The sequence below is a fragment of the Notothenia rossii genome (genome assembly GCF_949606895.1).
Source record: "Notothenia rossii genome assembly, chromosome: 9".
NCBI lineage: Eukaryota > Metazoa > Chordata > Actinopteri > Perciformes > Nototheniidae > Notothenia > Notothenia rossii.
In genome coordinates, this window is record NC_136907.1 from 26,029,988 (window position 1) to 26,090,935 (window position 60,948).

Here is a 60,948-nt window from a genome sequence, read left to right on the forward strand (position 1 = left end):
TGCAAATAATAAAAATACCCTACAGTAAAGACATTTTACAGCTAATACAACAGCAGTTTGTTCAGAATATCAGTATGAGAAGAAAACGACACCCTCTGTCCTTAGACCCTCACATCGTACAAGGAAAAACTTCCAGAGAAAACCCACGACCACGACCCGAAGTCCACGATTTAATCCAGAACTCAGGATAGAGGATCCAGGATGCGGGACCACAGCAAGAGGATCAGCCTCGACTCAAGATCCCGGCGTCGATATAGACACAAAAGAAGAAAAATTTGGCTGGGTTAATCGGAACATGAGAATACACAGATACAGACCGACAGAAGGAAAAACAAGCACTCCCTTTGCAGTGATTTTTTTTAAATATTGAAGTTAAATGCATCAATCTGTTGCACTTAGAGAGCAAAATGAAGAGATATATGGATACCTCTCAACATCCATATGAAACAACTGTAAACAGATTTACTTTGTCTTTATGGATTCGATTGTGGACTCGATTGTGATTGCTGCACATTATCCCTTACTTAATAAATACTTTTTTGATAATCTATTATATAGAAAAGTATATCATATTGATATATAATATATAATTTCTTGATAATATATAATATATTCAAATATAACAATCAAAACTAAATAAGTAGTATTAAGTATTAGGGCTAAGAAAATATTGTACATGTGAAATAGTTGTATGTATTGATTTAAATTGACATGCATCCGCTAAGAAAAATCAGTGATGCAAACACAGGTATGGTGAAAAAAGAGAGAACTATTCGAAGCAGAAAAAAACAGTGTAATATACCGTCTGACAAAGGCCTGTGCTATAATGCTTCAATTAACTGGCTATTCTTTATAATATACTCAGATCAGTAGGAGACAGAGATGTTAAGTTATAAATCAAGGGTTTTTATTATTATTTACAGCAGGGATGGGGAACCTTTTTCCTTTCAATTTTTACAACATCCTCCGAGGGCCGTACAAATTGAACATATTACATATTATCTACCATATTACGTTATACTTCTTACCTTCGATTTCTCTTGTTCTTCTCCTCATTCGTCTTTGTTTTTCTTCAAGTTTGTATTGTATTTCTTCAACTTTTTATCTTGTTGGTCGAATGCACTTATTGTAAGTCGCTTTTGATAAAAGCGTCAGCTAAATGCAATGTAATGTAATGATAAAAAAAAAACCTCTTTACTCTAGACAGCGTGAGTATATTACCGTAAAGCCAATCACAATGCGTGACGTCAATGACGTCATTACGTCGTAAATCGTGACGTCACTGGTAAGAGACGGACCCCGAACACATATGGTATGCAGCGCCAAATGGTATAGTACCCCGAACACATCTGGTACCGACACCGGGACACACCCCTACTATAAAGCTGAACCCATTTAAAAACCGCCCACAAAATCGCTCAGAAATCTGATTGGTTCTCTACGGACTAGAACGTTCTAGAAGTAGGTGAAATAGATAAGAACTGTTTAATGTAGCACTGTGAATATTTTTGGGCCAGTAAGCTACACGCCATACATATAATCATAACATGTGTTGCCATGATGGCATTATTACAATTATTTAAATGTTATACATATCACAAAAAAACATGCAGATAATAAAAACTAAAACAGATAATTAATTGTCAGAGGTGGAAGACGTAATCAGATATTGTACTAAAAGTAGAAATACCAGAGTGTAGGAATACTCTGGTACAAGTAAAAGTACTGCAATCAAAATGTGAGTCAAGTAAAAGTAAAAAAGTATTAGCATCAAAATATACTAGAAGTACCAAAAGTAAAAGTACTCATTCTGCAGATTGGTCAATTTCAGAATAATATATGATAGGCTATGATTTATAATTATTGATCATTTAAGTGTTATCAAAGCTGGTAAAGGTGCAGCGTTTTAGTGACTTTGTATACTGCAGGGTAGCTTGTGAATTTACTCCAGTTGTAACTAAAGTCTGATTTAAGACTTGATTATATTTCAAATTGGCAAAGTAACTAAAGGTACAAAATAAATGCAGCGAAGTAGAAGTACACAATTTACATCTGAATTGTAGTGGGGTAGAAGTGCAAAGTAGCACAAAATGGAAATACTCAAGTAAAGTATACGTATCTCAAGATTGTACTTAAGTACAGTACTTGAGTAAATGTACTTAGTTACTTCCTACCTCTGATAATTGTAAACAATCATCTTTAAAACTGAGAATTTTGAGGACATCAACTATGCTATCACCAACTGGATACATGTTATTAAAGTGATCTTAGGAAATCTTAGGAGTGTAGCCTACTACTGTTAGTAACACTTTTCTTCAGTGAAATCAAACAGATTAAACAATAGCCTTGTTTTGTCATGAACTACAATTATAAATTCATCTTCATTTTATTGTGTTCAAATAATTGTATTAAGAGCAATGTTAAATGTATTTTAGGATATTTCGCTTGTCAAATATTTGAATAATCTATAAGGAACAATATATTTAAAAATAAAAGTCAGATGGTGAAGGTTACTTTTTATTACCTCATCATATAACATACATTATATTGTATATACAGTAAGTGTACTACAATTTGCTGAAGCCATTTTAAGTCTAAACGTCTTCTATGATATGGTGCATGAATTGTTTTCTACCCAGTCTATTTCTATAGCGGAAGTAGCTGTCAGAGGTCAACGTCCAGGAGTAACCCGTCTGCGCATCATCACATCACCCCACTCTCTGCTGTTAAAGCGTCTGTTAGTTACCTCACCATGATGTGATTTTGTTGAACCATCACTAGAGACAGAGATGTCTGGCAGACACTAATTTATTGATCTGTTGAACTCAACTTTTCCAGGATTACGTTTCGGTGCATCTCCACCGGTGAGTTGCCAGACGATATGTTTATCTAAGAGTATTGATATATTTCGTTTAACGCTGCGTTTTGAAGCTTTCGGCCACACTGCAGTACTGTACACCAGCAGACTGTCAGCAATACTGTAGTGCCAGTATAATTGTATTAGCAAACGTTACTGCCGGCCGGTAAGCTAGCTTACAGTACAACTACGTTATTAGCATCTGCGCGTGAGTTTATCTGCGGCTGCTGCTGAGTAGGAAGCTAGCTTTGACAGGTATCAGTCGGTAAACGCTAACATTGGCTTGCTAGAATTCAGTTAGCCAGCCAGCCATGCTAATAAACAATATGGTTTTAGTATGGAGTTTCGGTACTTTTTAAATGCAGTTCTTGGTATCCTTTGTCATGTTCCCCCCGCTCATAGTTGCTGTGTGTGTGGCTGCAGTGCTCGGCTTGTTTTTCTGGTCCTGCGAGCACATTTCGATAGGTAAGGTGTGCCTCACCTGAGAGCGTGCGCTTCAGTTGTACCAAGGTAAAGGCAGGTTGAACAGAAACTGTTTATTGACATGCAAACGTTTCATAAGAGATTGGTAACATTAACATCAGTTGTGTAAAGTAACTAAGTAGCAAGTACTCCGATATTGTACTTAAGTAAAAGTAGTATTACCAGAGTGTAGGAATACTCTATTACAAGTAAAAGTCCTGCATTTGATATGTTACTCAAGTAAAATAAAAAAAGTATTAGCATCCAAATATACTTAAAGGCAAAAGTATTCATTATGCAGATTGGCCCATTACAGAATAATATATATTATATGTTTTAGATTTAAATTATTGATGCATTAAAGTGTTATCAAATATGGTAAAGGTGCAACTAGTTTTACTTTTGTTGTATACGGCAGGGTAGCTTGTGCATTTACTCCAGGTGTAACTAAAGTCTGATTTAAGAGTTGATTATATTTCACGTCACTTTGCAAATTAACTACATGTTTTATATTATTGTAGTGGACTAAAAGTACACTATCTCCACTGAAGTTAGTTAATTAGCTATTGAACAAGAAAGCGAAGGAGAAGTTTATGAAACATAAAGTTTTAGTTATACTATTTTTCGACAATTACAAAGGCTAAACATGTTTACTTTTTAATGTGCATTCACTTGTTTGCATACAGGATTCATACATTTTATTTGATAATTATTTCAATTATTTAGGGCTGAAACAATGCTGAATGTTCTGGTTCTATCCCATCTAAACAATTTGAATTTGTCTTGCATTCTGTTTACGCACTTTTTTTCTGCACGCATTTTACTCCCATTTTAAGTTCAAGTGTTGCAATCATAGTTGCAAGATACTTAACTTTGTATAACCCGCTTTTGCAATAATGACAAACAGCATTCCCATGCCAGCCAAAGGCAATCTTGTGTAACACCATACCCTGATATTTGGACTCTGTATCTCCTTTATAACTGTTGCTGCCACTGTGGTGTTTCCTGCCAGTATTCGCAGCCTGTCAGTGGGGCCCAGCCATGGCACAGCAGGACGGTGCTGCCAAGAAGAACCCTGCTGTTGCAGCGCTGCACTCTCACTTCATCGTGGGGTCAGTGTCGGAGGAGAACTCGGAGGATGAAGTCCTAGGGAGGCCGGACTTGCAGCTGGAGGAAAAGGAGACTCGCTCCTTGTCGCCGTCCTCTGATAGCTCGAGCAGCACCTTCGAAATGGGATTCGACCACATTGAAGGCCCCAATCAAAATCTCAGGTTAAAACACTATCACCTCCAGACTCTCAGCGTCAATTTACAATGTTTCTGCTTTTTAAATGTGCAGATTTTTCTCGGATATTGTGTGTATAACTGTATCTTTAGGTTTTAAGATAAGCAGTCTGTTGGCATTTTCTTTTTAGGATTATTTTCTAAAATCTATGAGACACTACTGTCTATCAAAGTGTAATGATTGTATGTATAGCTTCTTGCATTTTACTTAACAGACTGTACATGGTTTGTCCTTGTTTGTCATGCTTTGCTTTCTGTTATTTTGTTCATGTATTTCCAGCTATAAAAAAAACAACAACTGCAATTCAAAAGCTGCCTATGAGACGAGTCCTATCGCAGCAGGCCTTAAGTTCAAAACGAACACTCTGTTCAGACTATCTGGGTAAACATTCTTACAGCATATGTGAAAAATGTGGTTTCTCCAGGTTTTCTGCTGAAGGGGTTTCTTTGTGAACAGAGTCTGTGTGGAATAGGCTTCATAATGTTGGTTTGGGAAAGTTGGGACAATGTTCACACTCAGAAAGTCCCAATGCGACGGTCAAAAGGGGCTTTTCAGTACTGACTGTGTATAAAGCTTTAGTATCTCTGCCAGCCCCGGGTCTTTAACTGCCTAAACCTCACAAATGGAGGCTTGTAAATTGAATTTTCCCTAAAGCCTCACAGAATTGAGATTCACATTAGATACACGTGCAAATATGGTTTCTCAATGTTGTTATCATATGCTGCCAGCAACGGGAATAGTGTTGTCATTTGTGCCTGGTTTCTAACTTACAAGGGCAGAAGCTCTAACAGCTGCATGGAAGTCAGGGCCTCTGTCAGTAGGGAATCATTTTCCTCTTGTGAGCAACCCCGATAGCCATGCAACAAAAAAAAAATCAGGCCACAGAAAGCAGCCATCCAAGTAACACCCAGTCACTGCCACACCTCCCAGCTGATTATCATATCCCTCCCCTGGCCTTCCCACTCCACCATATGGATCCCCTTTTGGGCGGAGCTTGATTCAGAGAAATCTGAGCACAAGGCAATATGACTGTAAAGTGTCTGGTCCTGCTCTGTCAGTGGCTATACTGGATAAGCGGATTGTTTTATTCTTAAGATAAAGTCACCCTTTTATTTCTCTGGCACAAATACACTTAACAAACACAAAAGTTGGATGACATTACTTTATACCAAAACACACACACAGATTAACAAAAAAACAGATAAACAAAACTTAAATTAATTTGACATAAAGAAAACATTTATTTTAACAATTTACACAACTTAATAGATCGGACCGCTCTAGTAAAATAACCCTACTATTGGCAATTTATTCCCATTTCATGCTGGGTTCTTTGTGTATTTTGAAATGGTTTGTAGATTTTAAAATAAATATATTTAGTTATTAAGGGTACATTAATTCAGATTACTACTTGACTATGCTTTATATATTAATATGTTACCAAACAGAATAATTGTATTTGTAATCTGTGAACACTTTAATCCATAACCGCCAACATCATTTTAAAATGTGGCATTATTAAAATGTGAATATTGGTCCACAAACTTGTTACATATATATATATATAAAAAAAAGGAAGAACGCACATCATTACACCCTATCATTATGTACTTGTGCATTTGAGAATATCTTAATTTGAAAGATTGTGGGCTAGGAATCGAGCATTGTTTTGTAAAAGTTTCTGAGAAATAGTTTTCAAGGTTTCACATTATTACATGTATCTTCACAGAAGGAACTGTATGAGGGGAAAGATTGTAAGGCCTTTCTAACACTTTCCCATATCACTTCTACTGATTATCTGTATCTCACCCTGGGCTATAAAGTTAAACACAAGAAACAGTAGTCACATCCTCGGCTCCTTCCTTCACCCAGTCTGTCTCTTATCAACACGACGTGATATCAGTGTCTCTTTATCTCCTGGGCTATAAACGGGAACCGTTAGCTACCGGCAGTTTCATTCCTAAACATGTGTTTTCCGCTCTTGAAATGAGAGCTTACAACGTATCTGTTTGTTATTAACAAAATTAGAGAAAGATAATGTTTGTTTTTTGCAAAATATATTAAATTAACATCTTTATTAATAAAAAGAAAACAGTGAAGAAAACCGAACAAATTGTCTGTTCATGCCATTTTGCTGCATTGGTACACTGCTAAAATGACAACATCAAATCAAACACAACATCATTTACTTGTTGTACATTTTGTATCAACACAAGAAGTCCCCAATTCATTTGATAAATTAATTAAATTAGAATGATTTCAAATAACAAATTCTACAAATGTACTTTTTCTACTAACTCGAATCAAAATCATCTGGTTTATTGCCAAGTAAGCTTACCCATAAAATATATTTTCCGGTTGTATATGGTCCATACATAAACACAAAAGAGTCTACAAAAAAAGAAACGAGTATATACAAATGTAAAAGCAACTTTAATACAAACATTATATTTCATAGTGAAAATTGCTGTCTGTCGTGGTGTTTTCAAGTATAATGTGCATGTATGTGCATGCATGAAAGGCTGTTTGTTTCTTTTGCCGATCGTCAGAGAGTATTGTCTACCCTGCAATTGTGAAAATGAGAGCTTTCGAGTTATCTGCTTGTTATCAGCACAGCTACCTAATGCCTTGCTCCTTCCTTCATGCATTCTTTGTGTTTCTTAAAACAGGCCAAGCATGTCAGGGCTGCACCTGGTGAAGCAGGGCAGAGACCGCCGGCGCATTGATCTCCAGAGAGACTTCACCGTGGCTTCTCCTGCTGAATTTGTCACCCGCTTTGGTGGCAACAAGGTTATCGAGAAGGTAATGATTTCCTTCCTTTTTTCTTTTGTTTAGCCCACTATGTTCAAATCCTTTGATGGTGAATAGAAACCAGTGAAGAAAACAGATTGTGTGTTTTGTGGTTTAATGAGTGAATATATAAAGGCAGTTTGACAAGGCAAAATAGATAGATAGCAACTATTAATGAAGTCTTTTAAATGCACAGCATAAGCATCTCTTTTGCTCCTTCAGGTGCTTATCGCCAACAATGGCATTGCAGCGGTGAAATGCATGCGCTCCATCCGCCGCTGGTCCTATGAGATGTTTCGCAATGAAAGGGCGATCCGCTTTGTTGTTATGGTGACCCCCGAGGACCTGAAGGCCAACGCAGGTGAGATTTAGTTTTCTAAAACATCTGAGGAAGTGCACCAGCGGTCACAGCCAGTGACATGGCAAGATGCCATATGTGGAACTACTCGACAGTTTTTGCCTTTCAGCTCTTGGCTATGGCAGTGCATCCAAACAGGAGAATTACAAGACAGTGAAGAGTAGGGGTGTGGGGGGATGGTGAATGTATTCAAAACTACTTCATAATATTTATAAAATATATTTTTTGAAACTAGATATTTCTAATAAAAACCAGCCTCTGCATGTTCATTTGTGTAAGATTTGTTCTGGAAAATCAGTAAGTTTCTGAGAAATAAGGTTTTATACCTTTTATTCTTTATCACTGACAATTACGAAATACTAAAAACATTTTAGTAAATGTTTTTTAGCATAAATAAGTGATACCTTTTGTCTTATTTTTGCCTGTGTGTTGATTACATTATTGCAATCAACTTTTCTAATATATAAGCATGCTGGTGGAGCTCCTTACATTCCAATGTATTCTGAATCAAAGTAGACTTATTATACTTTTTGGGGTTTTGGAAAGATTCATACCCCTCAGTAAATGTGACGGCTCATTTCATTTCATTTCAAACCTTTATTTATCCAGGTGTATTCCATTGAGATCATTGATCTCTTTTTCAAGGGAGACCTGCTCAAGTAGGTTCCACATGAAACATAAAAACATAAACAGAACAACAAAAGGACATCATACAGCATCATTACAGGGATTACAATTTACATAACTATCCACATGTGCAGGTACCAACAGCTTCTGATTGAGTAGCATCCAACCGAGCTTTAAAAACATTTAGTAGCACTAGATTTTGTATTATTATAATTAAATATAATATAATATTATTTATAATTATTGCTCAGTTTCCATTTCAATTGCAGACTATTCCAAGACAGTGGAGCTGCGCATCTAAATGCTATCTTCCCTAAGACAGTCCTAGCAGTTGGCACATTTAATAAAACTACATCATGCGATCTCAGGCAGTAGCCACTTACAATTCGTCGTGAGATCAGGGAGCAGATGTAGGATGGAAGTTTCCCTAACACAGCTTTGTATATAAAAATGTACCAGTGACTGAGCCTCCGTACAGTTAGTGAAAGCAAACCAGCCCTTGTATACAGGGTACAGCGATGGGTTAATGCTTTACAGTTTGTCACAAATCTTAGTGCACTGTGATACGCAGCTTCTAACTTGACCAGGCAATAGGCAGGTGCATTCATATAAATCAAATCACCATAGTCCAGCACAGGTAAAAAGGTCACAGTGACTAGCCTTTTCCTGGCCTCAAGCGAGAAACAGGACTTGTTCCTGTAGAAGAAACCTAGCCTAACCCCTAGATTCCACCGGGTCCGTCTGCGGCGCGTTACGGGCGTGTTACGGCTGCGCCGCGGTGCTAACGGCGATCGCGGCCACTCTACTCAATGGGTGCTATTCCACCACACGCGGCGCGTTACGGCTCAGAAGCGTCCCAGAAGCGGCTATTTTTGTCATGAGCACCACGGCGCAGACGGACCCGGTGGAATCTAGGGGTAACCCTCCGTTTTTTAAGCAGGTTACTGACATGACGTTTAAAAGTGAGACAATCATCAAGCCAGATACCAAGGTATTTGTAACAGGCAACCACTTCAAGTTTTATTCCTTGCGTAGTTACAATATCTAAAACAGGCTCTGGTGTCTTTTTAGCTTTTGAAAAGAAAAAAAAAAACTTCTGCAAGATGATGACGAGAAAAACAAGGCTTTCTGTCACTCTGTCTTTCACAGAGTACATCAAGATGGCCGATCATTACGTGCCTGTGCCAGGAGGGACAAATAACAACAACTATGCCAATGTGGAGCTCATCCTGGACATAGCTAAACGCATACCTGTTCAGGTACCACCACACAATCAATATATCTGTAGTTTTCCAACAGTAATTACAATTTGTATCCTTGATTAATATACATGTTTGAATTGGTCCCTACAGGCAGTGTGGGCTGGATGGGGTCATGCCTCGGAGAACCCCAAACTGCCAGAGCTGCTTCATAAGAATGGCATTGCTTTCATGGGTAAGGGAAGCTGTTGCTTTTACTTTTTCAAATGACGCTTACAATATGAGTTCACACAATGAAAATGCCTCTTTTTATCGCTTACACCTTCCTCAGGTCCTCCCAGTCAGGCTATGTGGGCTCTAGGAGACAAGATCGCCTCGTCCATCGTGGCTCAAACTGCTGGCATTCCCACCTTGCCCTGGAGTGGCGAAGGTAGCTCACAGTTAGAATCTAAAACAAGTCATTTATAAAGGCCTCTTATGACCAGTTTTGAGAAATGTATCAAAAACAATCAATGATTCTTCAACTGCCATAGATTTGAACTGAATTTAAAAGGCGTTTGTTTGAATGATGCTGAATAATCTGTTTGTCTTCCTCAGGTCTGACGGTAGAGTGGACGGAGAGCGATCAAAAGAAGAAAGTTATCAATGTTCCTACTGACGTGTACGAGCTCGGCTGCATCCTGGATGTGGAGGATGGCCTGAAGGTAAGCGTGTTATTTACCTGACGGTAGCCATATCGCATACAGTATACGAACAATATTACTGTGTACTCTCTTCCACAATGCTGCTTTTCTTTTTATATACTCCTCAAATACAAAAAAAAGCATTTGACATCAAGACAATATAGTGTCATTCATAGTGCCAAATAAATGTTGCATGGGCTTGAGTATACAATGAAAAGATGTATGTTTCTGTTGCCAGGCCTCAGAGAAGGTTGGCTACCCCGTGATGGTGAAAGCCTCAGAGGGAGGCGGGGGGAAAGGCATCCGTAAAGTCAACTGTGCTGATGATTTCCCTAACCTCTTCAGACAGGTACGTAGATAATGAGATTAAAAGCATTTAGTTAGAAACATCATGCAGTATGTAATGCATTATCAATAGAGTTTGAATGTCTGAAAATCAGGGGACAAAAGAGATGCAGAATGAGGATTTTGTCTTCTGTTTTCCAGGTCCAGGCAGAAGTTCCAGGATCGCCTATTTTTGTCATGCAGCTAGCCAAGCACGCCCGCCACCTCGAGGTCCAGATCTTGGCGGATCAATACGGCAATGCCATTTCCCTGTTCGGTAGGGACTGTTCTGTGCAGCGACGGCACCAGAAAATTATAGAGGAGGCTCCAGCTACCATCGCCCCTTCAGATGTGTTTGAGGATATGGAAAGGGTAACTAGCATCTTTTTTTACTTTAACTTCTTATGTTTATATCATATTTTAGTTCTATTTTATTTGATCTCTGATTGGGCTTATTTAACTTATTATGTTCAAAGAAATATCTATTTAATTTAATATTTGTATAGGACTTACTATAATTTCCAAGGTCTATTTATTTAATCTTTTACTGCATTCTTTTACTTCTTGTGTTTTTATATAATATTTGTATTCTATTTGATTTATTTTATCTTTTATTTAATTTCAATCTAAGATGGATCATTTGAACCTTCGATTGAGTGGTTTTCTCTCCTCAGTGTGCGGTGAAGCTGGCTAAGATGGTGGGCTACGTCAGTGCAGGTACAGTGGAGTACCTCTACAGCCAGGATGGAAGCTTCTACTTCCTGGAGCTCAACCCTCGTCTGCAGGTGGAGCATCCCTGTACTGAGATGGTGGCTGACGTCAACCTGCTAGCTGCCCAACTGCAGGTCAGTGCCACCCAGAGTCACAGTGCAAAAAAAAGGAAAATCAAGAAAAGAAAACCTTGTTTCTGGGAAATAAGTCATATTTCTGGTCTAATAGACAAGCAATCCTGTAACAAGCTAAAACGTTTTGCATTAATACCTAACAGTGTACATTTCTTGGCAGATTATTTTGCTTGCTTGAAAATCTGACTCCATTAAAGAATATTTGGCTTCTATCTAGTATGGCTGATTTTGCAGTGTAAACACTTTACATTGCATACAGTCAGTCCTGGAGCAGACAAAGTTAGCACGCTTCACCACTTTGCACTACAAGGCCCCCCCCCTATCTCTATGGCAACAGAACGCAAAGGAAGAAGGTTATACACAAAAGCGGCGTGGTAGACCCAGTGGTTGTAGAGGCACTCGGTCACGTGGTCTGTTCTGCAGTGTTCAGGATTGTGTGTAAATAGGTCAGTGGCAGTCAGGCTGAAGGGCAGTGTTGATGAGAAATCTGATTGGATGTTGCTGTGGGAGTGACCCACTCTCTGGCACAAAGGATGAGGGTATTTTTATCAAGGCAATTACAGGACTCACTATCTTTCAGGAAGACGGTATCTTTGATAGTCTAGAAAAACTGTCAGTGTTTTTTGTTGTTGAAGAAATTCAATCATAATTGTGCTTTAATGCATTGTGTACCTGTTTGTTAGTGCCTTAGAGCCTTCTCCTTCATATTTCGTAGTTACACTTACACAGTGGGTTACATCAACAACCTTTTCAGATGGAAAAGCTGACTAAAATAAGTTTATAGATTTTTTTTCAAACGATCAAAAGCCGATTAATTGATAGTGGGGAGATTGTTCCACATTTTTTGGCAGCCAAAGAGCAGTCCCCTCGGGTAGCCAACAGATTTTGGTTTGATGACGCAAGTGCACAATCAGTGTTGTAAAGATTTAGTAGCTCGCACAAAGGATGATGGTCTTTTTGTCTAGACAACAATCCATAAGGAAAATGGTATGTTATGGATGTTGTTGACAAATGTTTTAATAAGTGATTAAAAACACAATCTTAAAAATCTATCCTGACCTTAACTGATTGCCAATAATATTAAACAATCTACATTTGTTATAGCTGATAAGTGGGCGAATACAATTGCGATTTTTAGTAATTGTAATAAAGTTGGATTTAAGTCCGTTTCAGTGCATATTCTTGTGTTGTACTAATATACCACTATTTCCTGTCAGATTGCTATGGGTATTCCTCTGCAAAGGATCAAAGACATCAGGATGCTTTATGGGGTGCAGCCCTGGGGGGATTCTCCCATTGACTTTGAGGGTCTTTCCACTGCCCCCTCCCCACGGGGCCATGTCATTGCAGCAAGAATCACCAGTGAAAACCCCGATGAGGTAAGCCTCTCTTTTCTATGAGCAGACAGAATAATTGCAACCAACACAACGGTTCTCTTAGTGTCACATTTGCTGTTTTTAAGTTTATGATCTTTTTTTACTTTTAATATGTTTTTATTTGTTTTTGTTGTACATAAAGCTGCATAACGTCTACATAGTGAAAACATAAGAGATGTCAAGATGTCACATCAGATGACATGTGTGATTTGCAGGGTTTCAAACCGAGCTCCGGAACAGTCCAAGAGCTGAATTTCCGCAGCAATAAGAACGTGTGGGGCTACTTCAGCGTTGCAGCGGCCGGGGGGCTGCATGAGTTTGCCGACTCCCAGTTTGGACACTGTTTCTCGTGGGGAGAGAATCGGGAAGAAGCCATCTCGTGAGTACACCCAGGATCATTAGATCATTACATCACATATTTACAATGTGAGGTATCTCTTTTGCAATTCTGTAAACGAGGTTTTTATCGTCGGATTATGTCATTTTGTCTTTCCCTTTCTCTAGGAACATGGTGGTGGCTCTGAAGGAGTTGTCTATCAGAGGAGACTTCAGGACGACAGTGGAATACCTCATTAAGCTGCTGGAGACTGAAAGCTTTCAGCACAACACCATCGACACAGGCTGGCTGGACAGGCTCATCTCAGAGAAGATGCAGGTATGCAGACATGTTGCCGAAGTGGAAGACTATAATGGCAAGGAAACTAAACCACACTTCAAACTGTAACGAGAAAATATATTTGGCCCACAGACCCATATCATTATTTTAGTGCTGAAACCACAATACATTTAGTTTGAATAATAGACCCGGTCGGCAGTTTAAATGTAAAGTCCCAGTCAAACAGAATATTTTATCAGTGTAAAGGTACAGAAGCGATTTAAATCCTTTGCATTGAAGTGCTAAAAAATGGGGAGGCTTGCATTGTTGAGTTACAGACGACTTGCTCCACACACACACCTGTGTGTGTATGTCATGTAATTATTGGTCAAAATTGTTAGGGAGGAGTTTACGTAAGCAAACATATTTAGTTTTACGGGGAAAACAAGGATTGGATTTCAAATAACATACAACATTACTTTTATATTTTTTTAACCGTTTTATATTGATGCCATGATGAAGCAATCACATATTTTCATATTCCGACCCGGAAGTTGGAAGTTAGCATCTCAAGGGCTCTTTTAAAAGATACTCTTGGATTTGGAATATTGCTATTATTATTAACCTTGGTGGCAAACAACCGATTATGATTCTGTAGGTTTTAATTAGACATAGACGCTTCAGACGTTTGGAGTATTTGCTGATGTGTTTTATGTTGTAGAGAAAAACATGAAAATATCTTAAACGTATGTTAAGCAAATGAGTCATTCTACAGAAAAGGTGGAATCTGGGTGATACAAATCTGCTGAAATATATTCCTTCTAAACACATCTCAAACCTGTTAAATAGCAATAACTAACTCTTAACTTGATGAATCCACAACAAGTAGAGCTTAAAGTATTTTTATTATGTTTATTATTTTTATACATTATACAAAGCTTATTTGTATAGGAATGTCACTGGTGTTACGTGTTACCCATAGACAGGTGTTACCAGGAAGAAGAGTAACACCAGTGACGGTAACACCAGTGACAATTTGGAGAAAACACTACAATTTGAACAAAATGGCTGCAATGTGTCAGACCAAATATGGCTTCAGTCAATATCAAAATCGTTTAACTCTTCAATACAATACGTTTTCCCATTCAAATGTTCACCCCTAGGGCTATGCAATGAGTAACATTAATGACAGACTTGAAAGACGCACGTAAAATGTGAAGATAAAATGACACCTTTAACAAACAAAGTAAGAAGTGTCTGACTTTCCTCATGTCTTTGTCCCCTGCACTGCCTCAAAGGATATCTTGTTACAGGAGGCACTTCAGAGACAGTACATTATTTCAAAAATAAAAGCGTTTTGTGTAGCAGTAACACCAATGATTCAATTTTGGGTGACTGACATTTATTTGATATTATTAATAATAATTTGCGTTTTTTTTAACATTTCAGTGTTATAATTAATGTATGTAATGTTATGTAAATATAAATTAGATTTATTTATTGAAAAAAAAATCTTTTAAATTAAAACCATAGGCTCCACTTCCATGTATGATCAAAGTGACAAGGCAGTTCCTTGAACTTGGCATTTTAAATAAATTGCAATTTATGTATAAAACCATTTTTTATTTATTTTTTATTTAGTACCATTGCAAAGACAATCTCTCTTTATTCAACATATATAATGAGTATTAGGTCAATGTCATGTATTTTGGTGTCTGCAAAAGTAAGTGACAGTACTTCCACCTTTTCTGTAGAATGACTCAAATACCTTATTTCAGGCATCTAACCAAAAACACATGACAAAAAAAAACCATTCATTTCAAAATGAGCTAAGCGGAAGTGCTGAAATGAGTACCGGTACTCATTTCTGATGTGATCAAAAAAGAGTTGAAAGGACTTTTAGCTTCATCCTGACTGTACGTTTTAAAGTCTGGCTAAGAAGTATATTGTAATGTGTGCAGGCGGAGCGTCCAGATACCATGCTGGGAATTGTGAGCGGGGCTCTTCATGTGGCAGATGTCAATCTAAGAAACAGTGTGTCCAACTTTCTGCATTCTCTGGAAAGGTAAAACCCACGGCACGTCAAATGAATCCATTTCAAGCAGTAGTTAAAAAGAACAGATAACATGAGATGCTTTCTCCTCTGTGACCAGGGGCCAGGTGCTGCCAGCACACACACTGCTCAACACTGTGGACGTGGAGCTGATCTACGAAGGCACTAAATACACTCTAACAGTGACACGGCAGTCTCCCAACTCTTACGTGGTCATCATGAACCACACCTCTGCGGAGGTGGACGTCCATCGGCTGAGTGACGGAGGCCTTTTGCTGTCTTATGATGGAAGCAGCTACACCACCTACATGAAGGAAGAGGTGGATAGGTAAAAGGAAAACAAAATGTTAGAATGTATTAGGATAAAATGATACATATGTATTTATGGCTTGAAAACATTTTGATTCAGTTAAAAACTTCACATGAAATTATTTACACTTAAGTCTTCTGATTTTGGTTCTAAGTATGGATTCTTCCCCTACAGGTATCGCATCACAATTGGGAACAAGACATGTGTTTTCCAAAGGGAGAATGATCCCTCCCTGCTGCGATCTCCTTCAGCAGGAAAACTCATCCAGTACACAGTGGAGGACGGTGGGCACGTGTTTTCTGGACAGTGCTACGCTGAAATTGAGGTATAGTATGTTAAGGATTATGTACGGAAGCCCAAAAATGCAACTGAGAAAGAAAGGGTGATCCCTATTCTACTTCCGATTCAAACACTTTTCTCTACTATGTTCATGACTAAAGAAAAGTTGGAAACATTTTTGAAAGACAATATATTTTGTACAAGAATTAAAAAGTATTGTAATTGGTTTGAACCTCATCAGATGAACCTTGTGTTTACAGTGCATGTACTCACCCTCATAGAAAACATGGATGCTTTTAGTCTTAAATGGGGGACATGGGGGATTCTGCACTTCAGCCTCTAGTGAAATTATAGCAAAAAAAACACATTTTCATTTGTTAATTTTGAGATTTATAAAAACACAACAAAAATGTTCTCCACCTGTTTTGAAATCAGGGCTCAGGGCTTCTGTAGTTATGTGCATGTTCTCCACACAACAAAATAGGATTCAATGAAATCAACTTTATGCTGAATTCCAGGTGATGAAGATGGTGATGACTCTAACAGCTGCAGAGTCTGGCTGTATTCACTATGTGAAGAGGGCTGGAGCAGCCCTGGATCCTGGCTGTGTCATTGCCAAGCTGCAGCTGGATGACCCGAGCAGAGTGCAACAGGTACTGATTGTCTGACTTGCAATCTACACAGATATGTTATATTCATATGTCTGCTAAAAAATGACATGCAGTATTCCTTTGTGTTGTTCCTTTCCGAGTTGGGCTTTAAGCTCCCTCTGTTACAAGCTTCAGAGTGACAGAGGTGTGATCATACACAAGACATGCTCTCTACTTAATCTTAGCCTGTTATTTCTGTGTGCATCTTTGTGTAGGAGTAACTTTATAAAATCTAAATGTACGTGCGGCAGGAAGTTGAGCTGCCAACAAATACAAAGACTTTAATATCTGAAAGGAACAACACATCTAAAACAATGTGATATCAAAATGCAGATGTATTAATGGCATAGGAGCCCATTCCCGGCAAATGAACCAGAAGTGTGACGATCATTATATGGATACCATTGTTGTAAAAATAAGTATTTGTGTTGCAGGCAGAGCTAAACACGGGGCCCCTGCCCGCTATCCAGGCAGTGGCTCTGCGAGGGGAGAAACTCCACAGAGTCTTCCACACTACACTGGACCATCTCGCTCACATAATGAACGGCTACTGTCTTCCTGAGCCTTTCTTCAGCATTAAGGTGAGATCACACACCTGGAGTAACAGCAGCATCCAAACTTCTCACTGTAAGCGGGTTCTTTAACATATTCCTCCTGTGTGTGTCCTAGTTGAAAGAGTGGGTGGAAAGGTTGATGAAAACAATGCGCGACCCCTCTCTGCCACTGCTGGAGCTCCAGGACATCATGACCAGTGTGTCAGGTCGCATCCCCCCTGCTGTGGAGAAGTCCATCAAGAAGGAGATGGCTCAGTATGCTAGCAACATCACCTCCGTGCTCTGCCAGTTTCCCAGCCAGCAGGTGCAGAAACACACACACACACACACACCATGCTAACTACCCCTAAAGAATTATTCTTGTAGATAACCGCAAAACCCCTTATTAGTCTTGTTTCAGAGCTATTCAAAATAATTAATAATAAAATCATTCACTTATATCTGGAAACGTTCACGTCAGATTTTATGTACTTGAATCAGAAAATTGTTATCCATGTGTTCTTGTGATGATGAATCTCCTTGTGGTTGTAAACTGAATGCTGTGCCAGCGTGTCCTGCAGAGAATCACAGGTTGTTTGGGAATAATGCTAAATATTTGAATACCATGATAAACTTTGAAGACAAAATTGCGGTTAAAGAATTTACTTTAAAATGGGTAGAATTAAATAGGAGCGATTTATTGCTTCTAAACGTTTTTTTGGTTCGGTTATAGTATTTCTTAATTGTAACGTCTAATTTTCCAGTCGGCTATTAAAATACTTTCTTCAACTCCCCTTAATTTTTCCTAAATGTTCTTGTTCTTACCAATGTTAAGAAACCTGAATGAGTAGACATCTGTGCAAGTAAGATGGTCAGCAGGATGCAAGGAATGATTGGTATTACACATACAGAAGCATCTAGGTTCTCTGGGAGTTTTTAATATGTATTCCTAATAATGAACTGAAGTAAACCAACTAATTAACCGTCATAAGAAAAGATGATGTTCTGATGTTGTTTATCTTTCCAGATCGCAAACATCCTGGACAGCCACGCTGCTACCCTTAACAAGAAGTCAGAGAGAGAAGTCTTCTTTATGAACACACAGAGCATCGTCCAGCTGGTGCAGAAGTGAGTACCACACATGTATATTATTTTTTATTTTAAAGGTCCCATGTCATGGCCATTTCCACTGATCATAATTCCATTGTTGAGGTCTACTAGAATAGATTTATATTGTGCAATTTTCAAAACTCATATTGGTTTCTCATACAGCATCTCTGTAAACTACGTGTATTCACTGAATTTCACTCTGCCGTTAACGGCTCATTGTAGCTCCAGTAGCTCCAGCCCCCACCCTACCTGTGAGCACAGTGTGCTCTGATTGGTCGGGACGTTGTGAATCGCGCTAAGCTCCGTGGAGGTGTTGTTTCCTTGTTTAGCGATACACAGCCAAACTCATCCTGAGCACACACAAAGTCACAGCCGAAGTAAAAACAATAAGTGTGGCTTGATATTGAGTAAGAAAAAGGTTGATAAACGCTGTGAGAATGGGTCTGCAGAGAGAATTTCGCCGCGATCCCAACTGTCTGTTATCAGTCTGCATCCAGAGAGGAGAAATCAGCAGAGCTGCTTGCTGTGTGTGTGTGTGTGTGTGTGTGTGTGTGTGTGTGTGTGTGTGTGTGTGTGTGTGTGTGTGTGTGTGTGTGTGTGTGTGTGTGTGTGTGTGTGTGTGTGTGTGTGTGTGTGTGTGTGTGTGTGTGTGTGTGTGTGTGTGTGTGTGTGTGTGTGTGTGTGTGTGTGTGTGTGTGTGTGTGTGTGTGTGTGTGTGTGTGTGTGTGTGTGTGTGTGTGTGTGTGTGGATTGGTCAATTTGGACCAATCAGCGGGGGCTTAACGTAATGGCTCCACGGATTGGTCCATTTGGTTCCGGGTAACGCCTGACATCATGAGGTACCCGGAAGAATCAATGGACAGTGACGTTTCTCCAACGAGGCGTTTTGGGGAGGTATTTTCTGTGTTAGAGTTTTACTCGCTACAGGGTGTACTTTGAGGGTTTTGACTGCAGACCGTTCACATGCATAAATAACTTCATAACACACAAGGGGACGGGTAATAACCGGAAAAGCATGACATGAGACCTTTTAAAGTCACTTAATCTCACTGTCCCATTAAGTACAACACTGCATTCTTCTTTTTGTCATAGCACACTGTGTTTGTTTCCAACAGGTATCGCAGTGGCATCAGAGGTCACATGAAGGCGGTGGTGATGGACTTGCTCAGACAGTACCTGAAAGTGGAGATCCAGTTTCAGAATGGTGAGGGACAACAGCAACACATTTAACATGCATCCATACTAATACCATCTCCTTACACAAGAACGCTTTAGCATATTACTCGACCAATTCACAGACATGTGGCATAAACAGAGGAGCACATATTCAATCGGCAGTATTATTATATTTCCTGTAAAAAATAAAAAAGTATAGTTTGATACTTTAGTCTGTAGAGACACAAAGTTATACTTTTCATACGCAGTTACAAGGCTGCTTCTAGCTTAAGATAGCCTTGGATACTTTACTTAATGCATTAACTTGTTAGGCCTACACGTACCACTGTGCAGATCACCTTTCAAGCATTTCAAATAAAAAATAAATAGCCCCAGAAACGAACTTTTTTCAGAAACATTGCACTTCCACATTCTTCCACTTGGTGAAGCTCTTTAACAAATAAAGCAACTCGGTATATGTCATTCTTTGAGTTCCCAGTGCAGCATTAACCAAAGCTCTTCTATGTCTGCTTCTTAACAGGACACTATGACAAATGTGTGTTCGCACTACGCGAGGAAAACAAAAGTGACATGATCAACGTGCTCAACTACATCTTCTCCCACGCTCAGGTCACCAAGAAGAACCTGCTGGTTACCATGCTCATTGTAAGTGTGCTTCCTCGCCGAGTCAGAAGAAAGAGCATTAATAAGTCTAGCTTGTAATGTGATGTTGTCCACTCCTGTGTTTAGGATCAGCTGTGCGGCCGTGACCCCACTCTGACAGACGAGCTGATGGCAATCCTGACTGAACTCACCCAGCTCAGCAAGACGACCAACGCCAAGGTGGCGCTGCGGGCTCGACAGGTGAGATGTGAATTCTGTCAGAGGTTGTTTTAGCTTCATCTTTGATGAATTATGGATTTATCTTATGTAGGTCTGTCTTTTCAAAGTGGACTACCATAAGATTAACACGTCTCATTCCTATTAAATCACATTTTAGCAGTTTACTATGATCTCCCGTAAGATTTTTACCACATTGTGTCTGTACCGATTTCGGTAGAACCAGTTCCCAAAAGCATTAAAAAAAAAGTATTTAGCTGGAAACACACATTTTTACCTTCACAACGAAAAATGATCTCTTCCTCATTTTCTGGGGCGTCAGTAGCTCAGTCGATGGGGAATTGGGGAACTGCGCGTCGTCCGTCCAAGTCCCAATTAGAGCAAGTAGAGAGTTTTGATTGTTAGCTCGGGAAGTGGCAGTTCAAAACTGTTCCTGAGCGAGACACCAAAACCCACCTACTGCTGAGGGAGTCTTACTCCTTGCCCTGACACCTTTCCATGAATATGTCTAGGTAAGACATGCAGTCTCTCCATTAATGTCTAGGTCCTTTATGTGCATGAGGGCATTTTATGCCAATGTGTGTGATGTATTAAATAAAATGTAACATTTCCTCTGAGGTATCAATAAAGCATGTCTTCTTCTTTTTCTCAATACTTATAAAGAAAGCCTTCTTAATCACAACTCAGTGCCTCTTTAAAAACAATCAAATGTCTTCCTGATAATAAGGAAATTGGGTGTAGTTGAAAGTGACACCCCACTACGGATCAGTTAAGACAGCAGAGTCTCAAAAAGGCCTGACAACCAGATAATCTGTCTGACATACTTACTGATCTGAATGTACACTAAGTAAAGGAACGATCATAATGTCCTTGGTGTTCAGTTCTCCACCTTCCTTAGGCCCTGAATCAACGTCGTCTTGCACTCTGATTGGCCGAGAGGGGAATTGCACCAAGCTGCTCTCAATTTCCTAATTAAGAGCCAATAGGTGATCTGAATAACCTGCAATCCACTCATGGGAACTGTGACATTCAGCCGAGATTATGTTGTGGGAAAGGAAAAAGACAAGTACTAAAGTACAAGGGCCCGCCACAAGATGTCACTATCTACTCTTTTTTTGTTTTGTTTTGTTTTATTGGTGAAGAAAGAAACGATAGAAAACTAGAGAATGCAATTCCTGAAGAAATTGCTAGTGGGAATGCTTTATGCTGAAAATGTGATGCTAAACTGCTATGCTGAAATGTAATGTGTAAGAAGAAAGTGAAGAATTTAGATTAAAATGATACATGAACAGTGGGGGCTTGAATGCTTGATGAGAGAAGAAAATAAAGTAAAAAGGCTTTGAAAAGCCGCAGAATATTTGAACTGCAAACTTGTGAACTAACTTGATGGCGAATGATCTGTCGCCATGGCAACGGCATTTGACGACACCCCTTAATACGCTTAGATGCGTTGATGGCTGCATCGTTACCATACCTGTGAAGTTTTGGGCTGTTTGGAGTATTTTCACTGAAGTTTTTTGAAAACCGTTTTTCAAGGCGAGCAATGTTTTCATGGCTGGACTGTTAGTACACATGTGAAGTTTGAGCCCTTTTTAAACATTTTCATAGGAGTTATAGCGACATCATGTTTTATGGCGAGGGATGCGTTTCCATGGAAACGGCTTATGGTGAGATCTCAGATTTGGTGTAGAGCTGTTGAGGCATGGACCGGTGATATACAAGTGAAGATTGGGGGACAATTGGACCGTGTCGATTGGATTTACAGCCACATCGTGTTTCATGGCGAGTGGTCCGTTGCCATGGCAACGGCATTTGATGACACCCCATTGATGGCTGCATCGTTGCCAAACCTGTGAAGTTCTAGGCTGTTATGAGTATTTTCACTGAAGTTATGAGAAAACCGTGTTTCAAGGCGAGCATTGTGTTGCCATGGCAAAGGCATTTGAAGAAATCTCAAAACTGTCCCGTAGATGTCTTCACGGCTGGACTGTTGGCACACTGCTATCTGAAGTCTGCTGCTCTGAGCATGTCAGTTGGAGTGATGACATCGTGTTCCATTACACAGGTGTTTATAGTTGAGCTAACGAGCTCTGTAGAGATCAAAGGCTTCATTGTTCTGAATGAGAGATGAACCTCTTACATGTGAACGTTTTGTGGAAGAACCGTAACAGATATCCGTGAAATTTCAAAACGTGAAGCATGTCAAGGAAGTTGAGTATCTGAAGTGTAATTTTTATGTAGTTTCGGGTTAATAATGTGGCCTTTTTGGCAGTTTAACTAAATGTGTGCGGCTGCCATGAGGAAATATCTGCCTGAAATTACAATGGGGTTTAATGGAGGAATGTTGAACGTTTTTGTCACTTCATGCCCTCAAAAAGCATGTTTTGAATTATTTTGCTTAATTATTTGTCATTTTTCAAGCTACGAGATGTTTTCCTACGTTTGTCATGATAAATTATGTATCAGGAATGGGTTTGGGAATTATGGCCGTTTAAAAAAAAATATGAATGCGAATTTCAAGCTGTCCTCCACTCTAGCTGTGACATCACACACTCTAGTTAATGTTAAAATGTGAAGAAAACCTCTAAAACAAGGTCTGAACAATGTTTAATATCTCTAAAAGTAAGAATCAGATTTAAAAGTTGTTTTACACGAATAATGTCAGAAAGATGTGTAACATTTTAAAGTTGGAATGAGGTGTCTGAGTGAAAGTATGAATGAACAGTTAGCAGTTGAAGTCGCATGAAGATTTGTTGAAGTCTGACGATTTCCTCCATTGACTTCAATGTTAAAAATGTGATGTATTATGGGATGTATCTCTGGAATTATGAAAGTTATGAATGAGAAAAGTAATAGCAATCGATTCCCGACCGAGCTGAACGTTTTGATGTTTGAACAGAGTTTCTGAGATGTTCAATGCGGGAGGAGAAGAGGGCCAAAATAACCCGGCGGAATAATAATAAAAATGTTGTCCGTAGAAGAACAGTTAGTTGGAATGCTGTTAACAGCATTCCCACTAAAATATGAATTACAGAACAGTTATAAACCATTTAAGCTTGTTCAAAGACAAGTAGAAGAGAAAAGTCAGCTTTAACGAATCATTTGATAATAAATAAATGAGTTGACCATAATGATCTCCTTTGCCCAGGTGTTGATAGCTTCCCACCTCCCTTCTTACGAGCTACGTCACAACCAGGTGGAGTCCATCTTCCTCTCTGCCATCGATATGTATGGACACCAATTCTGCATCGAGAACCTCCAGGTATGTCATTAATGATTTGCTACGTGTAATGCTTTGAAAAATGAAAGTGTTATTAAATATGTTTCTTTCTTTCTAGAAATTGATCCTTTCAGAAACATCCATCTTTGATGTTCTGCCCAACTTCTTCTACCACAGTAATCAGGTAGTCAGGATGGCTGCGCTGGAGGTAAGAGGGTCTTAATTCAACTTTGACTTTATTTGATCACCTATAAAAATACAGCACATGTCAAACTAATATATCCTCTGTCGTTATCTCTAATACCAGGTGTACGTTCGTAGAGCATACATTGCCTATGAGCTCAACAGCGTTCAGCATCGACAGCTGAGGGACAACACATGTATAGTGGAGTTCCAGTTCATGCTCCCCACCTCGCACCCCAACAGGTACCACGCTCACAAACTGCCCGCAAGCCCAAAGTGCATCACCTCTCCCCCTTTGCTCTCCTATCAAACGGCACTATGGACAGAGATCCAAATTAACAGCAGGGATTGAATTAGAATTTTAAATGAGTGGTAATTTGACAGCCCCAGCATGTAGAATAACATTTCCTTACTGTCATTTAAAAAAAATAAGTGTTACAAGATTAAATAGCTGAGTTGCGTTGTATTCGCGCATATTTATCGGTACTAATGATTATATTAATACAAATGCTTATTAAAATAAAAAGAGTAGCATAATGAAACGTAATAATTATAAAAATAAATAATAAAAGATAAGTACTGTAATGACCATGCATAATAGTAACAATAATAAAAGGAACAAAAATGTATTATAAATGAACATTTAAAAAAACTAGTAGCATGATGACTGTGCACAAATATTAAATACTAATAAACAGGTTTCTTACGCGTGCCTAAACAACATATATTTAAAAGCCATTCAAATAAATAATCAAAAAATGCTATCGCCATAAATCAATGTTTTAAAACTCCTAAAAATGTAAGACACATTTTTTTATTTAAAGGTAGGGTAGTTAATTCACTCCAGAAACACTTTTTGTTATATTCCATGGAATGCTCTTAACATCCCGATAGCAATGAATACATTAAATGCTTTGACAATAAATATATACAAATATTTCATCTGTGGAAGCTGTGGTGCTGTAAAAAGCACATCCAATTATCTGGGGCAGATAATTGGATGGCCTTCCTTTCTGTCAGCCTTCCATCTCGTGCACAAATGTATCTCGTGCCCTCATTGGTCATGTGCGCGTTTGTGTGTGTTGGAGGAGGGCCTCTGTGAGGAAGTCCGAAGGAAGGGGCAGATTTTTTCGGTTGTGTACTTTCAAATTCTAGCGTACTCGAGCTGGTTTCTCCATTCTTACCTACCCTACCTTTTAATGCATTATAAAATCTCAATATAATCGTAAAAATGTTTTTTTATAATCACATCATGCTAATCTGGATGGCAGAAACACATAAATTGGTCTTGGATTTCATCTAACCTCTCTTAAGCTGTAGGAACCCTGGGTAAAAAGTATTGGTCATTGCTTAATGTTTATTAAGTATATATTCTATCAGCAGCACCTGTTATTGTCCCTACTCATTGCATTCTTCAGTATCACTCAGTTCCCCCCCTCCTATATATAGTAGGTATTTAGTTTTGCGTCTCTGTGTTTTTAAAATTCATCCAGATTATTTTTTAGCATAGGTGGAAGTGTGATGTACTTACACAAAACACTTGCCTATAATTATTATTATAAAAATAAAATATCTAAGGTGCTGGTGATAAAAAGAGTCCATGGTGCCATATTTCCTTTTTCACTTTCCCAGCTATGTGTTCATCGTTGTTCTTCGTGTTAATGTTCCTCATGTGCAAAAGAGGGTATTATGCAAGACTGAAACACTTTTTCTTTGGTTCGTCAAACCATGTCAGTTCCCCTTCCTTGTGTGTTCTGGGGAAAAACACTCAGGGCGCTTTTATTCCATGTAGAAACCTGAGAATTTGAGAGAAACTCTGGATTTGCCTTTTTAAAATAGTGAAGTAAAGGCAAAAGACTGCAGCGTTTCTGTTGCACTTCTGCATCCCACCTGTGTCCTTGTGTTCGAATGTATGTGTATGTTCAGGTGTATTTCCTGTCATCCCTTGTACTGCTTTTTTCTGTGTGTTGGGTTTGGCTTGTTAATGCAGTTAGAAATCATTTTTAACACCATGACATATATAATCACAAGCATGCAATCAAAATATGTGTGTGTGAATTAACTCATCTTTGGCTCATCACTGTGACCTAAAGATGGCATGAGAGTGTGAAATGATTTCTCTGTTCAGGATATACAATGCATGTCGTAAAAAAGGAGCAGTCCGGGAGTGAAATGTGTGTTTACGAGCTAGAAAGCCATTTTCAATTGACTTGATCCTCCATTCTTTATAATTGCATTCATTTAGATATCGATTGCGGCAAAATATAAATTCATCTCCTGAAAGGGCACACACACACACACACACACACACACACACACACACACACACACACACACACACACACACACACACCACACACACACACACACCTTGACTGTCTTCCTCTCCTGATGCCTGCCACTAACCACTTAGTAATCAATGTTGTTTGATTGCAGAGGGAACATCCCCACACTAAACAGGTATTGTAAACATTCTTTTCATTGCATAGACTAATTGTGACCTAGCAGCATGGTCAAAGCAGTAATTCCTGTTGTAAATATTCATCTGGTGATAAGGTCAACAAATTGTTTGGTTATGACAGTAGTGGGTAATATTTCCCCAAATAAAGCAGATTTCTCAACTGGAATTTGTGTGTGTGTGTGTGTGTGTGTGTGTGTGTGTGTGTGTGTGTGTGTGTGTGTGTGTGTGTGTGTGTGTGTGTGTGTGTGTGTGTGTGTGTGTGTGTGTGTGTGTGTGTGTGTGTGTGTGTGTGTGTGTGTGTGTGTGTGTGTGTGTGTGTGTGTGTGTGTGTGTGTGTGTGTGTGTGTGTGTGTGTGTGTGTGTGTGTGTGTGTGTGTGTGTGTGTGTGTGTGTGTGTGTGTGTGTGTGTGTGTGTGTGTGTTTGGAATGTAAGGTGCTTTTGAGATACTGTAATTCAATTGACATGTTAGCCGAAAGTGCAGAACCTGAAACCTGTGACTGTCCTGCCAGGAAAATGTCTGCTCCGATCCTGGACATTTCCAAAGTGGCAGACTCTAGATTACAGGACAGTAAACCGCAGGATCTTAAAGCACACGATAGTATATCTGAGGAAGAAAACACAGAGAAGAGAAATGCTGCGGATTCGGAATCTGTGGACAGGTTTGACACACAACAACCCTCTTTAGTGCTTTCAACGGGTGTAACTACTGGGACAGCTTCTTACAATCAAAAGGACTAACACCAAACAACACGTTGGACCATGGATATTTAATTCCTGTTGGTTTAATGTTTCCTTGTTCCTTTGAAAGGAATGTTTTCCTGGTTTTAATTTGACTAACACATGGTCTGTCAAAAATCCTGTATAGCTTTCAATGTGTTCACATTTCATTTTGACTTGCTTTTTCTAATCTGAACCTCATTCAGTTGTTACTTTAAATAATCCCCTCACGCATAATGGTTTTGTGCTTTAATACTTATTATAAATTACAGCATATGGAATTGCCCAAAAAATAAGGGAACAAAAACTGTTGCGAGGTTCTTAAAGGTGGATGGGGACATTTTCACCGTGTCATTCTAGCGCTATGGCAGATTCACATTGTGTTTTCTCTCTGTCAATACCCTAGGATGTCTTTCTCATCCAACCTGAACCACTACGGCATGGTGCACATCGGCAGCGTCAGCGACGTTCTGCTCGACACTTCGTTCACACCGCCCTGTCAGCGCATGGGAGCCATGGTCGCTTTCCGCTCCTTCCAGGAGTTCACCAGGTCAGTACATTTCAATCAATCAATTCAACTTTATTTACGATAAGATACGATGGACCTTTTATTTATCCCCATTGGGAAATTCAAGTGTCATGGCAGCAACAGAACAAGTAGAAACACAGATATTAAACATGGCACATACACGGGAATAAATACAGCAGCTTCCATTCGCTTCACACATCAAAAACCAAATGAAAACAACAGTAGCCCCCTCTTTTTCCATAGGCAGAGCGTTACATACCTTTGTGATGAATAAAACTCTATGTCCCGACACAAGTCAATAAACAAAGGACTCAATAAGACTAAATACAATTTTAATAACAAGTGAAAATGTGTTATGGTACCCCTAAAAGTATGAAAAATTTCAGGCTGTTCCAAAATGGTGGACTGTAAAAAAAAAAGAATAAAATAAATACATTTAGGTACAATTTAAAAGCCAGTACTAGAAGACCCAATGGTTCATAGAACGAAAATATCTAAAAATATTTTGTAGCCAGACTTTAGCAAAGGCTTTACATTTATGGTCTTTCTTTGTAAAATATACTCCCTTTTTTGACGTATTTCATCAACCGGTTGACGTTTATATCACAATTGGGATTAATTGTGTCTTTTTACTCCTCTACAGGAACATAAACGATGTGTTGAGCTGCTTCTCCGACTCTCCTCCGACAAGTCCAACCTTCCCAGAGGGAGGAAACCCTGTCCTGTACGGTGAAGAGGACAACAAGGTGAGGATGTTCCCAAGCCTGTCATTTACCAGTCGTGCACCTGATTAGGATGACAAAGCAAATCCACATTCAATCCTAGAGTATCCTGGACGAGCCGATCCACATCCTGAATGTGGCTATAAAGACGGACAGCGACATCGACGATGACGGCCTTGCAGCTGTATTCCGAGAGTTTACTCATTCGAAGGTGGGGACAACGAGGCTTTTGTTTCGATGATTCGTTTTTTTCCGACGGCTCAGGACGATCTTATCGTGACTTTTTTTGTCTCGTTCCTAGAAATCTAAGCTGTTTGAACATGGCATCCGCCGCCTGACTTTCCTCGTGGCCCAGAAGGTGAGCCTAATCAATATTAACTAAATCAACTTCCTGTTTCTACACCCGGCTGCCCTGCATGTCACCAATTCAACAGTTCTAAAAAGCATGTCTCCAAATAATTACAAATGAATTTTTCTGCATCTTTCGTTTTGCAATTTCTAATACTTTGATTACATGGAATGACACCGTGTGGTAATAATTTGCATTTTACAATTTAGATTAACTCTCCTGTTTGTCTCCGTATCTCTTTCTGCATGCCTTGCTTTTGCTGGGTTTATGATGACAGGATTTCAGGAAGCAAGTCAACTGTGAGGTGGACCAAAGGTTTCATGTAAGTAAGGAAGATAAATGGGAATGAGGACGAGTTGCTTTTTGTTTTTCACCAAAAGTATTGATCTCATCCCATAAAGATTGGTTAAAAGAAGGCTCACATTTAATATTTAGGCAATCGGTTGCAGCCCTTCTGTTAAATACTACAAATATAAAATTCCTACACCGATTTGATCTACCAGTGAATGTTTTCCATTACAAGCCACTGGGTTCTGCGCCTCCCTGATTTTCTGAGGGGGAAGCTTCTTTTCACTATGTTGCACCAACGTAAATGAAGGAAAACCTGTCCCACTATTGTGCGGAATCAATACATGTTTGGGTTAGCCACTTTTTTTTGTCATTTAAACTCCAAATCCATGACCTCATTTGCCCCCATAACATAACATTGATTGTAAGCTATGTGACAACACATTGTTAGCACGGATAGCAAGGTTGGAATTGAACCCCCAATCACGGCAGTTTTTGAGACATGCTCCATCTATTGTGCTGTAGTACATAAGGGCTATGTTTGGCCCATTATCAGCAGCACACCCTCTAGCATTTGGAAGATAATGAGAGGGATTGAGAGCAGGATTAGATTTGAGAGAAATCCCCCCATCCTTTTGCCTCCGCTGTCATTTTTGACAATAGTCTTTGATTTTTCTTTTGATGGCACCACAGTCTTTGATGAGAGCTAATCATGCTAACTCATGTAACCGTCATTATGTGGCCCTTGTAACACAAAGGGCTTTTTCAGCATTCCGCATCCTAAAATGCTTTTTCTTCCACCTCCTATATAAGACATCTAATCACAGCGCCGATAGTTTCCAGTGCGTGTGCTATCCGTGCAGCTTGATATTTAGAAGGCTGTATTGGCCAATGAGAGCATCCCCAATCGGTCTAGCATTGTTTTGGCAAGTGGGACACTTCATCTGATAACGTCAAACAGGGCTACCCAGCATTATTCAGGAGATCAAATGTCTCTGAAAAATAAATGTTTTATTCATTAGCATAGGCAGTGGTGCTATAAATACATGTATAACACCATTATTATGTGAGCTTGCTGTCTGAGTGAAATTCACAGTGATTTCCTGATAGGTAAATGACAGTAGTAAAGATGCAATGCATGTTAAACAAGGTCCTGGTCATCGTTGCATAATGCTCTATACTTATAGGTGTACTCATTTTTGTAAAACATGTATAATTATCATTTTTATTTGGCACAGACAGAAAATGACATGTCACAACAGTGTAATGACATGACATTACAACTACACAAAATGATGTAAGAAAACTGAGAGACAAATGACAACTAAAAACATTTTAACAGGAAAAGAAAAATAAGCAAGAAAAGTAAACAAAAACAAATTTTAAAGCATTCCCTAAGCAATTCAAATAACTATGTAAACAGTCCCGATACACCGTAACATAAATACACATGACATGCAGAGCGTATTCAGTGTTACCCTTTGAGCGAATCTCTTTCCATTTCATGCTGTGTTTTGCTCTTTTGCAATGGCTTGTAGCAATTATGTTATCTAACAGAAATTGGCTCCTGAATAAACTTTTTCCAAAACTTAGATTAAATTGAAATCCCAATTTAATTTATTGCCCCCTGCTGTGATTAGCTTTCTAGTTGGTACCTTTCTAACTGATTTGAAATTGCTAACACCGCTGTGCTTGTAGCCGTTGTTTTTTTAATAATAAAACATTTTGATTTATTTGTGTTCTCTCTATCTCTGCCCTGCTATCTTCCTTACAGAGAGAATTCCCCAAGTTTTTCACATTCCGTGCCAGAGACAAGGTGGGTTTCTACACACACACACACACACCTAACCATCAATTTTATTGAGTTTTATTTCCGAGTGGACCAAATTTGTGTTCGCTCGGATAGAAATGACTGTGGAAAGGATTAAGGGATATATATACTTGCATCACATTGTTAGGATATTGAAGTTAAAACCCACACATTACAAAATAAAACATATTTATTGACTTTCCTTAGGCTGGAATACCATTCAAAACAATGTGGTGGTTATAGGAAACAACTTTTCACCCCCCGGGGCAGCTGCTGAATTTCACTCTATCACACTCAGTGATGGCTCTTCCTCTCCGTTACCCCTGATAGTTTCACTACAATGACACCGCCAAAACTCATTAAAGTAATGAACTCTTTAATTATGTCTCCCATTTAAGAGAAATGACACCCATTAGCAGCTTTCTGAGATTGAGATTGCCCATAATTTCATTTACTTAATACAGTGTGTTGCTCACAGGCATCTTTTTACTCTTACATCAACGCGTGCTCCTGAAATTGCCAATTTGAACTGATGCTGTTAATGGAGATGAGGGCAGGAGAGCCTAACTTGTAAAAGAAAAAAGTTCTTAAGGAAAGTTTTCAATTAAAAACGTTTCCTACTACTTGTTTTCCAATAGTTTGAGGAGGACAGGATCTATCGTCATTTGGAGCCGGCGCTAGCTTTCCAGTTGGAGCTCAACCGCATGCGCAATTTTGCCCTCACTGCCATCCCGTGTGCCAACCACAAGATGCACCTGTACCTGGGTGCCGCCCGGGTGGAGGCGGGCGCAGAGGTGACGGACTACCGTTTCTTTGTGCGAGCCATCATCCGCCACTCCGATCTGGTCACCAAGGTGAGACAACGGAGGAACAACCTTTGTTTCTCTGACACTATTTTCTTTGTCAACACTGCCCCCAGTAACATTGTCTTTTCTTTCCGTTCCTTCACTAGGAGGCCTCTTTTGAATACCTTCACAATGAGGCCGAGCGTCTGCTGCTGGAAGCCATGGATGAGCTGGAGGTGGCGTTCAACAACACGACTGTGCGAACTGACTGCAACCATATCTTCCTCAACTTTGTCCCCACGGTCATCATGGACCCATCAAAGGTTAGACACACACACACACACACACACACACACACACACACACACACACACACACACACACACACACTGTCAAATATGTGCTACATTACTTTAAGATTACGCTTTAATCCAAAGAGACTTACTTACACGTCCGTAATAACTCAATTATACAATCATGTTTTAATGAGTAAAGGTAACAATTATTTTACCTTTACACAAACACATTATTTATTTCATTTGTTTCACATTTCCATCATTACATTAGTCTATAATCAGTACGTTTACACATTCATGGAATTTGCTTTGGTATATGTGGTGCATACAAAGACACAGAAAAAGAGCTAAAATAATGATGTGTTACCAAAAGTGATTCGCTATAAATGATAGTTTATATTACATAGAATTAAGCAATGTTAATTATTTTTCCAATTTGTTTAGTTGTCTCCTTAAAAACAACAAAGATAATTGATAACAGTAGTAGTACCTTTTAAAATCGTAACAATACCCATCCCTAGCACTGTAACTCTTTTAAACAATACTGTTGTGTGCTCATGTATTTGATGTAATTGGGCATGGAAAATCCTTTTTCAAAAGTATTGTGTTGTGAGTGTGTGTGTGTGTGTGTGTTAATTAGAGGCCTTCTCCAACCTCAGATCGAGGAGTCTGTGCGCTCCATGGTGATGCGTTACGGCAGCCGCCTGTGGAAGCTGCGCGTCCTGCAGGCCGAGCTGAAGATCAACATCCGCCTGACTCCAACAGGAAAGCAAATCCCAATCCGCCTCTTCCTCACCAATGAGTCAGGCTACTACCTTGACATCAGCTTGTACAAGGAGGTCACTGATTCTCGAACGGGACAGGTGGGGCCCAAAGACCGACAGGTGGGGCACTCGCACATCTTCCATCTCATCCGCTTATTGTCCAGGCCAAGGGCTTCAGCTCCATCCTGGAAGTTCAACATTAACATTAAAATTCAAAGATATAGTTTGTCTTAGTATAAAAGTAGAATATAAAAAAATCTGGCTTTAAGATTTATTGAATCGTTTATTTAGTGAGAAAGATCCAGTATGGTGTTGTGCCCTTAGCCTGGTGGACAATCCTATTAGTAATAACCCCTAACCTCGCAGCTGATCAGGTGAGTTACACTTCATCAAGCCATTCATCCATCTGTCAATCAACAAATCCAGTAAAGGGAACATGTGAGTTCTTGAGTTTGGTTCTAAAAACTGTTGTGAAAAAAAGAGAACGCTCCTGCTTTTCCTCCTGTGATTCATAAATAGCTTGAACTTGAGTTTAGAATAGTTTCAAGATAATGTGGTTGTTGCCGGGCCCTGCTGGGCTTTTTTAAGGCTTTTGTGGGCCTTATTCAACATGTGACATCTGTGATTGGAAGTGCTACCATCAAACATACCAGCACTTATAACATTATGTCATTTTTATCACAGGAAAGGTCACAGCTGATTGGTCGTGTCTGTCTGACGGCAATGATAAATGTTATAGCCTGATGTAATCTCTATGCTGTTACCACTTCCTGTTGTCCTTTAACATCTTTCATTCTGTTTTTGTATAGTATATAAATAGCAAATTGTAGGGTTGGACCTAAATATTACACTATTTGAATATTCCTTTGTTGATAATGTATTTTAGTTGTTTTTCCAAACCCCAAAATGTGTGTAAAAACACACCAAACCTTTTTAGGAAATGTTTCTTTCATTCATACCAAGAACAATTCTATAGAATAATCTAATCCTTAAAAATGAATGTTTTTAATTAAATCAAAAGACTCGTGTTGCAACGGAGAAATGTCTGGCTGAGTCATCAACCCCCCGGCCAAAGCTTCGACCTTTCGCTGTCGATTGCAACCGAAGCTCCGGAGCCAAAAAAATGGTATTGGGGACCTAGCCCTAAATTGTTACATCATGCACTTTGTATTGGTTAATTGCTGTAGCAGTGGGTATGACAGATGCTCATTATCATTTTCAAATTCATGATATCTTGGCAGAGGTGTCAGAAAAAGGTCAGTATCTCTATAAAGTGACTCTCTCTCTCTCTTTGTTCAGATCATGTTCCAAGCCTATGGAGACAAGCAGGGTCCGCTGCATGGCATGCTCATCAACACCCCCTATGTGACCAAGGACCTGCTGCAGTCTAAACGCTTCCAGGCGCAGTCTCTGGGCACAACCTATGTCTACGACTTTCCAGAAATGTTCCGACAGGTACACTGACAGCATCTAAAAATGATAATCTCAGCCATTGGGCTTGCGTTCCGCTCATAATACAGACAAAAAGTGCAGATGATATAACTTTACTCTGTTTTCTCCCCAGGCTCTGAAAAAGCTGTGGCACTCTTACCAAACGTTTGCCCACTTACCCAAATGCCCTCTTCCTTCTGAGCTGCTCACCTTCACAGAGCTGGTTCTAGATGACCAAGGTCTGCTGGTGCAGATGAACCGGCTGCCGGGGGGCAACGAGGTCAGTTCTTTGTTAGTTTGATACATGAATACAGACATTTACTTTATAAAAAGAACACCTGGTTTGCTTTGACATGACATATTTTTTTGTCTATCCACTCCTTTTTTTTTTAAATATGCAATTTCCTTTTCACTCTGTAGGTGTCTCTGTGTTTCTTTGGCTGTGTTCTTGAGTACTTTTGAAGAACTTCATGTGTAGATATTCTATGTATGCCAAGGATAAAATGCTGAGATCTGATACGTATCAATTAATTGAATACAAATACATTATATACAGTATGGTGCATATGTAAGGATATCTCATATCCCCTATTATATATTTATGGCACACTATATATAGTTAGAAATGGTTGTGTTTTATTTATGGTATTTTATGTATAGATATCAGGCAACAATTGGGATATAATTATGGTAAATTACTATATGTATAGATTTGTAGTATTTACTTTGATAAATGTATAGTACATAATGCATAATCTGATATTTACTGAGACATTTATGGTCCATGGTGTACAGATATGTAGGAGCTGCTGTGATGTATTTATGGCATATGATGTATAGATTTATATGTTCTTATTGTTTAAACATGCCTCTGTCCTGTCTGTACAGATTGGTATGGTGGCATGGCGGATGACCCTGCGGACGCCAGAATATCCAGCGGGACGCGAGATCATCGTCATAAGCAACGACATCACTAACAAGATAGGTTCATTCGGGCCCCAGGAGGACGTGTTGTTCCTGAGGGCCTCAGAGATGGCACGAGAGAGCGGCATCCCTCGGCTCTACATCGCAGCCAACAGTGGCGCCCGCATCGGGCTGGCAGAGGAGATCAGACACATGTTCCACGTGGCCTGGCAGGACCCAGCTGACCCTTATAAGGTCAGCCTGCAAAGAGTCACAAAGAGTTTTATTTGTGTGCTTCTCTTACATGATTCTAAAAATACACCAACAAAAAATATGAATTCTCTTAATTTTTACGAGTGAAGTTAATTTTCCCATCATGGATTTCATTACTTCAGTCCGCTGCCTGCCGTTTTCTTTTTGTAATGTTCTGTACGTTTGATTGTATTTCTTTATTATCGTATTTTAGAATTATTTATATTTGAAATATACTGTAGTATAAATGTATTTTATTGTCATTCTATCGGATTATATAATCCTTCGTTTTTTTCTTTCAAAAAATTGAATTTAAACATTAGACCTATTTCTCCTGCAGGGTTTCAAATACCTCCACCTATTTTATTTATTTGTATAGACTGTATGTATTAGTGTGTTAATTAAAGTATCTGATTATCTAATACTTTTGACCACCTTTTTTTTCTTTCTTTTCATTAAAAAATATACTTTTTGTTTTCTCTTGTGATTAAAACATAACAAATGATCTCTTTCCTCTGCAGGGTTTCAAGTACCTCTACCTAACACCTCAGGATTACAAGAAAGTATCAGCCCTGAACTCTGTGCATTGCGAGCATGTGGAGGATGAGGGAGAATCCAGGTACGTCTTATTGTATTACACATTTACACTTTGAGGAAATTAATTTGTGGGATTGTATTATCAGTCAAGAATGCATGACTCCATGCTTTCAAAGCCAATGAGATTACAACAGAGGTGACGATGAAGGGGAAAGCTATGGGAGGGTCACGTCTGGCTTTGGCTGAATATATGTGTTCCCATGCAGGTACAAGATCACTGACATCATTGGAAAAGATGAAGGGCTCGGTGTGGAGAATCTGAAAGGGTCTGGAATGATTGCTGGAGAATCCTCCCTGGCTTACGATGAGATCATCACCATGAACCTGGTAAGAGTGGAGTGGAGGCACTTGTGTACAACAAACCCATGCATACACATCGCCTCCTCCTTAGCATTGAGCTCTCCCCTTGTGTGATCTTTGGAGGAACAAAGACTACCTGTGTACAAAGACTGATTAGCTTGCAAGCCTTAACGTGATTGTGTTGACCTGCAGGTCACATGCAGAGCCATCGGGATCGGGGCTTATCTGGTGAGGCTCGGACAGAGAACCATTCAAGTGGACAACTCTCACATTATCCTGACTGGAGCTGGAGCCCTCAACAAGGTATCATCATCCACCATATACAAGCACATTTTAGCACAACACAAAAATGGTTCATAAAAATGTAATCACATGACTGAAAAAGCACTAAATGTGTTATCTCTAAATACACTCAATCTGCATTTTAATGAGGACGCCATTAGAAATAGTCTTTCACTGGCTATTACATTTTTCACCTAATATCTAATGACAATTATCCTGGTCTTAATAAATATTCACAGTATTTTACTGATAATCATCAAAATGTGGTTACCTTTTTTTAAATGGCACTAGACAGCATTGAAAGAGTGCATTTGTAATGGGGAAATCGCACATTAAAATGATTTCATTTTTCACCTACGAAAGAAAAAACTGCACCAAAACAAACTTTACCCTATATTTATTTAGGAAAGGTGTTTTTTTATTGCACAGATAGTGCTCATTCTTTGCGGGTGCACATCCTTTCAAAGTGAAAAATAAGCAATCATAAATCCTAATATCCCCCTGCGGATAACGTTCTTTTCTTTCATACATGATAAATCTTGTATTAAAAAAATCACCCAAATTGTGGGGATTTTTCATGGCAACCTGCTATAAAAAACTAAATCTCCACATCCCTTCTGTGCTGTATCATTTTTATTTTTCAGTGGTAAATTAACATAAACTGCAGATTTTGAAATATTAAATGACACAGGGTAGATGAATGCCTATATTTCAAAGAAAGGAAATTAGAATAGTGTGTGCTATGATTTTGGTGCTGTTCCAACCGGGCGATCAGGCCTCCTCCTGCCTCGCTCTGTTCTACCAGGTTCCCCTCTCCGATCCCAGCCACGGGCCTGCCTGCCACTCACGGCGGAATAATTGAAAGTGAACCATGAAGTTGTATTTGCATAGAAATAGAGTGACATGCCGGAGGCTGCAGTGCAGGACAACCATATCATTTGTTTTTAATCAAAAAGAAAAAGTTTTGCTGAGGCAGATTGTTTTCTTGCAAGCAGTTGATTGCTGTGTGTGTATGCATGCATGTGTGTGTTACGCTTCACTACTTCCTTTTGTCTTGCTTTCCATTCTCTGTCCTTGTCAGTGCATTAAGATAACTCCATTTCAAATTAGATGACAGATCGCAACATGACAAATCATGCAAATGGTCCCATGATAGCACACCTATTTTCTGGGAGCTCAATTGTTTTTTAGATGCCCCAGTGTTTACCTCTATTTGTGGGAGTAGACTCATGTTCATTTTGACTGACGAGTGTCATCATGGTCTAGGTGATGTATTCCAATATATCCTTTGTGTACAATCAACTGTGTTTACTTTAAAACGGCACTAATTCCACCAGCTATACAGGCATAAATAGGGCAGTGTTTGTCGGCCTGTTTATCATATGGCTTCCTGGCTATTAACTGAAACGTAATGGAGAGCAGGAGGCTGCAACCCAGAGATCATCATTCCATTAGCTGCTGGAAATCTCTCATATTTTCATGGGGAGTGGATAGTAACTACTAGCATAAATACCCCAGTGAGCTGTTACATCCAGTTCTCCCCTTCATTTTCTTCCTCCCTCTGTTCCTCCTCCTCTCCTCTCTGCTGCAGAATCTTAATGAAGCCCGGGCGATGGCCGGAGGCTCCGGGGTTTTGTGTATGTCAAGGTGACTGCAATGTTTCTCGGGGCCGTGGGCTCTCCTGACAGCTTTAGGAGGGCGCCCTAGATTTGTAGCCGGATACATAACCATTAATGGTAATAAAGAAAGTAAATGATGGCTGAAAAGGTGAGAGCGGAGGGTAGGGATTGAGCTCCTCTCTGATTTTTATGGAACCATGTCAGGGCCCTGCCACCTGTTCGAGGCTGCTTATGAAAATAGGGTGGGCTGTGGGAGGATTTTATGGCTTCCGGTTGGCACAGGGGCATTTCTGAAGGTAAAATGGGTTTGGTGGCTTCCAGCTCACTCTTATACAACAGCCTCCTTCACAACTGCTGGATGGAGGTATAGAGATGTTCAGAATATACGGTGAAACAAGCTCCCATTAACATCAGGACAGCAAAAAACCTACACAAATTCCCTTGCATACTAAAAACCCACCTTGGCCAACAAAAACAGATCAAATATTTATTAGAAGCATGTTTGGCTTATTTCAACTTAAATAGTGTGTCTTATTCAAGACGAATACACTTGCAGAATTATTGATATTTGAACTTTGTATCTTCTTCATTGATTGCACATATTATAAGTTGCTTTGGATAAATCATCAGCTAATTGAAACATAATTTAAATGATAAAAAGCGGTTTAACATTGTTGAATTAATTCAATTTTCTTTTTACGAGAAAGTGCATGTGAAAATCTGATAATACCCCAGGAAGAGTGTCGTGTGCACCCTCCCACCTCTGATCGCTGTGGTTGAGAGATTTATATTTGCTGATCACTTGTATAGACTCTGTATGCAGGCCCCCTGCTGTTACCTGGCATGCGTGCGATCTCATTGATCCAAATCCCCCCCCTCCCCCACACCAGAAGCCTGGAGACAACACCTCCATGAACAGCATTTTCTTTCTGCATTCAAGGCAAAAATATATAATACAGTATGAGAATATATTTGTGAGACGCTGTTTCTCAAAAGTGTTGATGGAACTATCCTCCTGTCTCTCTGACGTCCTGGTCCTGAATAAGAAATGGAGGGAAAACAGCCATCTCTGGGCAGCTGTGGCTCAACCTTTAATTGGAACAGAGACTGATAGGGAATTATTCATAGGGCCCTTAATTGTACTTCTCATTCCTCTGTCCTAGGCAGGCACACAGCCTTGGGAGAGCTGTTTCTACGGGTAGGATAAGGCAGGCTCTTTATTTGCGCGCGTCTTAGATATGACCATAAAACAATCTTTACTTTTAAGTCAGTTTGACCCTGCGAGGGACAGGATTTGCAGCGTCTTTTAATGTAGATTATGCTCTTAGGAGTGGTTAAGTGTCCGGGACGGGGTAATATGACTTCAGAGTAGGTTTGGGCGGAGGCTGTGTCTCTACGACGTCTCAGCAAATGTCTTTGTCAATTCTCCGGCCGTAACTTCCAATAAATCTTCAGTGTCTGACATCAGTTCAAAGCTCTCCAGTGTATTTCTTGAGTTCCTGTTCTTTGCTCCAAAATTGTCATCACAGAGACCAGGTGAAATTCTCTGTGTATAAATATACCTGTACAAATGGAATGTAAATTGTATAAATCCCTAATGTATTAATTCCATGAGGACGTTTTGAGTGTTGATATAGCAGCTTCAATGTTAGAATGTCCAAAATGTATTCACCAAACGAGCATTTTAAAAGTTGTCTCCTTGTTGTACTGCGGACAAACCTGTCAGGGCATGAATTCAAACTTGTAGTGTTTTTGGCATCCTTTTTAAATTACAGCAAAATGTTTCTTTAGTAATATCAAAGTATCATTTTTCAATATTTTGCGACATTTGACCAAACAAAAAAACAAACGGCATGTTGGATCCCAACAGAAAGCTATATTTTCCCTATATTAAATGCACCCTTATCTTTTCCCCACTCCAGGTGCTGGGCAGAGAAGTGTACACATCAAACAATCAACTTGGTGGCATCCAAATCATGCACAACAACGGTGTTACCCACTGTGCCGTGTGTGATGACTTTGAGGGAGTGTACACGCTGCTGGAGTGGCTTTCCTACATGCCCATGGTAATGTTTGGATGCATCTTCTATCAGTGTGAGAATAAACGTGTCAAAATGTTAAGAGTTGGATGTTGTTTGCTGCTCTAAAATTAAGCTATTTCCTTTTTTCAGACTAATTCGAGTCCAGGGCCAATCCTTGATGCGAAGGATCCCATAGATCGGCTGGTGGAGTTTATCCCTACAAAGGCACCGTATGACCCTCGCTGGATGCTAGCAGGACGTCCCAGCCAGAGTGAGTCTCTTTTAATGGAAACGTGTTCCTTTTCTGTTGCTAGTTTTGAACAAAAAAATACACATGTTCAGAAAATAAATTGGGCCATATTGAACTTTCACCAGCGTTTTTCACCATTTTGACTATTTATAGACTAAATATTCTGTCTTAATAAGATAAGATGAACCTTTATTAATCCCCGAGGGGAAATTCAGTTGTACAAAGCAGCAACAGGGTAAGCGTGAAAAAACAGGACAGCAAAGATTCACACAGATTAATAAAATCCAAAAAAAATAAAATCAAGAAAAAAAATTAAAATAATAATAAAAGACTATGAAATAGGAGATCAGTAAAAATAAGAGTAAAATAACTGTCAGCATATGTACATATTTTGTCATCAAGTAATAAAGTACGGTATCAGTTAAAGTAAAAATGGACTTCTGTACACATAGTGACATATCTATCTACCTATTTGGTCTTCTACTAATAATATGTTAACATGGGTTGTGGAAACAGTGTATATTTATGTCCAGTGATTTCATTTTATTTATTTTTCATCATTAACCCCTTATTGTGCAGCCTGATGGCTACATGCACAAAGGACTGTCCGAGGCGCTTGGTGCGTTGTTGTGGAGGGATGAGTCTGTGGCTGAACGTACTCCTCATCTTCACTAGCTCTGCGTGGAGTGGATGGGAGGGGTTCTCTAGGTCGCTGTCGAGCTTCCTCCTCGTCCTCCCCTCTGCCACCTCCTCCAGATTGTCCAGTTGTACTCCCACTACAGAGCTAGCCTTCCTCGCAAGCTTGTTCAGCCTGCCAGTGTCCCTAGTGTTTGTGTTTCCACAAATAATAATAACAAAAATAATAACAGATGTATTCACATAAAAATAATCGCAAGTTACAGCTAGGCCGAACAACTTATCCGAATCCTATTAAAATTGTTATATAGACTAGTGCACTGTCCCAATTGAAGCAGAAGCTGTAAATATGTGTCAAAAAACCATTCTGAATGACATATTGTGCTACTGCTGAGATACCCTGGCCTAAAATCATATTCAATGGACTTAAAGGGCCCTATTGTGCTCATTGTGAGGTTCATATTTGTATTGTTTGCTTCTTCTGTGACATTTTCACATGCTTTAATGTTCAAAAAGATCTTTATTTTTCTTAATTAGAGATGTTCCACCCCTTAGCTTATCACCATGTGTTGGAGTGTTACGTAGTGATATTATGTAGTGATGTCACTATGTTACGTAAGTAAACAAAGGAGACCAACGGAGGCTCCTTTAGATCTTTTGATTAAAGAGAGAATAACGATGCAAAAAAATGAATCGGACAAAAACATTTGTTATTATAATTTGTCCAAGTAGTTCAGCCTTGGTTGCAGCCTTGGTTGCAGCCGTTCTCTCAGCGGCCTCATCAAACACTGCACTGAACGTTCTATCGCCTCATACATTATTATGGTTGTGTGGTCATTTATATACAGAGGGGCAAAAAAGTATTTAGTCAGTCACCAATTGTGCAAGTTCTCCCACTTAAAAAGATGAGAGGCCTGTAATTTTCATCCTAGGTATACCTCAACTATGAGAGACAAAATGAGAAAAGAAAATCACATTGTCTGATTTTTAAAGAATTTATTTGCAAATGATGGTGGAAAATAAGTATTTGGTCACCTACAAACAAACAAGATTTCTGGCTCTCACAGACCTGTAACTTCTTCTTTAAGAGCCTCATCTGTCCTCCACTTGTTAACTGTATTAATGGCACCTGTTTGAACTCGTTATCAGTATAAAAGACACCTGTCCACAACCTCAAACAGTCACACTCCAAACTCCACTATGGCCAAGACCAAAGACCGGTCAAAGGACACCAGAAACAAAATTGTAGACCTGCACCAGGCTGGGAAGACTGAATCTGCAATAGGTAAGCAGCTTGGTGTGAAGAAATCAACTGTGGGAGCAATTATTAGAAAATGGAAGACATACAAGACCACTGATAATCTCCCTCGATCTGGGGCTCCACGCAAGATCTCACCCCGTGGGGTCAAAATGATCACAAGAACGGTGAGCAAAAATCCCAGAACCCCACGGGGGGACCTAGTCAATGACCTGCAGAGAGCTGGGATCAAAGTAACAAAGGCTACCATCAGTAACACACTACGCCGCCAGGGACTCAAATCCTGCAGTGCCAGACGTGTCCCCCTGCTTAAGCCAGTACATGTCCAGGCCCGTTTGAAGTTTGCTAGAGATCATTTAGATGATCCAGAAGAGGATTGGGAGAATGTCATGTGGTCAGATGAAACCAAAATAGAACTTTTTGGTAAAAACTCAACGAGACGTGTTTGGAGGAGAAAGAATGCTGAGTTGCATCCAAAGAACACCATACCTACTGTGAAACATGGGGGTGGAAACATCATGCTTTGGGGCTGTTTGTCTGCAAAGGGACCAGGACGACTGATCCGTGTAAAGGAAAGAATGAATGGGGCCATGTATCGTGAGATTTTGAGTGACAACCTCCTTCCATCAGCAAGGGCATTGAAGATGAAACGTGGCTGGGTCTTTCAGCATGACAATGATCCCAAACACACCGCCCGGGCAACGAAGGAGTGGCTTCGTAAGAAGCATTTCAAGGTCCTGGAGTGGCCTAGCCGTCTCCAGATCTCAACCCCATAGAAAATCTTTGGAGGGAGTTGAAAGTCCGTGTTGCCCAGCGACAGCCCCAAAACATCACTGCTCTAGAGGAGATCTGCATGTAGGAATGGGCCAAAATACCAGCAACAGTGTGTGAAAACCTTGTCAAGACTTACAGAAAACGTTTGACCTCTGTCATTGCCAACAAAGGGTATATAACAAAGTATTGAGATGAACTTTTGTTATTGACCAAATACTTATTTTCCAACATAATTTGCAAATAAATTCTTTAAAAATCACAAGATGTGATTTTCTGGATTTTGTTTTTTTTCTCATAGTTGAGTTATACCTAGGATAAAAATGACAGGCCTCTCTCATCTTTTTAAGTGGGTGGCTGACTAAATACTTTTTTGCCCCAGTGTACTTCAACATTTGCCCATTTCCTCCACTAATAATTTCTATTCAAAGGGCTTTATCAGCAGTTTTAAAGAGCCACACTCCTATTTATTTTTGTGTTATTTATAAAGTTAAAAGCTTCATCATTTAATCCTTATACTCCCAGGGTTAAAGGTGAACATAATTCATCCCTAGAGAGCCTGTTAAGAAACTAATAGAGAAACAATGAGGTATAAGATCATGCGTCTAACAGCTATAGATCAAGATAGCGCCGAAATGGATTCGGCGTGTTTTACACTGCAGGTCAGGACTTAGCAGGTTCCACATCAGTGTAATTACGGCTTGGGACAGGAAAGAGATTGGGTGGGGGGGGCTGCGAGGGTAGCCAGTCAACGGCTCTGGTAGTCATGAGTGGCGAGGCTTAATTGAATGGTAACCTCACAGACTGGGCATGTTTCTCGGGGTGCGCGGGCAGAAAACAGCTGAATAAGCCCTCCTTCTGCAGTCATCCATCATGGTTTGCTGCCAAGATTACACATTCTGAGGGAGGAGAAATACACAAGTCGGGACCGCAGGAGGAATAAAGCTGCAGGTTTTGAAAAAAACACCTTAGAAAGAGAGGGAATATGTCCAGGAAATTGATTCAGTTGCATTTCCAATTTGCAATAAGTAACTCCCCTTTCATTCAAGTTGCACTCACACGACTCTCGTTCCTCTTTCACAGCTCCAAAGGGCTCCTGGCAGAGTGGCTTCTTTGACCAGGGCTCCTTCATGGAGATCATGCAGCCATGGGCTCAGAGCGTGGTGGTCGGCAGAGCCAGGTGAGTGTCCCGGCAAAACACACTGGCAATAATCACTGTCAACGTAGTCAAGGTCATTTGTACATGTCTGAATGTCTTCTCTCTACAGGCTGGGTGGGATACCTACTGGGGTGGTTGCCGTGGAAACCAGGTCAGTCGAGCTGTCAATCCCAGCCGATCCAGCCAATTTGGACTCCGATGCGAAGGTAAGGGGTCGCTCAATGCATGTATTCAAGAAGGAGTCTGGTTATATAACTTTAAAATAATATCTGCAATACATTTCACATATCTTTCTGAAATAACAAAACTGTTTGATTTGACCCTTTTGATGCGTATGATCATATCTGCAAGATCATGCCATCTCTTGGAAATGTATTCCTTATTGTTAAGTTTAAAACATGTTTGACACAATTGAAATGAAATACAATTTACATGTGGTATTTTCAAATATAGAATATTCTTCTTAATTATTATGTTAAATTAACTAATATTGTTTATTGATTACACTTTTGTATTTATTCATTTATTATCTTTGGGATGGATTGTCTGTCTCATTGAGTGAATGTAAATTGCCTGTCATGTTCACCAAAATGCGTTTTCTTTTTTGGTCAGTTTCTACATGCTCTTACCATAATAATTATAATAATAATGATATACTTTAATAATAAAGTAATTAACTTTTCTGACCTTAAAACACTTAAACTCGCTTTGGTGCTTTGCTTCTTTATCTCTCTTTAGAGCCTTTCCCTGTTCACAGCTTCCCTCCAATACACACCTTAAACGCTCATCCTTACACGTCACACACTTGGGTGTTTGTTTGGGAGACTAAACCAAGGGGTGTCTAATTGCGGCCCCTTTTATAAAAAATATAATTATTTGTTATCTTTGCTGAATTCCACTCAGAACAACCCACAATAGATTATATTTAATCTCACTCCTCACCCCAAACTCTAGTGTTCTGATATTTACAGAGACCCTTATGCTGATGAAGATTTTCTGATTTGTATATTTAGATCATCCAGCAGGCCGGACAGGTGTGGTTCCCAGATTCTGCTTTCAAGACAGCGCAGGCCATTAAGGATCTGAACAGAGAGGGGCTCCCTCTGATGGTGTTTGCCAACTGGAGGGGCTTTTCTGGAGGAATGAAAGGTACTTCTCCTTCCATGGTTATCATCAATCCAGAATCAAACCCATCCTCATGAAATTCTCATCTCTTAGATATGTACGACCAGGTGTTGAAGTTCGGGGCCTACATCGTGGACGGGCTGCGGGAGTACAGGCAGCCGGTCCTGGTTTATATCCCCCCCCAGGCTGAGCTGAGGGGGGGATCCTGGGTGGTCATAGATCCCACCATCAACCCTCGTCACATGGAGATGTACGCTGACAAGGACAGCCGGTGAGTTGGAAAGAAAAGGCGCACAAAAGGACTCTCCTTATCAAACCCGTCTAAGCTCACTTAAATCACTCTTGTCTCCAGAGGTGGAGTTTTGGAGCCCGAAGGAACGGTGGAGATCAAATTCCGGAAGAAGGACCTGGTGAAGACGATGAGGCGAGTGGATCCCATCTACATGAGCTTGGCTGAAAGACTGGGTGAGTCCTCCGTTTTTCTTGCATTCTAATTATAGCCCTTTACTGGCGTACCCCTTCGGCCTTGTCCTCACTTTTTGGCCAGGAGCCATCCATCAAGTCGGAGCACGTGTGCGTTCACAGTCGTTCTTTATTTGGTGTTGATAGTATCATCTTCACCGCACTCCCCCGGGAGACGTGTCAATCACAGCCTGCTCAGATCAATCCCCGGCTCTCTGTCTCTCCAGCACAGCGTATTGATTTTCCTCCAGGCTCAGAGAAACGTTGCACCAATTCCATGTGGGCCCTGCGCTGAGGGCCGATGGGAGGAATGGAGGGGCTACTGGGGAGTGGTTACAGAGCTCACAGATTGGAATTGACAGAAATCAGTCTTTGGTGACAACAGCCAGGGGTTTTGGGGGTAGCTCCGAAACAAAAGGAGTTAATTCACCTCTGCATGCTCATGAAGAAAGCTCATTTGATGGTAATGGGACTAGGGATGTGACAGTATGGATTTAGTTTCTTACCGCGGTGGGAAATCCCCAGTGGTTTGGCGGTTTACGGTTGATAGGTTCAGAACAAGCATGCAACGGGATATTTGTGTGATTTAAACGGATGTTTTTGCAGATGATGCTTCGCTTTACGTGAGAAAAAAAGAGTCCAGAACTGTAACTACTTGACAAAAGCCCTGAACATACTTTAGGATAGTAGAACCTACAAATTGTTTCTGATGAACAGTGATCTTACACACCAAGTCAAAGTTGTTGCAAACCATTATTTTGCAAACATTTTTTAAAAGTTGACAGTGTTCTTTTGTGCACATTTTATTCAAACTGGCTAGTTTGTGAGAAATAATAAGACAGCTATTCAAGAATTCTGAATTCTTAGTATTTTTATAACTTTAAATTGTATTCAGAAAAACAGGTGAATGCAGTAATGGTTGCTATGGTACATGACCACGCCTACATCAAACCAGGAATTGGGGTCCAAGTAAACCAATAACACTTAAGATTCAAGTTATGGAAGATTAGTTACAACCTTCAGAAGTGTTTTATATTACTGTAATACTGCTTTTCGGATGACCTGTGATTCCTTGTCTGGTTTAACAAAATAGTTTGATGGTACCATTTTCCAACAGGAACCCCAGAGCTGAATCCCTCTGAATGTAAAGAGCTGGAGACCAAGCTGAAGGAGCGAGAGGAGTTCCTCCTGCCCATCTACCACCAGGTGGCCGTGCAGTTTGCAGACCTCCATGACACCCCGGGTCGCATGCAAGAGAAGGGTGTAATAACGGTGAGCACTTCTTACATGCATGTAGTGTTAAAGTGTGAACTGCAGTATGTGACTAACCAGAAAAGCCCACAGGGGAGTCTAAGTGTAGCTGCTGCTGCTGCTGCTGCTGCACCTGCCTGTGTGAATAATGTTTGGTCTGTGAGACTCGTCCTCATAATTATCTTGCGATGACCCCGGTCAATCACCTTAGAAACCGCAGAACAGCCTCGGGCAGGCGCAATCTCATCCTGTGCCCTCACACTCCCATTTTTCACACACAACATACACACACTCCGTTTGACTGCCATCCATCTGTGAAGACCCTTCTGGTCATGTGAGCGGTCTGTTTGGTACACACAGTATGGGCTTGAAGGACAACTGCATTTGAACCAACCCTCATTAACAGTGCCTCTCTTGTAAAATTCACAACAAAATAAAGAAGCAAATTGTTTCATATTTTTGTTAAATCAATCCACACTTCTCCAGCCTGGGACTATGTCAAAAATAAACGGCGTTTTAATTTTTTTTTTTAAACCAAATCAAACGTACAACACAGTCCTTTCTGCCAGGCAGTCTGTCTCCTTAATGAGTTCTATGTCTTTGTGACATCACTGCAGACAATTCAAAACAGACACTAACATTTAATGCATTGTAAAACAAAGGTGATAATAGCTCCTCATAACAGAAGCTGCAATGACATTAGTATGTGTTTTTTTGTCTCAGGATATCCTTGATTGGCAAACATCCCGTCAGTTCTTCTACTGGCGCCTGCGGCGTCTGCTGCTGGAGGACACGGTGAAGAGTAAGATCTCAGCGGCCAACAGCGAGCTGACAGACGGACAGATCCAGGCCATGCTGCGCCGCTGGTTCGTGGAGGCCGAGGGGGCCGTCAAGGTAAAACCCCACCGTGTGCTCATGACCTTTGTTTTATATATCCAGAGAGTTTGGGAGAATACCATAGTTAATGTCTTATAGATTTGCTTGTATGTGAAATGGACTTAGATTTGTATCTGTTTGTATATGTGTTGGTTTGACAGTTGCAGGGCTTGTTAGCTATACCAGAGTTAGCTATGGGCTAATTTACATGTGTAGTGTCTGGGCAGGAAATAGGCAATAGATATAGAATATTCTTTTGTTTATCCCCTTGGCGAAATGCAGGTCTCTAGTAGCTTGTACAATCCTGTACATTGATTTAAAAAAATAAATAATTGATAACAGTTGTGCATTAGAATTAAAAATACTATATCATCCCGGGTATGGAGAGACTACAAATGATTGAGACAGAACCTAAACAACCATATGAAACAGAAACATTTAGAGGCATGAGGTGTTTGTGTATGTGTGTGATGGAGTCATGGTTGTGTTGATTCTAGCTGTCGTTTTTTAATATTGACATCAAGTTATTTAAAGCCACATATATAAATGAATGTTACATCGATGATGGTAGAATTGATTCAGCTGGCACATATTTTCTAACATGTTAACAAACTATTGTGATTAACAGCACGTCAGAAAGGGTACTTGGTATGAGTTTGACGAACAACATTTTGCCAGTCAAGCTTTATTTGACTGGTCACATTTTGGTTCTTTGCAACTTACATTTTTCAAATTTAAAATAGATTTTGCAATGATTGAATGTAGGAACAAAAATAAAGCATAGAATAGCACAGTATCCGTTTCCTCTTTTCCGACATACAAAGCCTAATAACCATGGAAATCAGGAAAGGTTTTTTGTTTTTTTTAATGCCCTAAAGCACACCAAAAAACACAGAAGACTGATAAAGCATAAGCAGCACATATGTGGAAGAATGATAGAGAGTCTTTTCTCTGCCTTTTTGAAATGGCTCATTCTGAAATAAAGTCCAGGAAAGTGGCTCCATTCTCAAGTTAACCCCCCTGGGAATGATTAGAATGGTTGTTTCTAGCGCATTTCTTCTCCTGGAGGTGCACCAGATAAAGAAGTAGTAACCATTCCTATCAAATCATTGGGATGAAATACAGATGGACTGATAACCGGTAGTTAATGAAAATAAACACCCCTCAGAGATCCATAAATGCCGCTCCATCATGGCCTGTTTGGGGGCTCAGAGGAGCCGACCCTGCGTCTGAGATCTCCTCAGAAGTGGCCCTCTTGTTCTCTCATATATTATCCCAATCAGGACGGCCTGTCTTAAGCCACAATTAATCACAGCCCTGGCACGTGCAGATAGGAGAGCAACACGCTGTTTCTTAATTAAAAGCAAACAGATTAAAAATGATTAATAAGGGCATTAAATGTTCTTGTGGACCTCAAGCAGGACTGTTCATAAAAAAGGCAAGAGCCCATTAAAGCCCTCAGCCCCCAAATCTTTGCTAAGCCCTCCAGCCTGCAGGCTTTGTTTGGGATCAGAGATGGCGACACTCATGAATATTAATTCCTCTCTATCAGGTCCAGTCAACAAGACATCCGGCCCCCTTTGAGCCTGTCCATCTCCTGTGTTCTAGTTGATATTACAGACATGATATTGTTGAGTCTAGACAAATGTTTACATTTTTTGGGACTATTTTTAAGCTTCATGTTGAAATTAGTTAAAAGAAAAGTCTTATTCATCTAGAAATACATTTAATAAATTGAAGAAATATTACAAGTTACCCATATATTACAAGTTACCCATATAACAAAGACTTCACTAAATTATATATTGAATTGAAGGGATTGCACAGATAAAGGAATAACTGTTCTATGAAGCACAGTAAGAGGAGGGAAGCTGTTCAGTTTAAGAAGACTTAAAGAGACAATCCTTAAGAAATAGACTTACCTGCGCATACAGCACAGTGTCAACCAAAAGATACAGGAATATTACTATGCCAAGTTTTGAGTAATTCAAAATACTGGTAGTACAATAGACTCATGTTGTTAATGTATAAAGGGTTATCAAAACTTAAAACACTTACAACTTTGAGTATAATTATATCTTTGGAAGAATGGAAAATAAAATGGAAATAAATGTGTTCCAGTTAACACAATTGGAGGAAGTCCCACTATGAGGGAATCTCCTCCAGATTCACCATTATTTTAAGATAAATAATTGGTACAAGCTATATTAGGATGTCATTTGAGTTAGAACAATTTTTTTAACTCATACTTTAAAAATGGCTGAAAAGTAGTGGCTATCTGTGGCAAATGGGAAAGCCCAACTCTAAATAAGATCATATATTAATCATACATTTGAATCCTTTGTGAAACGCTGGGAAAAATGGGTTGACTGTCACATTTTATTTTTGATGATATGCTGTCTATGAATGAATATATGAAGAAAATAAATCCACTCCCTAAATGTTCAAACTTTTCACTGTTTTATTTGGTCTAGTTTGTCTAAAAAGCCCCATCGTCAGCATGTTTGACAAAAATAAAAGAATGAGGTCTTCATATAATATTTGAAATGCATCTTGTGTTTGATGCTGGATATCAAAAAAGGGAATACTTGAATCCTCCTCACAATGATTCATGTCCCCTGCCTCACACAGGCCTATCTGTGGGATAACAACGAAGAGGTGGTGTCCTGGCTGGAGAGGCAGCTGGCTGAAGAGGAGGGGGCCAGGTCTGTGGTCGACGAGAACATCAAGTGCATCCGCCGAGACCACATCCTCAAGCAGATCCGCAGGTGATAGCCCGCAACAATTTAGATTCAAAATGTCAACAAATTATTTCCCTTCCTTGATCTCCATTTTACTTTTATTTCCAGCCTCGTTCAAGCCAATCCGGAGGTTGCCATGGATTCCATTGTGTACATGACTCAGCACATTTCGCCCACGCAGAGAGCCGAGGTGGTCCGCATCCTGTCCACCATGGAGACGTCGGCCTCCTCTTGAGGGGGGGGGTCCGGCCTCTCCTCCCTCCGCCTGGCTGGTGCTCTTCTCGGGCCGCCTTTCACAGCCAGACCCCGCTCCTGGGCGGGGACCCCGAGTCTGGAGGAGCCAACGCGAGGGGCCCCTGGCAACTGCCGGGGCCCCAGATGAACCGTTGGCTATGATTCTCAACAAGAACTCGGATAACTAACATAAATACTGAACATGTTGTCCAAATATCTCCTGCTAACGTATCGCACGTACGCTCGATAAATCTGTGTTTTTTAATTCAAGTGCAATTTAAAAATAAATAAATAAATAACTAGTCTCTAATAATATGCCCAAGTCTACCAGGGGCCTCAACACGACTATACATTTGTACAGTATGTTGTTGTCATATTACAATGGTTTGTGACATATACTTGTTAAAAACCACAAGTGTTTTGATGACCAACAGACAACACATTGCTTGGGAGGGGGCATTAGTGAGAAAGAAGGGGGTTTTACTTTCCTAAGCAGGGAACACTTAGTTACTGAACAAAGGCGGGGGGAACACTACAACAGATCCGGACAGGAGAGCCCAGCGGGGAGCGGGCACGGGGTCCCTTTTAGACCCCCACTGCTTCACAGTTACCCTGTGGAGAGCCCGCCACGGGCCGCGCTCCTCGCAACAAAACCCACAGCTGCCCCTTCTGTTCTCACTCACACGGTTCACACACATGCTGCTGCGGACGCACTTTACTGTTTACTGTTACCTCACCCAGAATCAGAGTGTAGGACGCATCTCGCATACAAACACATCGGTACCAACGGAGGTGATGATGGTTTTAATGAGCATTGACAACGATACTAATAGTGTTTGTTTAGAAATAGCCTGTACCCCTTTTTATGACTACTTAAAACAAACAAATTAATATTTTTGAATTTGCACTAATTAACTCATTAATGTCAGTGTGTGAAGCAGTACTGTTCACTGGATTTACATGTTACACATCGAACACACTGTTTCATTCACTGTAATCCAAACTTACTGTTCTATTTAAAGTGTATGAAATGTTACTTATTTTTAATATACATTTTTGAGAAACATGTTTGATAATTACTTATCTGCTTGATTTGTTACTTACGGACAAGCACATTGTGGCAACTGTACGAGAGTACAAACTGCACCATAATGCTGAAATAAATGTCTATGGATCTCATATTCTCTGCAGAAGAAATGCAACATCAGCAATGTGAAATGGCTTTGTGGTCATTGCTGTGCCTTTGATTTGCCTGTATTGACATGTAGTTGCTTTATAAGTAACTGGTTGCTTCCTGTACAAACATGGAGAACAATTTACAGTGATGAGCTCTAACTGTCTGCAAATGTAATAAAGCCTACCCAACTCAGTTTGAAGTCAAAAGTGTATTTATTTAAAAAAATGTTGTTGCTTTAAATCTAAGTAACCACACTCAAGTTTCCAAGAAATTGCAGTAATTTAATTTGTCAATTACTTTTTGTATATATTGATGATCCCCGGGACAGATAATCACATCACTGGAAGCCTCATTAATTCCAGCAGTCAGAACAAAGTCTATTACTCTGGAGAGACATTTTCTGATTACTCGAAAATGATAGTCTTCCCATTCCTCAATCCACTGATGATTAAAGTGGCATTTTCTTCCTGGCTTTTAAACTTCAACAGTATTAAGGAGGATGAAGCAGATCAAACAAATATTGAGGGATCTATCTCAGCCCCTCTTTTTATTTTTTTTGTTTCATTCTTTCACATCATCCCTTGGCTCTGTCAACTCTTTCCCCGTCCCACCAACAAATATGTGAGACAAATTGAGTTGCATGCACCCAATACCCACCACAATTATAGGAGGCCCAATAAGAAAATGAGTCATTTGGTTGTATAATTGGAAATGTGCCTTGCTTGGTCTCTCCGGTCTCCCACAGGGTTTTGCTCATTTGTGGCGCCATGCTAGGCTGGCTAATTCTTCTTTTAATCACCGACAAACTGCGGAATAGAGTTCTTCTTAAAACTCTTGGCTGTTTGGTGAAAATGCAGAAAACGTTTTTTTTTTGTTATCCTTTCTCATTTAAGATTGAGGATCCAAAAAGTTATAATAAAAAATATGTAGTTACTCAGTCTAAAAAAGGCTTATGTTAAATAAGGTTTCATGTGAGGTGCCAAGGCGATATTTATAGATTTTTTTTCTTTTACTTTCCGATTTCCAAGCTGGCTGGGTTCAGTCTAAACTGTGACAGAAAACGGACCAGGCAGCAAGAAATATTAATGTTGAAAAAATGAGAAAATCAGTGTCTGCGATGAGATTGAAATGGAGGCATTAAGATAGCGCAGGGGGGAGACTCAATCATGCATCTGAGGCGGCCATAATTCCACATTCACGCGTCTCAATGACTTGACAGCACTTGAGACAATGCCTGTGACCCAGTTGCAGGATTCCAATTAGCAGGGTGTATGCAACAGTTGAGATGAAAAGAGAACAGGGTCTTTACAGAGCCCCAGGGCTGTCTGATTACTGCCTGAAAACAAGAGTCTTTTGCCCGTGACAAAGAGTGGAGCGACACAGAGGGAGCGCCGGGCCCCAGCTGTTCTATTTCTCTCCAGGCTGAGGACTCTGAAGAGCTCATCTCATCTCCGTCTGCCTGCCTGCCTGCCTTTTTACATTTTAACCATGCTGGATAGGGTATTTCAGACCAGCCACTCTGAGACACCTCTCATGTGAGTAGCTGTTGGTAGATCATTCCTGAAACTGGTGACCTCTGGGTCAAAAGTCTGCATCTTTCACCTCAGAGAGACCTCATATACAACATGCCTGGTGTTTTACATGGGCATAGATGCCTCAAATATGTTCCCTTTGCGAAATAGTCAAAGATTTGAGAAAAAAAAAGATCTGACATATGGGACGATACGTTGTTAACCAAGTTGTCCCAGCATTTTTATCATCTTCAAATGAAGCAAAACTGATCAATCGTTCAGTATACCGTCCCAAGTTTCTTAAAAAATAACATTTCCATACATACAGTCCATCCATCCATCCATCCATCCATCCATCTTCTCCCGCTTATCCGTGGTCGGGTCGCAGGGGTAGTAGTTCCAGCAGAGAGCCCCAAACTTTCCATTCCCTGGCCACATCAACCAGCTCTGACTGGGGGATCCCAAGGCGCTCCCAGGCCAGCGAAGAGATATAATCCCTCCACCTGGTCCTAGGTCTACCCCTCGGTCTCTTCCCAGCTTGACGTGCCTGGAACACCTCCCTAGGGAGGCGCCCAGGTGGCATACAGTATTTTAGGAAGTATATTACCATGATAATAGAATTTTACTTGTACATACATATATATAGAGTATATATATATGAAAAGTGAATCACAATGAAATATATTGTGAAGCTTGCCTATAATGTAAACACATTTCCTTTGAGTTTGAGAATGCTCTTATAAAGTTAAGTTTGCTTTACTTTTCTAAAAGTACCTTTAAAAATCATCAATATGGAAAATGAAGTATTTTAGAGCATTAACGGCGAGCATCATTTAATGCAAGACAGTTAAAAACGTTCTTTACTGTACATGTATATGCAATGATCATTTTGAGATTTTGGAATTTCAGACTAGTGGGGAAAAGAAAACATCCGAGTACACATTTAAGCGATAACGTTATTTAATTGGAACTATTTATGTCTGTAGAGTTCTGCAAAATTCAGAAAGAAATCGTAGACTCAAACGCCAATTTGTGTTATACAAGTATTCTGACATTTTAAGTGTACAAATATCTTAATGTAAAATATGATACTTACAGGGTGACATCCATTATTCACCTGTTTTGCCTCCTCTCAATTTGTATGTAACTTCAGTTGTATTTTAGTACACAGATTTAAAAAAGACATGTCATTGTGCTTAAGTCCTATAATGCCTTTGCTTTTGTAAAGTGGATGTATGTGCATTCTGTATTTAACTCAATCAAAGCCAATAAATCAAGAATTCAGATTTCATGAATGAAGTAGGGGTTAGAATAGCAAAATATACAGGCATGATTTTCATCAGAATGCATATGTAAATCCATTAATCCAATGACTATGCATGTGCATGTTCTGTGGCCGAGCAAACAAAAGGGATAAGTAATCAAATAAGTCAATTTCCATTAACTGTAGTACCCAGAACATGGTGCTATACATTTTGAGCAAACAGTCCCAGTCTAGCCGAGTGAAAGCTGAAACTCTAACAGGAAATAAAACAGTGATGTCACACGACTGGCTTTGTTTGCATACAGTTTCATAATGGTAATGATTCTGAATGAGATGTCCCTATGCATTCCAAGGCTGTGTAGAGTTTATAATGAAAGACTTAAATGATGAAGACGCATTTCAGGAAAGCAATTTTCATGTATAGATGAACAATTAAAATGAATGACGCAGTGTATCTCCCACACTGCAGAGAGGCCAGTGTTCCAGTCAGGCAGTGGATTTCTCCAGAGAGGCAGCCTGTCAGCCAGCAGCATGAGGAGCTTAATCTTCAATCTGCGTTTGGAACGTGCCACGGGGGTCAAAGATTACACCACCCTGCGATCATCGCCACATAATGCATACATTCTCATTCTGTCAGAGCTTGGTAAACACTGGCTGACTAACTGAGCACCGGGGCCACAGAGCGGAGGGCTAATTCAAATTCAGACAAACGTGCTGCAAGACGGACGCCTTCAAAATCTCATCAACAACTTCTCTAAAAAATAAATTGTATGTAATAATAAACCAGCAAAAATCCTGTATCCAATGTCTGTTTTCATTTTCTGGAGGAATTGAATATGCTGTGTACACAATAACTCGGTTGCTTTGTGTCCTAATTCTGCTGCTCATACCATGATATTACTGCAACATGAAAGCAAATAGCTCCCCCAATATGAACAAAAAGCTCCTTATAGCTGTGCATTGCAAACCAGGTGAAGCTGCTCCTGTACCATGCAGCCACACTCCCCTCCTCTCTCACCCCCCCCCCCCCCCCCCCCCCCCCCCTACATTAACATTCATAGAGCCAGTGGAGTGTGGCGAGCCGCGTTCATCGAGCCAACGACGAGATGCAGGGATGATGGGAGAGAGGGAGGGTGGAGGGTGGAGGATGGAGGATGGAGTCCCCCCCCCCCACCCCCCCCCTACAAGAATAAGGATGTTTGAGGAAGGGGAGGGGTAGAGGTGATGAAGGTTGCCGGGTATAGGATTGTGGGAAAGGTCAGCAACCAAGGTGCTACGTCTTTGGCCATATATCACAATTATGACTCGAGGTCATTGGCTGGTATGGAGATTAGAGGAGCAGTGACAGGTCCGCATGGCATTCTGGAGGAGTGGGCAAGGCCGGGCCGGCAGGAAGTCACCGACAACTGAGAGCCCATATTTCAGTAGAAAAACAATTGTCAGCCAAGCTAGAGGTGTAGCGTTGGGGTTTGCAGCCTTAGTTGTACATACTGCTGCTTTTGAACAAATGCTAGCATGCTAAACTCAGATGTTGATCATGGTAAACATTATACCATCCACACTGAAAAAAACTGAAATGTTGACTTTACTTAAATGTACCACATTTCACCTTACTGAATTAGGTTAGTTGAAAGCAATAATATTGAGTGGATTAATATGAACTAAAACTAATATTATTGCTTTCAACTAACCTATCACCATTTCATGTTTCAGTTTTTCAGTCTAACACAAGCTGCAATAGTTTAAACTTGATGTTCTACTAGCCAGCAGTGACTCCGCTGGTTGTAAAACACTGTCAGATTCTATAGAAGTCTATGAAAAATAGTTTCTACATCTCACTTGGTTTAATTTCATAGTTAACATTTTCCTAATGAGTTTAAGGTTTCAATTCGCTAGTTTTAACTATTTTTTACTAAAGAATTATGTTTATTTAGTACATTTTTGTCTCATCTAGAGTAAAAAAGATGATAAAGCATTTGTACTTTTGGCATAGCTTTCTTCTGATTGGTCACTTCTGAATTGTTTTGTTGGGTGATGTCCGTAATATTGTCTTGTAAAAATGTAACCCTTTCACAGTGTGGTTTCACTTCATGAAAGTTAATTGTGGTATTTTGGGGCTGAAACTAAAATACAAGCACCATTTGTGTTACTGCTGCGACAACTGTTCGACTCATCTGTACTGTATTGTAAATGTATAAAAAGTGTACAAATGTTAGTCCAGTCATTAAGGCTAGCAGAAATGTTTACCTATCATTTACTTGGCATACACAAAATTATGTTTCTGTGAATCATAATTGTATGTTCTTTTGACCTCATCATACATAATTCTTATGAAAGATACAATAATGTGTTAATAGCACTTGATGTTGCTAGTTGAGTTTGAAATACAGCAAATACATGTGTGTTTACTTCACATACAAACATTGCATGCACTTTAAGGGAGTGCGACACTGTAGTTGTACATCTTATCCAAGTCACATGACAGGATAAAGTCACGGATTGGCAATTGGAAAAGATGATACTGAAAAGCATGCAGTCTGCTACACACACATCATTACATTACAATACATTACATGTTAATTGTTAGACACTTTTATCCAAAGCGACTTACATACTGGGGAATCCCCACAGGAGCAATTTGGGGTGAAGTGTCTCAGGGACACAACGACATGTTGACTGCAGTGGGGTTTGAACCTGTGCTCCCCTGATCCCAACACCAAGGCTCTAGTGCACTGCACCACACGCCTCCCACATCACACTCGTTATTATTGTTGTCAGACTACTTTGAAATGCAGTCACTTAAAATGTAATCTAATCCAAATATGTTTTATACATGTCAAAATCGAACATTTTCACAGCATTGCACCTTCTACTGAACACAATTAATTTTTTAAGAATATTGTAGGCTGTTTATTAGCCAACATATCATTTATTTTTCTACATATACTACTTTACTATACCTTTCTCATTATACGTTTTGGTATGCACATAGGTGCTGACTAAAATAGTTAAGCTACATGCAAACATCAGTTCAGCAGTGGCCTATTTCCAGAGGTGCGCCACATTAAAATGCATGCATTACAGGCATATCAGCGGAGCGTGGAAAGCCAACTCCCTGTGGAAATGTTGGTTTACTGCTTCTCATTGGGGCTGTGCAAGGCTTTGACCAGTGTCCTCTGGCTCTGAAGGACAAAGGCAACCAACCAGGGAAATCATTGTGCTTGACAACATTGCATATCTGACAACGTTGGTTTGAAACATTTAAATCAGACTGATAAAGATGTTAGGAGGTACTTTAGAACCTGTCCCTGCTCTGGAAGTGTGATGGAGCAACTAAAGACTAGGAAGGGAGATGGCAGTATCCAATTAATGTGTTAGAGGTGTTCAGATCATAGACTATACTGTATAAAAGAAAGTGCAGGTAGCCACTGTGACGTCAGCCATTGTTTTGTGGTTGGAAGCCTCTATAGAGTTTGGCATTAAGATTGTCACTATCTTAGTTTAAGCATGGAGCCAGAAGTGATACAAAAGCTTGGACATAAGTACAACTTAATGCTGTTCAAGAAACTTGTGACAGTACATTTCATGAATAAAATAATGTAAAAGGATTCAAGTTCAAAAACAAAAACACAGACACAACCAAAACGGACATGGCTGTCAGCAATATGACAATATTAAAGGGGCCCTATTATGCTAATTTTAAGGTTTCATATTTGTATGTAGTGCCTCTACTGTGACATGTCTATATGCTTTAATGTTCAGAAAGCTCTTTACTTTTCTCATACTGCCTGTGCTGCAGCACCTCTTTTCACCCTATGTCTGAAACCAGAGCCCAGTCTGCTCTGATTGGTTAGCTGGTAGCTCTGTCTTGATTGGTCAACCGCTTAGATGTCCCTCCCCTTAGCCTATCATGTACAATGTGTGTGAGCACTAGCCAATAGAGCTCCTGCGGATGATGTCACATATGCTGGTCACGTGACGAGAAACGAAGGGGGCAGCCATTTTGGCAGTAATCGCGTCAGTAAATTCATTGGCAGGCACTGGCAGACTGTCGAGGATGGTGGATAACTGCTGTGCACCAGGTTGCACAAATAGGCGTGGGAAGAAGAAAGGTGTATCTTATTATCGCATTCCAAAAGACGCGGAGAGGAGGGAAAAGTGGATCGCAGCGATTAAAAGAGCCAGGAGCCGTCTGAACAAGACTGAAAGATGGGACCCCCCGGCCGTTTGCTTTCGCTTATGCAGTGATCACTTCATATCAGGTGGGTGAAGGAATACAGTACAATGCTACAAAAAGTTTTCAAAAAGCAAAAATACAAACTAGTTTCAGACGCACTGCAGTAGCTATCCAAGCTAATAAACAAACATGCTAACGTGACACTGCCGTAGCTAGACAAGCTAATAAACAAACAATGCTAACGTGACACTGCCTATCAAACTGGAATAATTTAATACTTACCCTTGCAGTGATGATGCCGAAGTTTTTGGATGTAAGACTCCACAGTTGAATGTTGTTTACGAAGCCGGACTGACACCATTTGTAAGCCTCCAAGCTTTTATAAGCTCTGAGGGAGTCTCCTGAGTACACTGATGGAAAGCTTACAAGATAGCTGTGGATGTCCGCGTAGCGCAAGTCGGGTACATCGTCTTCAGAGCAGGAGGTTATGCTCTTGAAAAGCACACCGGGTGCTTTATATGGGTCGCTTATATTTAATCTTTCTAATTTTGTACTATAAAGCCGAATTTCACTTGAATTAAAATGAGATGTATACTCGCACGGTAGGAAAACGCTGGCGCCGGTCGTCATGTTTACTGCCAAAATGGTGGCTGATAACCAAAAGTCACGTGACCGCAGGAGCTCTATAGAAGCGTGAGTGATAGGTAGTGATGTCACTATGTTACAGAAGTAAACAAAGGAGTTCAATAGAGGCGTTTCAGGCAGGAGGGCGAGTGTGTGGGAGAGAAACTTCCAGGGAACACAGGGATTTTAGCCTTTACAGACCACTTACATGCACAAAAAACCTATAACACACTACAGGAAAGGGAAAATCCCCCAAAACATAATAGGGCCCCTAAAGTAGCCGTCTCTAAACCATACCCTGTTTCATCGCACGTTACGAAATGCTGTATTGAAGAAGACCCCAAAACCAGATATTGAAACCATGAACTTACCAATAATGTTTACTGAGGTAATAAATAAACCATAGGGTAATTTTCTCATTAGCTTCTATACAACCAGACTTCTTGCAGTTGGATATTAGCGAAGTGCTAGTTCAAGGCACTTCTCCATTGGCTTGTCTCTGAAAACCTTGAGGTCACTGCTTGGTTTAGATTCAGTAAAGCTACTGTAGCAAATGTATTTCCGACATTTAGCGCAGTAAACGCTTGCGGCTTACAGCTAAAATAAACGCTTGACTCCACAGAAGACACCTGCAATGCTTGATCAAAAACTGAATCAAAATTCTGTGTATTTATCCTGATGGCTCAGAGGAAAGGATTGTTGGAGTACAAAGCAGAGGAGGTGTGGACTTGGCAGAAACACTATAGCTGTATACCCCCCTTCCTTCCCCCCCCCCACCTCTATGCCTGGTCGTCAACCCCATTACACACACACATGCACACATACATTTTTGCAGAGCAGAGCTTTTTTTCACACTTGAACATTACACGCTTGATTGCGAATGAGAGAAGCGGCAACCTTCTGTGTGTCATGTCTTTGTCTCAGTGTCCCCATAAACCAACATTACAAGACACAGAGTGATGTGAAGGAATTCAGAGTAAAGAATGTGAAGCACTGCTTAAAACCAGTTGGGGACCAATGCCTCCATATGGCATTATATTAAAGACAATGATTGAGCATCTCTTTTTTCATCAAAGCTAGATCCAGACATGATTATGCATTAGAAACATCCCACAATCATGCTATTAGCTTATCGCAGGCAAAACCAGTAGCTTTTCAATGTTCACTGTATTGACTGAATGCTATCTTATGTATACATGTCTCTGCTCTGTGTTTATCTATATTTCTGTTACTGCTGTCTTTTATGTATTTTATAGATCGTTTTAACCCTTAGATGCACGAGTGACTGGACCCTACACTCTTCCATAAGTGGGTCAAAAAGGACCCGTATTAGAATAATGTGTTTTTATGCCATTTTTTTCATTTTAGTTAAGAAAAAGCACTTGTATAATATTTAGTATTATATTTTGGTTCACACTAGAGATATTTTATATTTAATTTTGCACTATTTATAATTTTATAATTTTTTTTACATAAAAAAGAAAAACGTTTGAAAATATTGATGAAAAGATCTCCGCTATTCTGAGACCCTCACAGTACTCCAGTCCCTTTTCGAAAGTCATCTCTTCTCCT

General features: G+C 39.9%; 1 protein-coding gene across 14 annotated transcripts; it reads left to right on the plus strand.

Annotated features, from left to right (window-relative positions):
• The first annotated feature begins 2,688 nt into the window (after positions 1-2,688).
• acaca (acetyl-CoA carboxylase alpha) lies at positions 2,689-51,992 on the plus strand. Of its 14 annotated transcripts, XM_079647901.1 has the most exons (58): positions 2,701-2,864; positions 3,260-3,322; positions 4,332-4,590; positions 4,883-4,984; positions 7,273-7,405; positions 7,616-7,754; positions 9,528-9,637; positions 9,731-9,812; positions 9,909-10,007; positions 10,175-10,281; positions 10,499-10,609; positions 10,747-10,956; positions 11,259-11,429; positions 12,647-12,808; positions 13,021-13,184; positions 13,310-13,460; positions 15,362-15,465; positions 15,554-15,781; positions 15,938-16,088; positions 16,561-16,695; positions 17,127-17,273; positions 17,362-17,550; positions 18,253-18,353; positions 19,451-19,539; positions 20,032-20,156; positions 20,241-20,354; positions 23,479-23,592; positions 23,669-23,758; positions 23,858-23,976; positions 26,170-26,193; positions 26,705-26,854; positions 27,319-27,462; positions 28,085-28,187; positions 28,267-28,374; positions 28,465-28,521; positions 28,790-28,834; positions 30,575-30,616; positions 31,249-31,464; positions 31,563-31,718; positions 32,351-32,575; positions 33,477-33,581; positions 33,755-33,910; positions 34,020-34,166; positions 34,775-35,044; positions 35,563-35,660; positions 35,845-35,965; positions 36,131-36,241; positions 39,762-39,905; positions 40,011-40,131; positions 43,859-43,955; positions 44,044-44,140; positions 44,948-45,083; positions 45,153-45,330; positions 45,412-45,524; positions 46,639-46,793; positions 47,496-47,666; positions 50,280-50,416; positions 50,498-51,992. In XM_079647901.1, exons 3-58 carry the CDS (start codon positions 4,361-4,363, stop codon positions 50,622-50,624), a joined length of 7,431 nt encoding a protein of 2,476 aa, XP_079504027.1. In that variant the 5' UTR covers positions 2,701-2,864; positions 3,260-3,322; positions 4,332-4,360; the 3' UTR covers positions 50,625-51,992. The 14 variants fall into 14 exon arrangements, 12 of the variants coding, with proteins under 12 accessions (XP_079504023.1, XP_079504030.1, XP_079504028.1 ...); XM_079647897.1 differs by lacking the exon at positions 3,260-3,322 and having other exon boundaries at positions 2,699-2,864; XM_079647904.1 differs by lacking the exons at positions 3,260-3,322; positions 33,477-33,581 and having other exon boundaries at positions 2,700-2,864.
• The last annotated feature ends 8,956 nt before the right edge of the window (positions 51,993-60,948 follow it).

What these genes read in the sequence shown, in the direction of transcription:
- acaca (XM_079647897.1), top strand. Translation starts at nt 4,361, where the DNA reads ATGGCACAGCAGGACGGTGCTGCCAAGAAGAACCCTGCTGTTGCAGCG. An exon ending in ATCGTCCAGCTGGTGCAGAA is followed by an intron (nt 18,354 to 19,450) that starts GTGAGTACCACA and finishes TGTTTCCAACAG; the next exon opens with GTATCGCAGTGGCATCAGAG. An exon ending in AGCAGGACGTCCCAGCCAGA is followed by an intron (nt 40,132 to 43,858) that starts GTGAGTCTCTTT and finishes CCTCTTTCACAG; the next exon opens with CTCCAAAGGGCTCCTGGCAG.